This window comes from Nylanderia fulva, unplaced genomic scaffold, assembly GCF_048542155.1.
Source record: "Nylanderia fulva isolate GAGA-0341 unplaced genomic scaffold, ASM4854215v1 Scaffold175, whole genome shotgun sequence".
Lineage (NCBI taxonomy): Eukaryota > Metazoa > Arthropoda > Insecta > Hymenoptera > Formicidae > Nylanderia > Nylanderia fulva.
The window spans coordinates 2,707-63,654 of NW_028190001.1; the positions used below are offsets into that span (position 1 = coordinate 2,707).

At 31.0% G+C, this 60,948-nt stretch overlaps 7 protein-coding genes, 2 long non-coding RNA genes and 1 pseudogene across 13 annotated transcripts; 4 read left to right on the forward strand and 6 right to left on the reverse strand.

The window, feature by feature from the left end:
• Window positions 1–16,377: 16,377 nt before the first annotated feature.
• LOC114945567 (uncharacterized) lies at window positions 16,378–18,285 on the reverse strand. The gene is made up of 4 exons (XM_029321825.2): window positions 17,771–18,285; window positions 17,541–17,649; window positions 17,271–17,407; window positions 16,378–17,178 (listed from the first exon to the last, which is right to left on the reverse strand). Exons 1-4 carry the CDS (start codon window positions 17,871–17,873, stop codon window positions 16,736–16,738), a joined length of 792 nt encoding a protein of 263 aa, XP_029177658.2. The 5' UTR covers window positions 17,874–18,285; the 3' UTR covers window positions 16,378–16,735.
• On the forward strand, window positions 17,927–21,598 carry APC4 (anaphase-promoting complex subunit 4). The gene is made up of 8 exons (XM_029321821.2): window positions 17,927–18,321; window positions 18,517–18,890; window positions 18,968–19,168; window positions 19,322–19,603; window positions 19,698–19,921; window positions 20,003–20,559; window positions 20,655–21,097; window positions 21,481–21,598. Exons 1-7 carry the CDS (start codon window positions 18,216–18,218, stop codon window positions 21,083–21,085), a joined length of 2,175 nt encoding a protein of 724 aa, XP_029177654.2. The 5' UTR covers window positions 17,927–18,215; the 3' UTR covers window positions 21,086–21,097; window positions 21,481–21,598.
• LOC114945565 (uncharacterized) lies at window positions 21,223–23,519 on the reverse strand. Of its 4 annotated transcripts, none has more exons than XM_029321824.2 (5): window positions 23,455–23,519; window positions 22,189–22,437; window positions 21,891–22,025; window positions 21,696–21,801; window positions 21,223–21,597 (listed from the first exon to the last, which is right to left on the reverse strand). In XM_029321824.2, the coding sequence occupies exons 2-5, from the start codon at window positions 22,429–22,431 to the stop codon at window positions 21,437–21,439; spliced, it is 645 nt and encodes a 214-aa protein (XP_029177657.1). In that variant the 5' UTR covers window positions 22,432–22,437; window positions 23,455–23,519; the 3' UTR covers window positions 21,223–21,436. The 4 variants fall into 4 exon arrangements, with proteins under 4 accessions (XP_029177657.1, XP_029177655.1, XP_085337469.1 ...); XM_029321822.2 differs by lacking the exon at window positions 23,455–23,519 and adding an exon at window positions 22,807–23,195; XM_085481343.1 differs by lacking the exon at window positions 23,455–23,519 and adding an exon at window positions 22,996–23,193.
• On the reverse strand, window positions 23,309–24,315 carry LOC114945568 (transmembrane protein 60-like). Its single transcript, XM_029321826.2, has 2 exons — window positions 23,913–24,315; window positions 23,309–23,679 (listed from the first exon to the last, which is right to left on the reverse strand). The coding sequence occupies exons 1-2, from the start codon at window positions 24,120–24,122 to the stop codon at window positions 23,503–23,505; spliced, it is 387 nt and encodes a 128-aa protein (XP_029177659.1). The 5' UTR covers window positions 24,123–24,315; the 3' UTR covers window positions 23,309–23,502.
• Window positions 24,316–34,506: 10,191 nt separating this feature from the next.
• Window positions 34,507–35,146, forward strand: LOC146723681 (transmembrane protein 60-like). Its single transcript, XM_085481340.1, is given in 3 exon segments — window positions 34,507–34,684; window positions 34,687–34,715; window positions 34,948–35,146. Coding segments are annotated over 3 exon segments (384 nt in total). The 3' UTR covers window positions 35,125–35,146.
• Window positions 34,630–35,142, reverse strand: LOC146723682 (uncharacterized). Its single transcript, XR_014924432.1, has 2 exons — window positions 34,914–35,142; window positions 34,630–34,765 (listed from the first exon to the last, which is right to left on the reverse strand). It is a non-coding gene; the product is annotated as an uncharacterized LOC146723682 (long non-coding RNA).
• Window positions 35,147–35,652: 506 nt separating the features above from the next.
• LOC146723683 (uncharacterized) lies at window positions 35,653–36,823 on the forward strand (annotated as a pseudogene). The gene is made up of 4 exons (XR_014924435.1): window positions 35,653–35,817; window positions 36,185–36,432; window positions 36,595–36,731; window positions 36,820–36,823. The product of XR_014924435.1 is annotated as an uncharacterized LOC146723683 (transcript).
• Window positions 36,824–38,037: 1,214 nt separating this feature from the next.
• On the reverse strand, window positions 38,038–38,901 carry LOC146723684 (uncharacterized). Its single transcript, XR_014924434.1, has 3 exons — window positions 38,678–38,901; window positions 38,247–38,478; window positions 38,038–38,124 (listed from the first exon to the last, which is right to left on the reverse strand). It is a non-coding gene; the product is annotated as an uncharacterized LOC146723684 (long non-coding RNA).
• An 8,665-nt stretch (window positions 38,902–47,566) lies between these two features.
• On the forward strand, window positions 47,567–48,996 carry LOC114944147 (cutA divalent cation tolerance homolog). Its single transcript, XM_029319932.2, has 6 exons — window positions 47,567–48,053; window positions 48,161–48,220; window positions 48,320–48,365; window positions 48,569–48,618; window positions 48,694–48,736; window positions 48,891–48,996. The coding sequence occupies exons 1-6, from the start codon at window positions 47,884–47,886 to the stop codon at window positions 48,966–48,968; spliced, it is 447 nt and encodes a 148-aa protein (XP_029175765.1). The 5' UTR covers window positions 47,567–47,883; the 3' UTR covers window positions 48,969–48,996.
• Window positions 48,997–49,478: 482 nt separating this feature from the next.
• LOC114944139 (E3 ubiquitin-protein ligase UHRF1-like) lies at window positions 49,479–55,291 on the reverse strand. The gene is made up of 8 exons (XM_029319921.2): window positions 54,999–55,291; window positions 53,973–54,553; window positions 53,306–53,660; window positions 52,818–53,000; window positions 51,974–52,130; window positions 51,696–51,894; window positions 50,562–50,966; window positions 49,479–49,957 (listed from the first exon to the last, which is right to left on the reverse strand). The coding sequence occupies exons 1-8, from the start codon at window positions 55,080–55,082 to the stop codon at window positions 49,738–49,740; spliced, it is 2,184 nt and encodes a 727-aa protein (XP_029175754.1). The 5' UTR covers window positions 55,083–55,291; the 3' UTR covers window positions 49,479–49,737.
• Between the last annotated feature and the right edge of the window lie 5,657 nt (window positions 55,292–60,948).

Sequence of the window (60,948 nt, forward strand, 5' to 3'; positions counted from 1 at the left end):
CACTTACCCAATTTAATTAATGGTACAAAGAGAAAGAGAGGGAGCTAATAAATAATAAATTTCCACAAAAGCTAAAATAATGATGGAAATAAATAAACCAATCATGTCAATGAATGAGTACTGTCAATAAAAGTTTTATCGGTGTCTTCTAACATCGTTCTATGTACATATATAATGCACATTAAAATTGAAAACTCGAAACGATTTATTCTGTAAATGTATAGCTTCTCTTTCTAAAATTTGCTTACCTTTGCAAGATAGAAGTAACCTCAATCGTACAACGAATGTATCTTGTTTCGTTCGTTCGAAAATTGACATCTTCCTTCGATTTCTTTTTCCGCGCACTCGCGACGACGATGTTTTACTGACACCGCGACACAATTTTTCGGTATTTGGCTTTAAATTTACTTTACTTTGATCTAAATAACATGCACGAGACGATAAACAAACGCGACGACGCGCGAATTATGAATTCAAGGAAAAGTGCTGTTGCGTTCCCGCTCAATTCAGAGTGACGCGCGCCAATTTTTGCATGTTAGCGCCATCTGTACTTTAAAACATTTTTAGTTATCAAGTTGCCTAAACTGATATGTATAGAGAGAAAAAGGGAGTGACAAAGAGAGAAAGCAAAAACGTTCCAATATCACAGATTAATATACAGATCGCCAAAGGTCTGGATGAAGGAGAGACCAGCATTTCTCACTGATTTCAGCGCCATATCGTATGATTAATGATTAATTTAATTTACTCTAATTATTTTTGTACGAGAAAAATACTATCATGGGTATACGTTTTATAATTAATTTAATATATTTGTGTTTAAAAATTATATTTGACCTTTAATTTTAATTTTAATTTTATTAAAATTAATAATTAACATATATACTTAATTGCGAATTATATGGATGAAAAAAATCCCCATTATGTGTGTAAGAGATTTCGGAACTCTTTGCTATAAAATAATTAAAATTAAAAGTCAAATATAATTTTTGAACACTTTTATATTATTAAGAATATATAATTCGGTTCCCGAAATATATTAATTCATTATAAAACGTATACGTGATATTATTTTTCTCATATAAAAATGACTAGAATAAATTAAATTAATTATTAAAAAACTAAAAAGTAATTAAACGACTTAGACTTAGATGATAATAATAATGAAACATTTTATTAAAAAAAGATTCAATAACTAGTAGGTCAGGTTATAATTTTTTATTTATTTATTTATAACATTATGAGCTATTAAGCTCATCATCTCGTTCGCTCTCTGTCTTGCTTTCATTCGGCAAGTCACAAACGATATATGATACTCGTATGTTCCTACTTCAACTCTCGAGAATCTGAAACAAACGAAACTCGTGTCCAATATACAGGGTGTCCGGTAACTAACAGACCAATGATTACAAATGGATTCTTTGGTCAATTTGGGAACGATTTTTCCTCAGCGAAAATGTCGAAAAAGGTCATCATTTTTTACAACTTTCCAATCTTTGTCATTATGTATCTTTATAACTAAGCCTTAAATTAAAATTTTATTATAGTAAACTCTACCTGAAATTAACTGAAGAATGTAATTATGTTAGACTTTTAACTCCAAAACGTTTAGTTTTCAAAAAACCTATTTTTTTCAATCGCTTATAACTCGAAAATTATTGACTTCTCAACATTTTTGCTAAGGAAAAATCGTCTCCAAATTGGCCAGAGAATCCGCCCTTAATCATTGGTCCGTTAGTTACCAGACACCTTGTATATATTATATAAAAGTGTATAGCACGTCAGAAGCTTGTGAGCTTACAGCGATAAGTAAAAACAATTGCGTATCTATTTCATTGCGTTTATCTGTTTAAACGCGCGCTTTAATTTTTCCAACGTTTTTGCCTGTTTATATTTTAAAGGTCCTCTCTTCTAAAAATCTTGTTTTAAAGATCCTCTCCGCGAGCAAAATTCGAAAACATAAATTATTTAATATTTTTACTTTATTATTTGTAAATCCTCGGTAATTTCAAAATTTTTCTATTTGAAAATTATTAATTTTCTATTGCCAATTAATTTTATCACAGACTTTACTCTTACTCCCATTGCACTTTCGTTTGCGGTTTTCAGTATACGATTTTTTATCGTAGTTACTGAAAATTATTATTGTGAATTATACTTGTGCAGTGATTTGAAGAATTTACAATTTCGTTGAAATTGTTGATTTTTCAAAAAAATTACGAGATTCGCGGAAATTGCGTGCTTTCTTGGCATTTTCCGTTCGCGGCAGGCGGTTTATTTTTGATTGTTGCAAGTGTTTTTTTTTTTTTTATTAAAATAGATAATAATAATGTGAAATAAATCACGATATTTGACAGATGTGCATATATATAGAAATTGTAATAATAATAATATTATATCATAAAATTGTAAATTGTTTCAATTTTTTATAGACTGCGATAAAAGATTTTACATTTGGATAAGAAACTGCGGTAAGTAAAAATATAAAATTCTTGAAAACGTACCAAAAATATTTGATAACGTAAAAAGGTGAACTTTGAAAAATAAGGAACTTAAAAATTGCACTAATAAATGGGCTATATGTGAGCCGTGCGCGGATGTAAGGTGTGTTATATCAAAATTTAATTAATAGAATTGAGAATTAATCCCAATTTTAAGTCTTACAAATGTCCAAGCTAATTTTTTGTACCTCGTGTACATTTTTGAAAGTTATATCGAAAAATTAAATTTCAATATGCGTCTTACATCTCACATTTCGCATACGGCTCACATATAGCCTATTTATCTTTTATACTTTATTTCAACCCTTATAGAAATTTATTACTAGTAACGCCAATTTATCACTTATTTCGAGTAATTAATCACTTTTATTTCGAATACTTAAATTACTGTATATTATAGTATTTTAAATACTCAAAATAAGTGATTAATTGGCGTAGTGATAAATTTCTACAAGAGAATAAGGAGCCTTTAAATTCTTAATGTAAAAAATTTCAAGTAATTTTCTTTAATAAAATTTAATTAAAAAATTTAATTAAAAAATTTTTGAACACTGTGTTATATCACATTTAAAATCGTGATTATTTCAATAAAAAAACATTTTATGTGTAAAAAATATATTTTTTATATTTAATAAATTTTATATATATATATGCATATATGTAAAATATTCTCTCTCTCTCTCTCTCTCTCTCTCTCTCTCTCTCTCACACACACACACACACAACGGGGGCCAAATCTCTCAAATTGGTCTCATGATCAATTAGCCTGGATTCGCACCAGGGGCAAAGTCTGTTGGTAATGTCAAACGAATTTAGCCTGGACTTGCACCAGGGGCAAAGTCTTTTGGTCGAGTCTACGAAATTTAGCACGGACTCGAACCAGGGGCAAAGTCTTTTGGTTCAAGTCTACGAAATTTAGCACGGACTCGAACCAGGGGCAAAGTGTGTCGGTAAGGGGCAAAGTCTATCGCACGAAGATGGCGGTCTCTTCTTTAGGCAGGCCTTTGGCGATCTGTCTATTAATCTGTGCCAATATTAAGGGTCGGCAGGTGACATGGTGGAGACGCCTATCGGCCGGCCGGGAATTACGGATTCTTATTTTCCAGATATTAGCGAAAATATTGAATGAATCTTATTAAATTTAGGATATTCTTAATCAGTAAGCTCATTTGTAGTCCTCTAAAGAGCTATTTTATGAAAAAAAGATAAAAATAAAAATTTTTAATAAACTTGGGGGAATGCACAGTTAGGAACGGGTAAGGTTGGGTTAGCCGCGAGTCCGTATTTTATTTATTATAAATTTTTAAGAGCGAAAATGTAAAATCCGGCCTTTTAGAGGACTGCTTTATTATATAAAGAATATATTAAAAAAAAATTCACGAAGTTATGTCACTTATTTTATGAAATATCTGGACGATAAGATTCTCACTAGATTCATAAGGAGCAGGGGAAATTTCTGTGGTAACATGCTGACTGCTTGACAAGGAGAGAGCATCATTCCATCTTTGTCTCTCTTACATCGCATATGTAGTAGCGTCCATGTAGGTACAAACACTAATACGTGAGCACACGGATGCAAATATTGAGAGATAATGTCAGCAAAAAGGCTATCATATTATTTTTATTTTTTTGTATATGTATGCATATGTAAATAAAGAACAAAAATAAAAACTATTTTAAATAATAAGAATCTATTTGTGTGTGTGTGTGTAATTAAAAATTAATAAAAAAATTAAAAAATCAATTTATATACCATATATTTTTTTTATATCATATAAAAAAATCCTAGAAATGTACTTAAATTTTTCGTAGATCCTCGATTTTTTTCATTGCTTCTAAACATTCAGCTAAAAGAGCAGTTGAGACTATTCGAATAAAAAATGTTATCTTATGTTTTGCAAATAATATAATATATTTTTTATTTAGGAGTCCAAAAATATATGTTACGCATAAGTTATTTATAATTTTCGTTCAAATTAAGAGAATATTGTATTGAATATATTGTAATGCATATACACATTAATTTTCATTAATTTACTTGTTTAACAAAAACATGGTTTTTTGATAATAATTTAAAATTATTTCTGCTCAGTGATTTTTAAATAGCCGCAGTATATTGACGGTGCAAAGGTAGCATAATCAATTGTTTTTTAAATGAAAACTGGAATGAAGGAATTGATTAAATTAAAGCTGTTTTAATTTGTAGATTTAAAATTTAAATTTTAAGTTAAAATTCTTAAAAGAAATTATGGGACGAGAAGATTCTATTAAATTTAATATAATTTTTATATTTAAGGAAATAAATTTTATTTTAATGATTATATTTTATTGGGAGGATAATTAAATAAAATGAACTTTAAATTAAAGATAATTTTAACATTAATTAATGAAATTTTTATAAAGGATTGATTATTAAATTAAGAAAATTTTTTTTTTTTATAATAATTATTATAAAAATTAATTACCTTAGGGATAACAGCGTAATATTTTTAGAAAGATCATATTAATAAAAATGATTGCGACCTCGATGTTGAATTAAAATAAAAATTAAATGAAGAAGTTTAATATTTTAGTCTGTTCGACTAATAAAATTTTACATGATTTGAGTTCAGATCGGTGTAAGCCAGATCGGTTTCTATCTATAATAAAATTAAGAAAATTTTGTACGAAAGGACTTTTTTTTAAATTATATTTTTTTTAATGAATAAATTTAATTGATTAAATATATGTAAATAAATAAAATTACTTTGGCAAAATTTAAGTGTATTAAATTTAGAATTTAAATGATGTATAATAGAAAAAAGTTATACAAGTAATAATTTGTCAAAATTTAAGATTATATTTTTATAGTGCGTTAAATATATTAAGATTGTTAATTTTGTTATTAATTATATTAGTTGGGGTAGCTTTTTTAACTTTATTGGAACGAAAAATTTTAAGATATGTACAAATTCGTAAAGAACCTAATAAGGTGGGATTTATAAGATTATTCCAATCTTTTAGTGATGCTATTAAATTACTTATAAAGAATTATTTTATGTATATAAATCTAATTATAATTTTTTTTATGTCCTATAATTAGATTTGTTTTAATAATAATATGATTAGTATTTCCTTACATTACTAATATTTATTTTTTAAATTATTCTATTTTATTAATAATTGTTTTATAACTATTAGAGGGTATGTTATAATTTTTATGGGATGATCAGCTAATTCGATTTATTCAATAATAGGGGCAATACGATCAGTTTCACAAATATTATCATATGAAGTAAGATTTATTTTAATTATTTTAGTTATTATATTAATAAAAGAGAGATATTCTTTTTTTGATTTTATTAATTATCAATTTTATTTATGATATATAGTAGTTTTATATCCTTTGTTTATTATAGTTTTTATTAGGATTTTAGCTAAATTAAATCGAAGTCCTATAAATTTTATCGAAGGTGGGTCAGAATTAGTTTCAGGGTTTAATATTGAATATTTTAGAGGTGGGTTTACATTAATTTTTTTTAAAAACCACTCCTCAATGTTTAAAGTCGACCACACTGGCAAGACTAAATTTATTTATAATAATAAATTTGCCAGTCTGGTCGACTTTAAACATTGAGGAGTGGTTTTTTATTAATTATTACTGGCAACCTTAAGGATTATTATTTATTAATTTTTTTATCTGAATATGGAATAATTATTTTTTTTTAATTAATTAGAATTTATATATTTAGTAATTTATTAAAATATTCAATAATTTTAACTTTTATTTTAATTAATATTTTATGTAGAATATTAATTTTTATACATGGAATACTTCCTCGAATACGATATGATGAATTAATATATTTATGTTGGAAAATTATTTTACCATTAATTTTAGTTTATATTTTATTAATTTTTGGATTTAAATTTATATTATTAATAATAATTTAGTAAAAAAAATGTTTAAAAGTTAATAGAAAACTAAAATTTCTTTAATATGTTTTCAAAACATAAACTTAAATTCAAGATCATGAACTTAATTTAATAGTAATTTATAAAAAATTTAAGTATTAAATATAATTATTTTTAATATTTTAAATTTATTTATAATAATAAATTTTAAAATATTTATTTAAAAATAATTAAATCTCAAATTTTTATTAAGAAAGGTAATAAGATAAAATAAAGAAAGTAACATAATGATAAAATTTGTCTAATAATGATAAAAGGTATATTTCAATAGATTGAGCTCCTGCTCATGTTAATAGAATAAAAATATTAATAAAAATTCAAAATAAATATTGATTTAAAGGATAAAATGATAATTAATTAAATTTTATAGAAATTAGAGGTAAAAAGTATAAGATAATAATTGATGATAATAATGCAATTACATCTCTTAATTTGTTAGGGATAGATCGGAGGATAGCATAAGCATATAGAAAATATCACTCAGGTTTAATATGAATTGAAAATGTATTTTATAAATAAATAAAATATTATATATATATAATATATAAGTTTATATATATATATATATATATATATATATATATATATATACACAGATATGACAACCGTTATCTTGATTTTTTCCGATTATTGATGTTACATTGCGTATAACTCTCATTTCTTTCTCTCTGCTACATAAGTACTTATGACGTGAAAGAACTTACGAGTAACGTATGATGGCTCAATGCAAGAATATTTAATCACGTAAAAAACTTGAGTTCAAATATATCAATATCAATTTTTTTATAATATATTGGAATATAGAAAATCATAGAAATATATTTTTTATATAGGCGATAAACTTAAAAATTTGATATTGAAAATATTTTAATCATTTTACAACTACACATACTATAAATATATAAATGCAAAATAATTCCGTAAATAAATTTCAAGTAATAAATCAATTGCACACATGCACACAGCTGGTATGTAGATTTTTATTAAATTTATTTTCTGAATTATTTTACACTTATATATAGTGTATGTAGTAAAAATATTTTCAATATATTAAAAAAATTTTAAATCGTCGAAATATATTTTTTTATCATTTTTCTATATTCTAATATATATATATATATATATATTATAAAAAAATTGATATTGATATATTTGAACTCTAATTTATATATTGGATGATATACTGAACATCCTTGCATTGATTATACATTACTCAACGTTCTTTCACGTTATAAGTATTTGGAGCAAATTATACAATAGCATCAATAATCAAAAAGAAATCAAGAATATAATCAACATATCCCTTATATAATATATATATATATATATATATATATGTTATATATATACGTTATGCACATATGTGCATAACCATATATACAATTTCCAAAAAGTGGGTGCTTATTAGCCTTGTTACGCTACTGCCTTCTGCTACGGAAGGCCAGAAAGCATTTTCAGGCGGCATCTCGCGTATACCGGCACGGTAGAGGAACAAGGAGAACACGTGATTATCGGTCCTTGTCTCTCTTACGTGCGTCCGCGTGAGCGATGCAGTGGTGTATGTACGTGTACAGACATACACCACTACATAAAACCCGAGAATTGGTTTCTCGGCGTTGGCAACACTGAAACCGGAGTTTCGCGTTGTCACCGCGCGAGGTCTCCAATATCAATTCGGAGTTTGCCTGGGCACAGATTAATAGACAGATCGCCAAAGGTCTGGATGAAGGAGAGACCAGCATTTCTCACTGATTTCAGCGCCATATCGTAGTAGTGGTCAATGCAGTAACTATTAATACGTTCCCAAGATAAGAGCGTCTCATGCTCATGAACTCGTCCGGCGGCATGTACGAGATTTATCTTTTCGTAGCGTTCGCGTATTTCGGAAAGGACAGAATTTTATGATGTTATAAATAAATAAATAAATAAAATATTAACCTTTTTTTTTTTTTTATAGTGAGGAAATTTGCTTTAACCAACAAACCGTACCGACTGGGCCCTGAGGGAAGACCCAGAAGGCGTGTGGGGGATTCTCCACCTCTGAAGGAGGTGGCCTGACCCAAACCTAAAACCTCACTGAAACCCTTGCCTTGATGGGGTTATTGTCCACCGGGAACCGCTTTCGCATAACTTCCAGTGGACACCCTCGGCCATGACCCCTTTCGGGGCTCTTCCCCCTGGAAGAAGGTGGTGTCTCTTCCAGGAAACACTCTTCCCGCGCCACCCTCCCTACCTGGGAGAGGGCAGCAAGAGGGAGCCGGGTTCCGAACCCCCTCTCTTCGTCCCAGGGACAGCGTGCAATGGGGTTGGAGCCCTCACTCCTCACCCGTGCCGTCCCCGACGGAAGCGGTAAAAACCGCCCGACAATAAACACAAGACGTCACATGGACATCACCAGACTGAGACGTCACAAGGACATCACAAAACTAGAACACGGTGCACAAAACATGTACACAACCACAATCGTGACCAGACTGAGTAAGGGCCACAGGCCCAGCCCACAGAGGGCTAACATAAAAAAGGCGCAAAGGCTGAACCACATTGAGTGGGTGAAAGGATGGTATTTCACCCACGACAAGAGACGACGAGGTTGACTAATGACAACGTTAAAGACCACAGACAGAGAGTGTAACCGAACCTGCCAGTTCCGATTAAGGAACAAATTGCAGGTCGCAACTCCCATAATCCACAGTGTGCGAGGACAAGACTAAGACAGAGAGCGTAACCGGACCTGCTTGCCTCCCGAAAGAAGGACGAGTGCAGGCCGCAGCTCCCATAACCACATTAGACGTGACTAACGTACAGACATTGAGGAGGTCGAGGGAACCGCGAGGTCACCTAGCGGCGCCCCCGGCGATCCCTCGCCCTCCGAAACACGCATCGCCTCCGGAGACCCACCCACAGGGGAGGGCCCACCGAGACGCCGACGACCTTGAGGGGAGGAGCGCTCACCAGCCCTCCATAAACCTTTAGGAGGAATGATCTTCTTCGCGCAGGCCCCGGAACCAGCCCTGTGCTGTGAAGGCTTACCGGCCCTCTTGCACGCCAAACAAAGGGGCGGCGCCACACATCCGGCTGCCATATGCCCCTTCTGGCCACATCGGTAGCAGCAACCACTAAAATCCGCCTCCGACTCGCACCTATTGGCCGTGTGGCCAAACGCGAGGCACCTAAAACATTGCAGAGGGCGGCGAGCGAGTGACGTGACCGTCAACCCCCACCACCCCCCGCTCGATGAGATGCTCCCGGCCCTGGCCAGCTTACGCGCAGCCACGGCCGGGCAGCGAAGCCATACAGTGCCCACCTCAGAGTTGGGGAACAATCGGATGTCCCCCATCCTCACTTCACTTGCCTCACAGCCGGAAGCCAACACTACCTCCGAAAGGATATCCTCCTTTGTGATGAGGGCCATCAGCCCTCTCAGTCTAATCTCTTCCATGCGAGAGGGACGACTAACCTTGACTCCTTCCTTGGTAGAGAAGTTCACCTCCCTCAGCTTGGACGCCAACTCGTCCGCCAATCTGGAGGAGTCCCTTCCTTGGACGGACAGCAGGATGCTGCCCGTCGCCCCACGACGAAGACGCATCGACTTAATGCCCAATTTGGGCGGATCAACGTACTGCTTAGCCTCACGGAGAACCGAGGCATATGTTCTCTCGCGCTCCTCCCCCCCCCCCCGCACCGACCGTCAGCGAGACCACCGACGACGAGGGGAGAGAGGGAGGCACACGCCTCCTCTTCCCTCCGCGAGCTGGAGCGCTCGCCGCAGCACCATCAGAAGCAGGCCCCGAGCGACGACGACGACGCCGACGACCGCCACCACCACCTACAGCCCCGCGCCCGGAGACATCCGCCGAAACCTCCGCAGAAGCGGAAGCAGCGGAGCCCCCAAGAGCGGGAAACTGCATCGGTGCAGCCGCACCACCAACACTTCGCTGTACGGGCGCACGCATGGGCGTCGCTCCGAGAAGAGCGGGCCCAGCCCGCCCCGCAAGCTCCGACCTCAAAGAGGCCACGACAATTGACGCAATGTCGCCCCTCAAGTCGTTAATACGACGATCAATAAGGGACGACACCGCCGCCACCGTGACCGGACAGTCCTCCCGCTGTCGTTCAGCAGCAAACTCCGGGGATCCGCCGGTCTGGTTCAAAGAAGAAGAGCGAGCTCGCCGCTTCCTCTTTCTCCTCTTCCCGGTACTCGGAAAGTAGCGTGACTCCACTCCCGGCAATACAGCCCGAAATGAAACCAGCTCCTCCCTTGTACTCTCCAATTGGGACTCGAGGGCTGAAATTCTCAGCCTGAGACCCTGGTTAGCGCTGCGTAGAGCATCCATCCCAGGGTCAGCATCCGTTGAGACCCTCGTAATAAGCTCCTCGATTACACCACCCAGCTTCATCGAAGAAGTCCGAAGCTCCCTGGCAAGGAGATCCTCGATGCCATGCACTCCGGCCAACTTCTCCACTTGGGTAGTGAACGTACCCGCAAGTTTACTGAGCTCAGGGGCAGTCTTACCCCTGAGCGCCGCCTTGTACGCCTCCTCTGAAGGCGCGTTCTCCCGTCCTACCGCGGTGAGCACCGGGCCCAGGGATGGGTCCAGCACCCTCCGCAAATCCGCGAGTTGTAGCTCTACGCGAGTCGCCTCATTGAACCGCTCCTTGGCTTCCGCGAGGCCCGCGTAGTCGCCCGTGGTCTTCGGACGACCCCTGCCGCGCGCGCCGCTCTTACCTGAGAGGTCCGCAGCACTCTCCTTGGGAGGGTATTGTTTCCTTCCCGTGAGGATCCTCTCATCATGGACCTTCCATGTTGGATCCTCCTTCTCGGCCTCATCCTCCGAAGGCGACGAAAGGAGCGAGACAAAGGTGAGGTCCCCCCCAGCTTCTTCATCGTCGCTCGCAGCACGCACCTCCTCCGGAGACGGGAACGGAAGTCCCTCACCACTATTCTCGAGGTCACACAAATATCCACCACTCACGATAACCGGAGACGGTGGACCCTCAGTACCGCACGCGGGACACTTGTGGACAAAATCCCAGCGTTCCCGGCTGCACCAACACTTAATAATGTGCTTCTCACGATGTTCGAGGAGCACCCGGTACTCCTCCAACTCACTGCACTTGGAATCGACCCGCCCAAGCAGTCTCCTGACGTACTTGGGGTCGATTCCTTCGTCCCGAGCCACAAGGCCTTCGTAAGCCCTGCGGATCCGCTTCCAGTCCTTCCTCGGCACTGTCACTTCCTCATCTGTAGCCCCAGCCGGCAAAGCCACAGACGACCTGTCGTATGATGACGACATGAGGGGAGCCAGGCCTACACCCCCCCCCCCCACGCCGGTTCCCAGTATCCGACCCTGGGAAGTCGTCTCTTTTCTTTGATGTCATCCCATCTAAAAAAGAAAAATTTGGTTTTTTCTGTCGGGGGTTTTCCTTCCCCTTAGGAGGTTGCCTTACTCAGCTAACGGGGCCTCCCCCCCGGGTGTTATCTTCGGTGTTTTCCTTCACCTAGTGCAGTGGACAAGTCCTTTTTAGGGCTTGCACGCCCATCACACCTCGTTCATCCATCACCACACACTCCAGCTCGGGTACCTCGGGATTGCGACACCCGTACACTGCAGGGATGAGTCCACAGTGCCCCTGAGGGAAAATAAAATATTAACCTGACCTATTATAATTATTTTTTAATAAATGTTTCATTATTATTATCATCTAAGTCTAAGTCGTTTAATTAATTTTTAGTTTTTTAATAATTAATTTAATTTATTCTAATCATTTTAATATGTGAAAAATACTAATACGTATACGTTTTATAATGAATTAATATATTTCGAGAGTCGAATTATATATTTTTAATAATATAAAAGTGTTCAAAAATTATATTTGACTTTTAATTTTAATTATTTTAGCAAAGAGTTCCGAAATCTCTTACACACATAATAGGGATTTTGTTCATCCATATAATTCGCAATTAAGTATATATGTTAATTATTAATTTTAATAAAATACAAAATTAAAATTAAAGGTCAAATATAATTTTTGAACATAAATATATTTAATTCGTTATAAAACGTATACCCGTGATAGTATTTTTCTCGTACAAAAATAACTAGAACAAATTAAATTACTCATAAAAAAATTAAAAAATAATTAAATAATTTATATTATATATGATAATAATAAAACATTTTATAAAAAAAACAGATTCAATAAATATAAGTATATATATAACATGTACTTATATTTATTGAATCTGTTTTTTAATAAAATGTTTTATAAGCTTAGAAAACTTGACTTCGACGTAACTAGCAAATTTTATTTAATTATTTCACGACGGTTTGACGTAATAAAATGTTTTATTATTATTATATAAAATATAAGTTTAAATTCTTTAATTAATTTTTAATCTTTTATGATTAATTTAATTTACTCTAATTATTTTTGTACGAGAAAAATACTATCATGGGTATACGTTTTATAATTAATTTAATATATTTGTGTTTAAAAATTATATTTGACCTTTAATTTTAATTTTTATTTTATTAAAATTAATAATTAACATATATACTTAATTGCGAATTATATGGATGAAAAAAATCCCCATTATGTGTGTAAGAGATTTCGGAACTCTTTGCTATAAAATAATTAAAATTAAAAGTCAAATATAATTTTTGAACACTTTTATATTATTAAGAATATATAATTCGGTTCCCGAAATATATTAATTCATTATAAAACGTATACGTGATATTATTTTTCTCATATAAAAATGACTAGAATAAATTAAATTAATTATTAAAAAACTAAAAAGTAATTAAACGACTTAGACTTAGATGATAATAATAATGAAACATTTTATTAAAAAAAGATTCAATAACTAGTAGGTCAGGTTATAATTTTTTATTTATTTATTTATAACATTATGAGCTATTAAGCTCATCATCTCGTTCGCTCTCTGTCTTGCTTTCATTCGGCAAGTCACAAACGATATATGATACTCGTATGTTCCTACTTCAACTCTCGAGAATCTGAAACAAACGAAACTCGTGTCCAATATACAGGGTGTCCGGTAACTAACAGACCAATGATTACAAATGGATTCTTTGGTCAATTTGGGAACGATTTTTCCTCAGCGAAAATGTCGAAAAAAGTCATCATTTTTTACAACTTTCCAATCTTTGTCATTATGTATCTTTATAACTAAGCCTTAAATTAAAATTTTATTATAGTAAACTCTACCTGAAATTAACTGAAGAATGTAATTATGTTAGACTTTTAACTCCAAAACGTTTAGTTTTCAAAAAACCTATTTTTTTCAATCGCTTATAACTCGAAAATTATTGACTTCTCAACATTTTTGCTAAGGAAAAATCGTCTCCAAATTGGCCAGAGAATCCGCCCTTAATCATTGGTCCGTTAGTTACCGGACGCCTTGTATATATTATATAAAAGTGTATAGCACGTCAGAAGCTTGTGAGCTTACAGCGATAAGTAAAAACAATTGCGTATTTATTTCATTGCGTTTATCTGTTTAAACGCGCGCTTTAATTTTTCCAACGTTTTTGCCTGTTTATATTTTAAAGGTCCTCTCTTCTAAAAATCTTGTTTTAAAGATCCTCTCCGCGAGCAAAATTCGAAAACATAAATTATTTAATATTTTTACTTTATTATTTGTAAATCCTCGGTAATTTCAAAATTTTTCTATTTGAAAATTATTAATTTTCTATTGCCAATTAATTTTATCACAGACTTTACTCTTACTCCCATTGCACTTTCGTTTGCGGTTTTCAGTATACGATTTTTTATCGTAGTTACTGAAAATTATTATTGTGAATTATACTTGTGCAGTGATTTGAAGAATTTACAATTTCGTTGAAATTGTTGATTTTTCAAAAAAATTACGAGATTCGCGGAAATTGCGTGCTTTCTTGGCATTTTCCGTTCGCGGCAGGCGGTCTATTTTTGATTGTTGCAAGTGTTTTTGTTTTTTTTTATTAAAATAGATAATAATAATGTGAAATAAATCACGATATTTGACAGATGTGCATATATATAGAAATTGTAATAATAATAATATTATATCATAAAATTGTAAATTGTTTCAATTTTTTATAGACTGCGATAAAAGATTTTACATTTGGATAAGAAACTGCGGTAAGTAAAAATATAAAATTCTTGAAAACGTAAAAATATTTAATAACGTAAAAAGGTGAACTTTGAAAAATAAGGAACTTAAAAATTGCACTAATAAATGGGCTATATATATGTGAGCCGTGCGCGGATGTAAGGTGTGTTATATCGAAATTTAATTAATAGAATTGAGAATTAATCCCAATTTTAAGTCTTACAAATGTCCAAGCTAATTTTTTGTACCTCGTGTACATTTTTGAAAGTTATATCGAAAAATTAAATTTCAATATGTGTCTTACATCTCACATTTCGCATACAGCTCACATATAGCCTATTTATCTCTTATACTTTATTTCAACCCTTATAGAAATTTATTACTAGTAACGCCAATTTATCACTTATTTCGAGTAATTAATCACTTTTATTTCGAATACTTAAATTACTGTATATTATAGTATTTTAAATACTCAAAATAAGTGATTAATTGGCGTAGTGATAAATTTCTACAAGAGAATAAGGAGCCTTTAAATTCTTAATGTAAAAAATTTTAAGTAATTTTCTTTAATAAAATTTAATTTAAAAATTTAATTAAAAAATTTTTGAATACTGTGTTATATCACATTTAAAATCGTGATTATTTCAATAAAAAAACATTTTATGTGTAAAAAATATATTTTTTATATTTAATAAATTTTATATATATATATGCATATATGTAAAATATTCTCTCTCTCTCTCTCTCTCTCTCTCTCTCTCTCTCTCTCACACACACACACACACACACAACGGGGGCCAAATCTCTCAAATTGGTCTCATGATCAATTAGCCTGGATTCGCACCAGGGGCAAAGTCTGTTGGTAATGTCAAACGAATTTAGCCTGGACTTGCACCAGGGGCAAAGTCTTTTGGTCGAGTCTACGAAATTTAGCACGGACTCGAACCAGGGGCAAAGTCTTTTGGTTCAAGTCTACGAAATTTAGCACGGACTCGAACCAGGGGCAAAGTGTGTCGGTAAGGGGCAAAGTCTATCGCACGAAGATGGCGGTCTCTTCTTTAGGCAGGCCTTTGGCGATCTGTCTATTAATCTGTGCCAATATTAAGGGTCGGCAGGTGACATGGTGGAGACGCCTATCGGCCGGCCGGGAATTACGGATTCTTATTTTCCAGATATTAGCGAAAATATTGAATGAATCTTATTAAATTTAGGATATTCTTAATCAGTAAGCTCATTTGTAGTCCTCTAAAGAGCTATTTTATGAAAAAAAGATAAAAATAAAAATTTTTAATAAACTTGGCGGAATGCACAGTTAGGAACGGGTAAGGTTGGGTTAGCCGCGAGTCCGTATTTTATTTATTATAAATTTTTAAGAGCGAAAATGTAAAATCCGGCCTTTTAGAGGACTGCTTTATTATATAAAGAATATATTAAAAAAAAATTCACGAAGTTATGTCACTTATTTTATGAAATATCTGGACGATAAGATTCTCACTAGATTCATAAGGAGCAGGGGAAATTTCTGTGGTAACATGCTGACTGCTTGACAAGGAGAGAGCATCATTCCATCTTTGTCTCTCTTACATCGCATATGTAGTAGCGTCCATGTAGGTACAAACACTAATACGTGAGCACACGGATGCAAATATTGAGAGATAATGTCAGCAAAAAGGCTATCATATTATTTTTATTTTTTTGTATATGTATGCATATGTAAATAAAGAACAAAAATAAAAACTATTTTAAATAATAAGAATCTATTTGTGTGTGTGTGTGTAATTAAAAATTAATAAAAAAATTAAAAAATCAATTTATATACCATATATTTTTTTTATATCATATAAAAAAATCCTAGAAATGTACTTAAATTTTTCGTAGATCCTCGATTTTTTTCATTGCTTCTAAACATTCAGCTAAAAGAGCAGTTGAGACTATTCGAATAAAAAATGTTATCTTATGTTTTGCAAATAATATAATATATTTTTTATTTAGGAGTCCAAAAATATATGTTACGCATAAGTTATTTATAATTTTCGTTCAAATTAAGAGAATATTGTATTGAATATATTGTAATGCATATACACATTAATTTTCATTAATTTACTTGTTTAACAAAAACATGGTTTTTTGATAATAATTTAAAATTATTTCTGCTCAGTGATTTTTAAATAGCCGCATTGTCATATAAAATATCTTGCAAAGATTTCTTAGTCTTCTTTTTAACTTCTGTGTTTGATATTTTTAGATTGCACGATTTCAATGCTACATTATTTTTGATGTTTGTTACACCTCTTAAAATTTCTGGTTCGATACTATCGTCTGCTGCTGAAATTTTCTTCAGTTCTTCTTCATACTCAACCTCCATTCTGCTAGAACCTGATTTGCTGTTATTATCTATTGATTTTTTCTTTTTTTTTATAACCGTTTTATATCTATTTTCACATTGCACACCAGTCCGTTCAATGTTCAAAATTTCCTTTAAATCTTGGGCAATTCGGTTCCACATGACTTTTTTAGTTTTGTACCTTTTCATTGGACCCACTAATGAAAGGTATGAATTGTATTTATCCAACAGAAATTTCGTTTCAGGGATGGTCCATAATTTATCTGTAAAAAGAAATTTGTGAGAATGTAACGCATTATCATTCAACTTACTAATTTTAGATGTATAATAGTAAACATATATGTGTAGTATATACCACTATCATCATTGCAATCTTCTAATTTTTTTGTACAAACATCATTTTGACTTGCAGTAAAAATATTCTCATCCTGAAGATTTATTTCTGTATTTGATGAAGTTAAACCACAATCATTGTTTAAAACCACTGGAATACTGTAATAAAAGGATTAAGCAGTTTAATATACATATATATATATATATATATATATATAGTATATTAATATATATAATATAATAAATTTTATATATTTTGTTGATTATAACTAATAGAGCTTCAAATACTTACAATGTTGTATCATCAAAAGAAAGAGCTAATGAAACTATACTTTCTTCTAATTTTAATATTTCTCTTTCTACTAATTGAAGAACAAAATCCACCGCATAGTTATTGATATCTATAAAATATATATTCTTGCTGAATTTATTTAGGTAATAGTAATTAATAAGTTTTAAATCTACGAATTGTGCTTAATCAACAAACATTCTCATTAATCGTAGAAAAAATAATTTACTTACGTTTCAATCGATAGTATGTATTTTTGTCCACTTCACAACATATTGATTCTAATGAGTTTATTTTTAAGTAAATAGCTTTTAAATCGTTTTTTTCACTCGTCATTGTAAAATATATATAAAAAAAATAAAAAGAGATCCAGATAAATGCAGCTGGCAGCTGTGCTAATTAACCTCAAAGTCTTTTCCTCTCAACACTGCGCCGTTTTTGTTAAAACTGAGTTCTAATGTCTTTATTTCATTGAAAGTGTAAAACTATTTAGAACTGGTGGCGTTTTGTGTAATCTCCATAAAAAATTAAAAACTAGGGGGCACTGAGTGCCAGCGAGTTTTTTTCCAATGGAAGACGCTATAAAACATAAATAAAGGCAAGGCGCGCAATGACTGGTTAGTAAACTGTCGAGGATTTTCTTTTTAAAAAACATTGGAGCGAAAGAAATTTAAAGTTATGGCTGGTACTATGAGACAGCTAGAGGAACGTCAACTTCCTGCTGAAGTAACGATGATGCTGTGGTCACCGAAAATGGATCTTTTGGCAATTAGTAATGTGAAAGGTTAGTTTCTGAAAGCCGATGTTTTAAAGAATGTACCTGTTCGATATTAGGTAAAGTTAACTTTATTTCTCTTCTTTTTCTAATTCTTTAGAAAAAAATCAAATTTTTTAATTCACAACTTTTATAAAAAAAAAGAAGAGTTTAGAACTACTTTTTTTTATCTTAAAAGATATCAATATCTTTAGCGTATTCCAGGTGAAGTCGTTCTTCATAGGCTCACGTGGCAAAGAGTCTGGTTGTTGAGTCCTCAAGATGAATCCGATACAGTTATCCATCTTTCATGGAGGCCTGATGGCAAGCTTCTCGCAGTGTGCTACGAAATATCCAAACTACTCTGTCTTGTTGATGTTGAAACTAAAAACATTATTCATAAAACCAAATTGCCAACAAACGAATTAACTGTCTGTGTTAAATGGTTGTCGCTGTCAGAATATGAGAATCTACCAATGGATGATAAAACTAATGAACCTACAGGCTATTATCTGCCACCTCTACCCAGTTTAATCAGAAGTTATAGTACAGAGCCTGAACGCAAAGAATTTTTATCTCACACTTTAGATATGCTCTTTGTAAGTATTATAAGACACAATACTACTATAGAATATTTAAGATTATAATGAATAATAGTTACATGTATCTCTTGTAGATTGGCCAGAAAAATGGTGCGGTCTTAATGTATATTTTTGGAATGTTTTATTGTGGCATCATAAATGTAGGCAATGGACCAATTTTACAAATCATAGGGGGATCTGGTGACCCAATATGGATTACATGGAGAGATAACAGTTGTATTAAAACAACTAGAGTAGCCTGTTCGTTACTTGAGAAGAGCATAGCATTTCTTAAGGTTTTTTTTTTTTTACATATAATGCACTTTTTAATTGCATTAATAACAAAAGTTTTAATGCAAAAAGCACTATTTCTCAAAGTATCATGTAATAAATTAAAATAATGTAAGGAAGAAACATTAAATTTAGAATATTATGCATTCTATTCTCAGGTTGCACAAATTCAAGCTAATATAGAATGTTTAAAAGACTATCTCTCACGTACTTTAATGGCTACTTGTGAAGCTTGGGAGACAATACTTTTGGAAATGGATGAAAAACTCACGCGATACACGGAAGCAAACCCACCTGGTAGTATGGCTGCAGATTTCTTAGAACTGTTAATGATTGGAATACCTACGAAGAATTTAGAACATTTTCTACTTCGGGATCTTACGGAGAAAGGATTAAAAAAATTTGGGCATAGTATTGAGATGTGTTACAGTAATATACAGGTATTTGTATACATATTTTTTTAATTTAATTGCATCTGTGTATCACGTTCCAATTTTAAAATTATATTTTTAATATTTGATTATACTTTTGCAGAAATTGGTCTCAAAAAATTTAACTAGTGTCGGTATGGCCTTAGTTTATCAGTTAGCCGAATTAAGAGGCATGGTGAGGATAGGTAACATATACGAAGCATTAGGATCACGCGATGAAACGCTCGTTACTAATGCCATCAATGAATCCGAGGCTTTCCTGGCAAAGTCGTATGAAATCGAGCAAGTTATAGATCAGAGTATGCGCAATTACAAAGCATTTTTCCGGTATGATATACGAATTACAAATCGAGTGATTAATTAATTTACTGTTTATATTTAATTTTAATTTTGTCGTTGCATTTACAGATGGTTGTATGTAGCTATCCTCCAATTAACAGATGAGAAAGCACCCTCGGAAGTAAGTCGCGTAAGTCAACAGGAATTAACATTTATCGCCGAATTTCTCAATGGTTTTGATAAAACTGTGCCGAGAACGAACAAGATAAATCTAGAAAAATTGGGTCAATATCTGCGTCGCGAAAATCTACAAACTCCTCTGACTTCGGAAGGAAGCGAATGGGCCGCCATGCTCGAAACGAATAATTGTTTGCGCGATTACGCACATATAGTTAAACAGGATTTTAACTTATCCTTACTACAGTCCCATGAAAAATTAGTCACGGCTGTAGAAAATGTTTTCGCAGAAGCCTATCAGGGTTTAATCGAGCACTTTATAATGGTTTCAACGTCTTTACCATTATTTGCATCTCTCGTATCCTCGCAGATTGAAGCAAACAATGGAAATCTCTTATTAGCTATGAGCGACGCTGACAGCAACATTTTTAAACTTTTTAATATCGAATATTCATCTGCGGAACCTGCAGCTCTTGGTATAAACACTGTTACAATAGATGTGAATCAAGGTTGGTAGCATCATATTGCATGTACAATCATATTAAAGTTTATCTTATTTGTTACAGAACAAAAATAAATAATCTTTTTTGTATGTTTTATATAGGAGAAAGCACAGATATTGTGATAGCAGATTTACAATTTTACTCGCAAGATTATCTTAGTTTACTTATATTAAACAAACATACTCATGCATCGTCTCTCGTGCAAGTGCAATTGCATGACGCATCTACCTTTATGAATGAAAACGATACGGTGAGTTTGGTCGATATCATTGGTACAACGTGGCCAAAACCGTTCCAAGGAATATCCGCGAGACTAGCAGTTAGCGGTCCTCGAAAAGTAGCTGCCATCTTGAGCAAAAATAATAGGAAGATTCGTTTACTCGAGACTGAAGCAGAACCCGAGGATGAGGATGATGATGAGGAAGAGGAAGAGGAAGAGGAAACACGAACTTCGGAAAATATGATGGATACCACACCTAGCACACATTTCCCTGTGGAAGCAGCAAGAACTGATTTACAAGAGTATTATTAGGATTCACTTAAGGTATGTCTAATCTATACATACGAAAAGATTATTGAATAGATAATAACTTTTCAAACAACTAAAAAATTCTTAATTTATGGTTCGTATAATCTTTGGTTATTTGTTCTCAATCTGAATTTTATAAATCATTTTGAATATAGATTTTATTAGTCATATTTTACATTTTTACAATATATTTATTGTAATGAATTTGAACTACATATTATCTTATACAATAATAGTACGGAGAAATTTGTGTAAAATAAAATAAATTCAAAATTAAAGAGAAGAGACACTCTCTCTTATATCAAATATTCTTAAAAAGTTCCTGTTGTAATTCTCCTATTTTACAATTACAATCTACGGCATTGCTTGTTCTTTCTGCATTTGTTTAAATACTTTAGGAAAATCAATGTCAACAGCGGCATTATCAACTCCAGCATTCTCGGCACTTGATGAAACACCGGGCGCATTATTCGGCGTATATCGTGCTGGAGAATTATCTCTCGACTCTTCGAGATCTGTAAAAATAAATTAAAGATTCTATAGAGAGAGAATTCTATAGAAATTTATAGAAAAGTGTATCCTATTCTAGTCATATGTTTACAAAAAAACTTACCAAAGAATCTTTGACTTTTCTTTCTTTTAACGGTAATAATTAGAAGAACAATAGCTATAGCAAGCACCAATACCATAACAGCAGTCATTCCTCGTAACAGATTTGTCTAAGCAAAGTAAGTTTTAATAAAATTTAAGTATAATTCAATGTAGTTACTTAACACTTTAATATATTTTTTATAATTATAAGAGGTACCTCAAAATCATTTTCCCAAACTTTTTCCCAATCATTTTTTACTATTAATTCAACAGAATTAATCTTCAATTTAGACTCGTCGAATAAACCTTTCGAAATACATTTATAAAATCCAGATTCTGCTGTTGACACACCCTATAAGCATTATAAACATAAATTGTAAAGATACACATATTGTACTTCATAAAATTATAAAATATAATTTATTTACACATTTAAGTTTCTACTACACAACTAAGCTATTGTTTATAAAAGAAAGAAAATCTAGAATATATTTGTAAAACATCTGAACACTTACTCTTATCTGAAGTGTGCCAGTCAATACTTCATAATTATATTTCTTTGCATTTAAAGGATTTCCTGGACCAATGACATCGTTATTTCCAAGTTGCCAGAACATAAAACGATGATGTTCATCAATGCTTAAGCATGGAAGCTCAGCTAAGTGTCCAGCTTTCACTTCTTTTACAGATATTACATCACTTGCAGTTTCAGATTTTCGTAATATAAATAATGAATAAAAAAGTATAAAAAACCACATTGTCACCTAGAAATCAATTAGAGAAACTTTTATACAGTTATAAATTTTTTATGAAAAAAATCACTTATTTTATTAGTTGCACACAAATAAACTGAATTTATAGAAAAAAAATATCACTCCCTAATAATAACTGTTTAATGTGTACATACTTTTATTTCAAGATTTAATTATAGAGATAGAATCAGAGAATATATATATATATATTTTCTTATGTATTAAATTATATGTATATATCAAGAGAAAAATGTGCACAAGAAAATATAAGACTGATAGAAATTTATCCAATTGCTATATTTTGTGACGACCAATGTCAGCAGACTGGCAGATGTTGCTGGTCTTTTCCATTCATTCATGCCATAATTACATTCTATTTACATTGATCATTTTGTTTTTTCTACAGCTGCTATCAATTTATTCTTCACAGATGTTTGTCACAATAATCATTCAGTACACAATGCAAGACAAGACTTTTCTTAACGAAGTTAATGATGTTGCGTAATCATAAGAGAAACTCTTGTGTGTAATTGTTCACTGCTTTTATTTTTTTCACATAAACGGACTCACTAGCTATAGCATAAATTTGTGATTTTAACCAGAAGATGCTCTTTCAGTTACTGATGAGAGAATTGCTACGACAAGCACTGTTATGAATTTACTTATTTTTAACTCTCTGTCCTATTTGGCCTTGTGCAATACCAAGTATTTATAGTAAACTAGACTAGACTTATATCTTGTGACAACTTATACATTACATTTTCAGACCTTCCCATAAGGATTAATCTATTGATTTCTTTACAGAAAAAATTTAGTAGCACCAAATATTTAAATTAATAGAGTATATTCATAAATTTTTATGTAACTGATATAAATTAATATGTATGTGTGACAAGATAATACTTTATTATCCAATAAATATGATGGAATATAAGCAATTTATAAAAATAACAAGTATATATATAATTATATATTTGATTTTATATAAAAAGTAATGATAATATCGATATTTTATTAATGTAACCATACGTATATAAGTCCTCAGGTAGTTTGCAGAAAGCTGGCACTTATCCATTGTCAATATCTAGATTGATGTATCAAATGGATAAAGACATCGACTGCTAATGCTGGAAGGAGCAGCCAGAAGGGTGCCAATACCACTTTCGCTGGAAGTGACCACTCAGGTGCCTCTAATTTTGAACAAATCAGGATCTGAGCACATAGTTTCAGGAGCACAGCTGTTATATACCATACCTGAAACAATAACATTGTTACTGCATACTGAAAGGTAATAATTTTTCTTTTTTTTAATTAAAACTGAATGTTTTTTTTATAACATTATTGCACCTCCATATTTCTAAATCCAACATTTTTATAAATTGTATATACATATATACATGCAAAAACAAATTTGGAATAATTTTAACTATGCAAAAGAAAGTCTACATCTTGTTGAACTGCGACTTGAAAATTGACCAAATACTTGCCTCTCTGTGCAAACTATTGAGACGTCCGTTCTTGCAATGTGAGATCATGTTGAAAATAATGTACATAAGAAGAATGTTGTTGTAAAGCCACATTGGAATGAAAACAATAAACCAGTTCCATTGTATTCTTTGGTCAAGCTTCAGGACTAGCAGGACCAAAAATATTAACAAATTAAACCACGTGAACAAAGCGCGATGCAAAACAGCCATTGAAGACAGTTAATAATGTATAACGATTCTAAAAAGATTATGCATTTGTGCATAATCAATTATTTGACAATTGTAACCTTTTATAGCCAACGGTATATGAATGATAAACCATATTCCCAGATAACCAAGCGTGCGATTCCTGCACAAAATACCGCTACTGTACTATTACTGTGCCGCCACGAGATGGCAGCATACGGAGTAACCGTATGGTAACAGTACAAAACCAATACGTGATATTGTAGTACAGCGTATCATCATTGTACCTGTACTACGTATTAGTGCGTATTATCGGTACATATCGTACAATACAGTTTGTACGAACCGTACCTTACCAATACGGCGTATACAAATATGTAAGGTACGGTTCGTACGAACTGTATTGTACGATATGTACCGATAATACGCACTAATACGTAGTACAGGTACAATGATGATACGCTGTACTACAATATCCCAGATAACAAAATACTTCCACGGTACCGGTACGGAGAGCGTACGTCGTATTTTATGTATCAGTACGGTACCTACCACGTACGTGCGTACCGTAGGAGTACATTACCAATACACCGTATTAGTACGCGGTACGGCTACTGTAGCGCCACTGTATCACCACTGTATATTGAAATAAAATTTTATCATAGGCTGTACTCTTATAATACTAGTATGGTATCAGTACGATACCAGTACAACATCAGTACAGTTCCAGTACAAAAAAGGATTTTCGTACACGCTTCCTCCTCTTCTTCCCCTTTTCTTTTTATTATTTTATAATTAAAAAAAACAGTAAAATCAATTTTATAATTAAAAAACAATTATTTATTTATCTCATATAAAAAATACATATAATTTTTTAAAAAGTTATAAATATATATATGCGTATTTTATATGTTACAATGATGTAATAATGTATATGTATAAAAAAAAAATTATATATATAATATATGTACAATACATGTTTAATAACTAATATATCAATTATAAACGCAAAGTACATTTATTTTAATTAAATTATAAATTAAACTATTACCGCTGAAACTACTTGTAACAAGAAAATCCTACACTGGAAAAAAAATTTTGTTGGATTAACAAAAATTCTGTTCGAAAATGGACGAAACGGAATTACTGGTTGAATCTACCAGAATTCCTTTTAATGCAACAAGTATCTACCAGAATTCCTTTTAATGCAACAAGCATCTACCAGAATTCCTTTTAATGCAATAAGCATCTTGTTTGTACAACAAATCAGTTTATTGGTGCAAATAAGATATTTGTTGTATTAAAAGGAATTCTGGTAGATTCAACCAGAATTCCGTTTCGTCCATTTTCGAACAGAATTTTTGTTAATCTAACAAAATTTTTTTTTCAGTGTACTCGATCTTATTTAAGTCCTATTATTATAAAAAAGCCATAAAAATAACAAAACGCTCGTGTATAATTTAAAATTAATAAACCTGAAAAATAGGCCAGATAACGAGCAAAAAATTTTTTTAGATGTAGAAATAATTGAACTTCATCATACTTTTATAATACAAATAAATAAGTTTCAATTATTTCTACATCTAAAAAAATTTTTTGCTCGTTATCTGGCCTATTTTTCAGGTTTATTAATTTTTCCTATTATTATTTTGTTTTTGGGGAAAAGGCCCCATCCCCGCCTTTTCCTGTAAGGCACAACCAAAAAATTTGCTCCTCTATATCTTAAGCCTTGTGTCCACGATCCGAGAATTTGGTCCGAGTTCTCGGACCGAGAAGTTTGTAACCAATCAATTTGCAGCTTTTACAGAAAAGCGGCTATTTTATTGGCTACAAACTTCTCGGACCGAATTCTCGGATCGTGGACACAAGGCTTTACCTGAAACAGAAAACAAATCGTACAATACAGTTCGTACGAACCGTACCTTACCACAGATTAATAGACAGATCGCCAAAGGCCTGCCTAAAGAAGAGACCGCCATCTTCATGCGATAGACTGTGCCCCTTACCGACACACTTTGCCCCTGGTTCGAGTCCGTGCTAAATTTCGTAGACTCGACCAAAAGACTTTGCCCCTGGTGCAAGTCCAGGCTAAATTCGTTTGACATTACCAACAGACTTTGCCCCTGGTGCGAATCCAGGCTAATTGATCATGAGACCAATTTGAGAGATTTGGCCCCCGTTGTGTGTGTGTGTGTGTGTGTGAGAGAGAGAGAGAGAGAGAAAGAGAAAGAGAATATTTTACATATGCATATATATATATATAAAATTTATTAAATATAAAAAATATATTTTTTACACATAAAATGTTTTTTTATTGAAATAATCACGATTTTAAATGTGATATAACACAGTGTTCAAAAATTTTTAATTAAATTTTATTAAAGAAAATTACTTGAAATTTTTTACATTAAGAATTTGAAGGCTCCTTATTCTCTTGTAGAAATTTATCACTATGCCAATTAATCACTTATTTCGAGTATTTAAAATACTATAATATACAGTAATTTAAGTATTCGAAATAAAAGTGATTAATTACTCGAAATAAAATTGATAAATTGGCGTTACTAGTAATAAATTTCTATAAGGGTTGAAATAAAGTATAAGAGATAAATAGGCTATATGTGAGCCGTATGCGAAATGTGAGATGTAAGACGCATATTGAAATTTAATTTTTCGATATAACTTTCAAAAATGTACACGAGGTACAAAAAATTAGCTTGGACATTTGTAAGACTTAAAATTGGGATTAATTCTCAATTCTATTAATTAAATTTCGATATAACACACCTTACATCCGCGCACGGCTCACATATAGCCCATTTATTAGTGCAATTTTTAAGTTCCTTATTTTTCAAAGTTCACCTTTTTACGTTATCAAATATTTTTGGTACGTTTTCAAGAATTTTATATTTTTACTTACCGCAGTTTCTTATCCAAATGTAAAATCTTTTATCGCAGTCTATAAAAAATTGAAACAATTTACAATTTTATGATATAATATTATTAGTATTACAATTTCTATATATATGCACATCTGTCAAATATCGTGATTTATTTCACATTATTATTATCTATTTTAATAAAAAAAAAAAAAAAACACTTGCAACAATCAAAAATAAACCGCCTGCCGCGAACGGAAAATGCCAAGAAAGCACGCAATTTCCGCGAATCTCGTAATTTTTTTGAAGAATCAACAATTTCAACGAAATTGTAAATTCTTCAAATCACTGCACAAGTATAATTCACAATAATAATTTTCAGTAACTACGATAAAAAATCGTATACTAAAAACCGCAAACGAAAGTGCAATGGGAGTAAGAGTAAAGTCTGTGATAAAATTAATTGGCAATAGAAAATTAATAATTTTCAAATAGAAAAATTTTGAAATTACCGAGGATTTACAAATAATAAAGTAAAAATATTAAATAATTTATGTTTTCGAATTTTGCTCGCGGAGAGGATCTTTAAAACAAGATTTTTAGAAGAGAGGACCTTTAAAATATAAACAGGCAAAAACGTTGGAAAAATTAAAGCGCGCGTTTAAACAGATAAACGCAATGAAATAGATACGCAATTGTTTTTACTTATCGCTGTAAGCTCACAAGCTTCTGACGTGCTATACACTTTTATATAATATATACAGGGTGTCCGGTAACTAACGGACCAATGATTAAGGGCGGATTCTCTGGCCAATTTGGAGACGATTTTTCCTTAGCAAAAATGTAGAGAAGTCAATAATTTTCGAGTTATAAGCGATTGAAAAAAATAGGTTTTTTGAAAACTAAACGTTTTGGAGTTAAAAGTCTAACATAATTACATTCTTCAGTTAATTTCAGGTAGAGTTTACTATAATAAAATTTGAATATAAGGCTTAGTTATAAAGATATATAATGACAAAGATTGGAAAGTTGTAAAAATGATGATCTTTTTCGACATTTTCGCTGAGGAAAAATCGTTCCCAAATTGACCAAAGAATCCATTTGTAATTATTGGTCTGTTAGTTACCGGACACCCTGTATATTGGACACGAGTTTCGTTTGTTTCAGATTCTCGAGAGTTGAAGTAGGAACATACGAGTATCATATATCGTTTGTGACTTGCCGAATGAAAGCAAGACAGAGAGCGAACGAGATGATGAGCTTAATAGCTCATAATGTTATAAATAAATAAATAAAAAATTATAACTTGACCTACTAGTTATTGAATCTTTTTTTAATAAAATGTTTCATTATTATTATCATCTAAGTCTAAGTCGTTTAATTACTTTTTAGTTTTTTAATAATTAATTTAATTTATTCTAGTCATTTTTATGTGAGAAAAATAATATCACGTATACGTTTTATAATGAATTAATATATTTCGGGAACCGAATTATATATTCTTAATAATATTAAAGTGTTTAAAAATTATATTTGACTTTTAATTTTAATTATTTTTTAGCAAAGAGTTCCGAAATCTCTTACACACATAATGGGGATTTTTTTCATCCATATAATTCGCAATTTAGTATATATGTTAATTATTAATTTTAATAAAATAAAAATTAAAATTAAAGGTCAAATATAATTTTTAAACACAAATATATTAAATTAATTATAAAACGTATACCAATGATAGTATTTTTCTCGTACAAAAATAATTAGAGTAAATTAAATTAATCATAAAAGATTAAAAATTAATTAAAGAATTTAAACTTATATTTTATATAATAATAATAAAACATTTTATTACGTCAAACCGTCGTGAAATAATTAAATAAAATTTGCTAGTTACGTCGAAGTCAAGTTTTCTAAGCTTATAAAACATTTTATTAAAAAACAGATTCAATAAATATAAGTACATGTTATATATATACTTATATTTATTGAATCTGTTTTTTTTTATAAAATGTTTTATTATTATCATATAAAATATAAATTATTTAATTATTTTTTTATTTTTTTATGAGTAATTTAATTTATTCTAGTTATTTTTGTACGAGAAAAATACTATCACGGGTATACGTTTTATAACGAATTAAATATATTTATAAGAGTTTTAACAAGGCTCTGTAATATAAATATAAATTTAACGTATAAGACGGGCAACAAGAGCCAAATCGCGGATGACAATGCGTTATCCTAACGAAACTAAATAATTTTTCGTTAGAATTAAATACCGGTGCACAAGGCACCAAATTTTTTTTTTTTTTTTTTTTTTTTATTAAAGGGGGGTTAAAGGGGTATTGAAATTAAATCTCAAAATATGAGATTATTTCATATTTAAAATCTTGGCCGTGTCCAAGTAAAAAATTTGGTGCCTTGTGCACCGGTATTTAATTCTAACGAAGAATTATTTAGTTTCGTTAGGATAACGCATTGTCATCCGCGATTTGGCTCTTGTTGCCCGTCTTATACGTTAAATTTATATTTATATTACAGAGCCTTGTTAAAACTCTTATATTTGATACACGCTGGCTTAAAAAATGCGTTTGTTTACCAACATTAATATATATAACAGAGAAAAGTATAGAATCGAAAGGATCTGAATAGCTCAGCTGGAAGAGCAGTCGCCCGGCAAGCGAAAGTTCTCGGGTTCGATTCCCGATTCAGCGATTTTCGGATCTATATTTTTCTCTTGCATTCATTTATTTATTTTCCGTAGGGGGGTTTAAAGGGGTATTGAAATTAAATCTCAAAATATGAGATTATTTCATATTTAAAATCTTGGCCGTGTCCAAGTAAAAAATTTGGTGCCTTGTGCACCGGTATTTAATTCTAACGAAAAATTATTTAGTTTCGTTAGGATAACACATTGTAATCCGCGATTTGGCTCTTGTTGCCCGTCTTATACGTTAAATATATTTATGTTCAAAAATTATATTTGACCTTTAATTTTAATTTTGTATTTTATTAAATTAATAATTAACATATATACTTAATTGCGAATTATATGGATGAACAAAATCCCTATTATGTGTGTAAGAGATTTCGGAACTCTTTGCTAAAATAATTAAAATTAAAAGTCAAATATAATTTTTGAACACTTTTATATTATTAAAAATATATAATTCGACTCTCGAAATATATTAATTCATTATAAAACGTATACGTATTAGTATTTTTCACATATTAAAATGATTAGAATAAATTAAATTAATTATTAAAAAACTAAAAATTAATTAAACGACTTAGACTTAGATGATAATAATAATGAAACATTTATTAAAAAATAATTATAATAGGTCAGGTTAATATTTTATTTATTTATTTATTTATTTATTATTTATTTATTTATTTATTTATTTATAACATCATAAAATTCTGTCCTTTCCGAAATACGCGAACGCTACGAAAAGATAAATCTCGTACATGCCGCCGGACGAGTTCATGAGCATGAGACGCTCTTATCTTGGGAACGTATTAATAGTTACTGCATTGACCACTACTACGATATGGCGCTGAAATCAGTGAGAAATACTGGTCTCTCCTTCATCCAGACCTTTGGCGATCTGTCTATTAATCTGTGACCTTACCAATATGGCGTATACAAATATTATTTTTTATAAAATTTAAAAAAAGGTAAATATTGTAGGCCAACTAAACAAGCAATTAAATAAGATTTAAAGATTTATTAATAATTAAATAATTAAATTCTCATTCCGTTAGAGAAACAATATACAGCGTAAACGTTTCGACTGCACTACAGTCTTTTTCAATACATAAAAATCAAATATTAAAATACAAAAGTTAAATATTAAAATACAAAGTTAGTTAAATATTAAAATACAATGTTAAACGATTCTTCGCTGATGACCAATGGATGAGTAAAACGATTGGTCTGAGATTTCAAGTTTTGCGACATTTAATCATGCTGTGGATATTTTACGCGAATTAAATTAATATCAGAGAAAATGAAAAAATCTTTCAACTTACATTATCGTTTTAACAAGTTCTTCTTCTCGACATTTCAAGTGTGTGTTGCGAAGTCTAAATTGGTCATCAGCGAAGAATCGTTTAACTTTGTATTTTAATATTTAACTAACTTTGTATTTTAATATTTAACTAACTTTTTATTTTAATATTTATAACTTTGTATTATAATATTTGATTTTTATGTATTGAAAAAGACTGTAGTACAGTCGAAACGTTTATGCTGTATATTGTTTCTCTAACGGAATGAGAATTTAATTATTTAATTATTAATAAATCTTTAGATCTTATTTAATTGCTCGTTAGTTGGCCTACAATATTTACCTTTTTTAAATTTTGTTAATTTATACGAGCCTTTCATTAATTAATTTTATTTTTTATATTTTTTATATTATATTTTGACAGCATTAAAATTATTTCCCTATTTGAATATTAATTTAGCAATGATAATATTTTTTTTAAATATATAATATTATAGGAGTGTCTGAATTGTATCAAAGCTCCATTTTTACGCGCGCAACTAACGCAAGCACGGTTGGACAATATATGCTACCAATCCACATTGCCAATTGGCTAGTTTTGGACTAGGATCTTCTGATTGGTTAACTACGCTGGCGCCTTAAGTCGCGCATGATGTGTGCAGTGACTTAACGAGATCCTCCTAGCGCGGCGATTTTGTTTTTTCGCTCTTTCTCTGCGATAACGTGAGCCCATACGGACGTGTATTTTGTGCCTCCGATATTTGCGAAGTTATCTCGAGGAATTCCATACTTTCTACATCATTATTTTGATTTATCAATATCCGCAGTGAGTACCTAACAGAATGTAACAATTAAATTGATAATTTCTTTTTTATTTTATGATGATTAGAAATCATTCGAGAGAAAGAGATTCGCGGTATTTTATTTTCAAGTTTCTATATATTTTATTAATATTATATGTTATATTTCTTATCGCAATATATTTGTCGCGTTCTTTTGGTATTATACAATAATTAAATAATTTGTTAAATAATATAGAAAGATGGGAATTGTTGCATTTGGCTCGATTTTCGTAACTTAGCAACGAGACGTCGGCGCGACTAACTAAAGGCCTGCGCACAGAGGCGCGCCAACTCGTTGTTAAATTCTATACTTTTTACATATTATTTTAATTTATCAAATATCTGCAGTGAATATCTAACATCGTGTATCAATTAAATTGATAATTTCTTTTTTATTTAATGATGATTAGAAATCATTCGAGAGAAAGAGATCGCGGTTTTTTTTTCAATTTTCTATATATTTTATTAATCTTATATGTTATATTTCTTGTCGCAATATATTTGTCGCGTTCTTTTGGCATTATACAATAATTAATTTATTTAGAAATAAATATTTTATCGGCTCTCAATATAAAGAATATAAGTATGCTGTCTTCTAAGCCGGGCAATAGAGCCAAGGAAACGAAAAGTTAATTAAACGAAACTGTATCTCAATTTGAGATCCCAAAGTTCCACATATAAATTAATTTCGAAACTTACATATGGGGAAATAAGCGAGAAAAATATAGGTCCGAAAAGTCGCTGAAGCGGGAAAATCGAACCCGCGTCTTTCACTTTCCGGGCGACTGCTCTTACCAAATAATTAATTTATTTGTTTTCTGTTTCAGGTAAAGCCTTGTGTCCACGATCCGAGAATTCGGTCCGAAAAGTTTGTAGCCAATAAAATAGCCGCTTTTCTGTAAAAGCTGCAAATTGATTGGTTACAAACTTCTCGGTCCGAGAACTCGGACCAAATTCTCGGATCGTGGACACAAGGCTTAAGATATAGAGGAGCAAATTTTTGGTTGTGCCTTACAGGAAAAGGCGGGGATGGGGCCTTTTCCCCAAAAACAAAATAATAATAGGAAAAATTAATAAACCTGAAAAATAGGCCAGATAACGAGCAAAAATTTTTTTAGATGTAGAAATAATTGAAACTTATTTATTTGTATTATAAAAGTATGATGAAGTTCAATTATTTCTACATCTAAAAAAATTTTTTGCTCGTTATCTGGCCTATTTTTCAGGTTTATTAATTTTAAATTATACACGAGCGTTTTGTTATTTTTATGGCTTTTTTTATAATAATAGGACTTAAATAAGATCGAGTACACTGAAAAAAAAATTTTGTTAGATTAACAAAAATTCTGTTCGAAAATGGACGAAACGGAATTCTGGTTGAATCTACCAGAATTCCTTTTAATACAACAAATATCTTATTTGCACCAATAAACTGATTTGTTGTACAAACAAGATGCTTATTGCATTAAAAGGAATTCTGGTAGATGCTTGTTGCATTAAAAGGAATTCTGGTAGATACTTGTTGCATTAAAAGGAATTCTGGTAGATTCAACCAGTAATTCCGTTTCGTCCATTTTCGAACAGAATTTTTGTTAATCCAACAAAATTTTTTTTCCAGTGTAGGATTTTCTTGTTACAAGTAGTTTCAGCGGTAATAGTTTAATTTATAATTTAATTAAATAAATGTACTTTGCGTTTATAATTGATATATTAGTTATTAAACATGTATTGTACATATATTATATATATAATTTTTTTTTATACATATACATTATTACATCATTGTAACATATAAAATACGCATATATATATTTATAACTTTTTAAAAAATTATATGTATTTTTTATATGAGATAAATAAATAATTGTTTTTTAATTATAAAATTGATTTTACTGTTTTTTTTAATTATAAAATAATAAAAGAAAAGGGGAAGAAGAGGAGGAAGCGTGTACGAAAATCCTTTTTTGTACTGGAACTGTACTGATGTTGTACTGGTATCGTACTGATACCATACTAGTATTATAAGAGTACAGCCTATGATAAAATTTTATTTCAATATACAGTGGTGATACAGTGGCGCTACAGTAGCCGTACCGCGTACTAATACGGTGTATTGGTAATGTACTCCTACGGTACGCACGTACGTGGTAGGTACCGTACTGATACATAAATACGACGTACGCTCTCCGTACCGGTACCGTGGAAGTATTTTGTTATCTGGGATATTGTAGTACAGCGTATCATCATTGTACCTGTACTACGTATTAGTGCGTATTATCGGTACATATCGTACAATACAGTTCGTACGAACCGTACCTTACATATTTGTATACGCCGTATTGGTAAGGTACGGTTCGTACAAACTGTATTGTACGATATGTACCGATAATACGCACTAATACGTAGTACAGGTACAATGATGATACGCTGTACTACAATATCACGTATTGGTTTTGTACTGTTACCATACGGTTACTCCGTATGCTGCCATCTCGTGGCGGCACAGTAATAGTACAGTAGCGGTATTTTGTGCAGGAATCGCACGCTTGGTTATCTGGGAATATGGTTTATCATTCATATACCGTTGGCTATAAAAGGTTACAATTGTCAAATAATTGATTATGCACAAATGCATAATCTTTTAGAATCGTTATACATTATTAACTGTCTTTCAATGGCTGTTTTGCATCGCGCTTTGTTCACGTGGTTTAATTTGTTAATATTTTTGGTCCTGCTAGTCCTGAAGCTTGACCAAAGAATACAATGGAACTGGTTTATTGTTTTCATTCCAATGTGGCTTTACAACAACATTCTTCTTATGTACATTATTTTCAACATGATCTCACATTGCAAGACGGACGTCTCAATAGTTTGCACAGAGAGGCAAGTATTTGGTCAATTTTCAAGTCGCAGTTCAACAAGATGTAGACTTTCTTTTGCATAGTTAAAATTATTCCAAATTTGTTTTTGCATGTATATATGTATATACAATTTATAAAATGTTGGATTTAGAAATATGGAGGTGCAATAATGTTATAAAAAAAACATTCAGTTTTAATTAAAAAAAAGAAAAATTATTACCTTTCAGTATGCAGTAACAATGTTATTGTTTCAGGTATGGTATATAACAGCTGTGCTCCTGAAACTATGTGCTCAGATCCTGATTTGTTCAAAATTAGAGGCACCTGAGTGGTCACTTCCAGCGAAAGTGGTATTGGCACCCTTCTGGCTGCTCCTTCCAGCATTAGCAGTCGATGTCTTTATCCATTTGATACATCAATCTAGATATTGACAATGGATAAGTGCCAGCTTTCTGCAAAACTACCTGAGGACTTATATACGTATGGTTACATTAATAAAATATCGATATTATCATTACTTTTTATATAAAATCAAATATATAATTATATATATACTTGTTATTTTTATAAATTGCTTATATTCCATCATATTTATTGGATAATAAAGTATTATCTTGTCACACATACATATTAATTTATATCAGTTACATAAAAATTTATGAATATACTCTATTAATTTAAATATTTGGTGCTACTAAATTTTTTCTGTAAAGAATCAATAGATTAATCCTTATGGGAGGTCTGAAAATGTAATGTATAAGTTGTCACAAGATATAAGTCTAGTCTAGTTTACTATAAATACTTGGTATTGCACAAGGCCCAAATAGGACAGAGAGTTAAAATAAGTAAATTCATAACAGTGCTTGTCGTAGCAATTCTCTCATCAGTACTGAAAGAGCATCTTCTGGTTAAAATCACAAATTTATGCTATAGCTAGTGAGTCCGTTTATGTGAAAAAATAAAAGCAGTGAACAATTACACACAAGAGTTTCTCTTATGATTACGCAACATCATTAACTTCGTTAAGAAAAGTCTTGTCTTGCATTGTGTACTGAATGATTATTGTGACAAACATCTGTGAAGAATAAATTGATAGCAGCTGTAGAAAAAACAAAATGATCAATGTAAATAGAATGGTAATTATGGCATGAATGAATGGAAAAGACCAGCAACATCTGCCAGTCTGCTGACATTGGTCGTCACAAAATATAGCAATTGGATAAATTTCTATCAGTCTTATATTTTCTTGTGCACATTTTTCTCTTGATATATACATATAATTTAATACATAAGAAATATATATATATATTCTCTGATTCTATCTCTATAATTAAATCTTGAAATAAAAGTATGTACACATTAAACCGTTATTATTAGGGAGTGATATTTTTTTTCTATAATTCAGTTTATTTGTGTGCAACTAATAAAATAAGTGATTTTTTTTCATAAAAAATTTATAACTGTATAAAAGTTTCTCTAATTGATTTCTAGGTGACAATGTGGTTTTTTTATACTTTTTATTCATTATTTATATTACGAAAATCTGAAACTGCAAGTGATGTAATATCTGTAAAAGAAGTTGAAAGCTGGACACTTAGCTGAGCTTCCATGCTTAAGCATGATGAACATCATCGTTTTATGTTCTGGCAACTTGGAATAACGATGTCATTGGTCCAGGAAATCCTTTAAATGCAAAGAAATATAATTATGAAGTATTGACTGGCACACTTCAGATAAGAGTAAGTGTTCAGATGTTTTACAAATATATTCTAGATTTTCTTTCTTTTATAAACAATAGCTTAGTTGTGTAGTAGAAACTTAAATGTGTAAATAAATTATATTTTATAATTTTATGAAGTACAATATGTGTATCTTTACAATTTATGTTATAATGCTTATAGGGTGTGTCAACAGCAGAATCTGGATTTTATAAATGTATTCGAAAGGTTTATTCGACGAGTCTAAATTGAAGATTAATTCTGTTGAATTAATAGTAAAAAATGATTGGGGAAAAAGTTTGGGAAAATGATTTTGAGTGGTACCTCTTATAATTATAAAAAATATATTAAAGTGTTAAGTAACTACATTGAATTATACTTAAATTTTATGCTTATATTACAATGCAGCTAAAACCTAGAAAAATTTTACAAATAAGTTATATTAAATAATTTACAAATAATTTATTCTGCATTTGTTGTACGTACTTGTACAGTGGCGTCCAAAGCTGAAGATCGTGATGGTTCTATAAATTGTCTTCCACAATATTAATAAGCCTGTTTGCTGTTTCTTTTTTCAATCGAAAAATATTTATAAATTGTCGCTCTGATAAGTGAAATGGATCATCCCTTATGTGAAAACGCTGTCTTTCATTATAATCAAAAATATTTTCTAATTGTTCAGCAATATGAAGTTGAACAGCATTTTGATATGCTAAATCCATTGCAATTATAAATTTAATTAACCTCTCTTACATTGGATAACTTCACTTTTTTGAAAACAGCGGTTTTATTACTATATTTATCGTATGCGACTTACATATCGCATGGGGTTTACCCACTCGAGATTGAACTGTTCGATATTTTCTCGCATACGATACATCTCATTCATTCGAGAATACCATTTTTGCTATCGAATGCGATATCGCATGCGATATCTAGGGTCCTCGTTTCAAGAATAGACCCCCTGTCTATTAATCTGTGCCCTTGTCTTTATAGGTTTGTTCGCGTCGCATGCCTCAACTTGCTTCGTTTTACTTCAATGCGCTCGTATTGGTCCAATTCGAGGAGCGTACCAATACAAGCGCATTGGAGTAAGAAGGAGTAAGTTGGAGCATGCGACGCGAACAAACCTATATCATGACCATACGGTTGTAGCATTCATCATCCACACCTTTCATTTACACTCTACACTTTTATTACACCTTACACTTTTCACTGCACTTTACACTTTTTACATCTTTATACATTTGTATAACTTCAATTCATTAATATACATAATGTTTTTAAGAAAAATCAATATTTCCATAACAACACATTCATTCATTTATTTGTTACATATTAATTCTTTTTGTTCTTTCGCTTTATACTTTCAATGAATAAACATTACTTTTTCAAAGATCTGGTGAATTTATTCATAAGTCGCTACATTTTTGGTGACCCCGACGTGATATTAAAGCCGACGTGATATTAAACCCGACGTGATATTAAAGCCGACGTGATATTAAAGCCGACGTGATATTAAAGCCGACACATTTAAAAGCTGATGCGGAATAAGTGCCAAGTGATCGTCGTATTTGAAGTCTGCGAAATATTATCATCGCTTGGAAGAATTGCCTGGATATTCTGATTTTAAGAGATTCATTCTCCGGATCTTTGAAACATCAGAGGCGGATTAGTCCTTCACGGAAATTCTCAAATCATTTTATCGGATTCCTGGAACAAGGAGGAAAATGCCAATCGATAGATCACCAGTTAGACCCTGTTCGGATACACAGATTGATATGGATTTGGCGAGAGGATCAAATCAGGTTGGATCAGATAATATAATATTTTACCTTCTCAAACTGGACATCAGGTGAGTGATCCTATGTTACAAATTCACTCAAATGAGTTTCGTTTATTAAAACTACCGACTTTCTGGCATAAACAACCTAAACTCTGGTTGCTTCTATTGAAAGTGAGTTTACGGTTTATCGAATTCGATCAGATGATATTAAATATAGTTCTGTCATTCGTCATCTTGATGAACAAGCCTTAGTAACATATCTGAAGTCATTGAAAATCCACCTGAAACAGATAAATAGAATTATTTAAAGAAAATATTATAAATCGCTTACGGATTCAGAGAAAAACGTTTTGAGACAAATATTAGCTGGAATTGAACTTAATGATAAAAAGCCTTCGGAATTACTTCGAGAAATTCGTCATTTGTCTGGAGGATCTTTAGCAGATAGTGTTTTGCAAATGATTTGGCTTCAACGCTTACCACATAGAATTCAAACGACTTTAGCCGTAGTAGAGGATGTTCCTCTTGTTAAACTTGCGGAATTAGCCGTTTAAAATTGCTGATCGGGACGGCGGTTTGCAAGTCGCGGAAGTTTCCAATAATGCAAGTAATAAATCTTCGGATTTCGCGGATTTGCTACGAAGAATCGAAGCTCTTGAAGTTTCTCGTCGTCGAGATCGTTCCAAAAGCCGGTCTAGAGAGAATAGAAGATTTAGATTGTTATCGCGGTAACAAAGACAAATCAAATAAAAATATTAAAGATACATCATTTGTTTTTACCATAAAAAGTTTGGTGATAAGGCTAAACGATATGTACTTACCCTTGTTCTATGGTCCCAAAACATTCTTGGCTTCACAGGAAAACTAAAACGCCGCTTAAGACATGAGGCTGCTTAGACGGTGTTTCTAAACAATCGCCTCATTATTTCGGACAGACATTCAAATTTGAATTTTCTTGTCGATACGGGCGCTGATATATCGTTGTTACCTAAAAGGTTTTATTGAAGCCGTGGCATACTAATTTAAAACTTTTTTGCCCGCAAATGGTACTCCAATTAATACTTACGGTTCTAAAACTTAATTTGAACCTCGGTTTAAGGAGAGAATTCAAATGGAAATTTTGTGTCGCGGAATTAAACGTCCTATTTAGGCCCCCGATTTTTTGTCTTTTTTAATCCCCTTTAATTGACTTTAAAAAAAAAAAAACAAAAAAAAAAAAATTGTTGATAATGTTCCGGTCTATAAATACGGGAAAAAATTAAAAAAGTTTCACTTTTGTCAATTTTTACCACATCCCCTTTGATTCTGTGTACCAAAATTTTAACCAAATTTTTCCAGGCTCACCCGTTTTTTTTCCAATTTCTGGGTTTTAAAAAACACAGGGTGTTTTGAAAATCATATCTTTACGGGGGGCCCTCCTAATTTTGGGCCCCCCAAAGACTTACTCCTGAAAACTTAAAGGTGCAAGGAAGAATTAAAAAAGTCTATGATGGAGCAAGGAATTTGCAGGCTTCAAAGCTCCGGGGCACCCCCTCTAATTGGTACCTTTAAAAAGGAAAAAAAATTTTGGAGATTTTTGGGGTGATTATCGTGCACTCATCATGACATCCCGGATCGTTATCCCTTACTCATTTTTCAAATTTTCTTCTTCACTTTTTTGGAAAGGGGAAATTTTTCAAAATGCCCTTATTTAAAAAACCCGAAATTTCACGTACCGCGCTAAAGAAGATTCAAAAAAACAGCTGTCACGACTCTTTGGGCTTTGAATTGGTCGAAATCCTTTGGGTTTACAAAAACCCCGAAAAGCCCCAAACTTTTCAGGGCTCATGCCCTCTTTATTTAAATTTTTGATTTTTGCCTTTTGTCCCCCTTGATGACTTTTCTTATTGCTTCAAAAGGATGAAAAAAGAACTTTATTGCTCATTTTTCCCGCATTATTTTTACGTCTTAAACCCAAAGGGGGAATGACAACCCATGCGTAAAATTGTCTTTTCGGCCCAAAAAAACGAGATTTCTTTCTGGTACTGTTTCAAAACAAGGAGTTAAACCACACCCCAAAAGTGAAATCTTATTGTTTACCAAAACCCTAAAACCCTTCAATGAATTACCCCCGATTTAGGAATAATCAAAATTACCCCCCCGTCCCCCCCCTGTTCAAGGATCTGAAAAATCATAAAAGCCTCTGTTACAAAGAATATTAAAGGCCCCAGTCCCCAAAAAGAGGGATAGAAAGAATTATTTCTGGACTAAAAAAAGGGGAAAATTAGCTTTCGGTAAATTGTAAAGAGAACCCCCTTTTTCTTCTACCTCCTAAAACCCCCTCCTACTTATTTAACTGTGTGCTTCTGCTTTGCTGTGGGGGCCTCACTTAAAGGGCTTTTGGAAAAAAAAGGGGAAAACCCCCATATCAAACCCATAGCATTTTTCTCAAAAAAATAGACAAAGCTCCCCAAAAAAATTATACCCCATGATAGAGAAATTCTTAGCATTTATTTGGCTTTAAAATTTCAGACTTTTGTTGAAGGAAGCACCCCCGATTTTCAAAAATATCATAAAAACCCTTTTATTTTCTTTCCCCTCAAAAAAAATTGGTTAAAAACTCACCAAGAAAAATTAGACAATTGGACTTTATTTTCTCAAATTCTTACAAATAACCTTATTGGAAAAATAATTCAGTTGTGTTTCTCTGTCAGAATTGAAAAATTTTTTATGCCTTTTTATAGTTTTTTTTAGAAGAACTTGCTAATATCAGAAAAGATGAAAAACTCAGTTTTATTTCCTCAAATTCTCATTCTGTAAGAACTTATCTTTCGGATCAACCATACCTATTTATTGTGATTGCTCTCGGAATAATTCGTCCATATGTTCCTAAACTCTTACCGCAAGAGAATTTTGCCATGTTGTTCATGGAACTCGCTCACCCCCAGCGGCAGATTGACATCTAAACAATTACTATTGAAATTCATTTGGCTTCTTTGAAGAAGATGTGGGGAAGGAATGGACTCGAACTTGTCTTCCATGTCAACGTGCGAAGATTTCAAGACACACCCAAGAATTCTCCAATTAAGATTGCAATTCCTGATCAACGCTTTCAGCATGTGCATTTAGACATTGTTGGAGACCACTTCCTATTTGTCAAAATTACCCGTTATTGTTTACTATGATTGATCGTTTTTCCAGATGGCCTGAAGCTGTTCCTATTTCTGAGATTTCTGCTGAAACTATTTCTACAACATTTTATTCACATTGGGTACGCACGTTTTGGTTCTCCTATACAGCATACAACAGATCAAGGGTCCTCAGTTTGAAGCAGCTTTATTCAAAGCTTTAACAAACCTAATTGGATGCCAAAGGATTAGAACTTCTGCTTATCATCCTGCTTCAAATGGAATTCTGGAAAGATGGCATAGGACTTTGAAAAGCAGCGATTATGTTGCCACGAAACACCAACTGGGTAGAATCTTTACCTTCAGTTCTTTTGGGATTACGTTCGTGTTTCAAAGAAAGATTTAAAAGCTTCACTTGCAGAACTTCTTTATGGATCCACTCTTCGTATTCCTGGAGAATTTTTCATTGAAGAAGATTTTCCTGCAGATCCTGAAATCTTTCTTGAAAAACACAGGATTCATATGAGGAATATCAGATCATCTCCTACAAGTCATCATTGCAAAAGATCACCGTTTCGTTCACAAGAATCTTTTTGATTGTACTCATGTTTGGATTCGAGAAGATACTATTAGGAAGTCACTACAACCTCCTTATTCTGGCCCTTTTCCTATTGAGAAACGTATCTCTGATCATTTATTTGCAGTTAATGTTTCAGGAAGAGTTGTCAATATTTCGACAGAACGTCTCAAGCCAGCCTTCATTCCTAGAACTCAGACTCTACTGAACTTTCTACCAGATCTTCAGCTCCTGTTCCTGCTATTTCAACTCTGTTCCTGCTACTTCAACTCTGTTCCTGCTACTTCAACTCCTGTTCCTAGCTACTTCAACTCCTGTTTCTGCTACTTCAAATCCTTCTTCTTCTTCTACTGTTGGAAAAACTTTACGCACCTACCACCCAAAGAAGAAGAAAGTCCATTTCGCAACGAATATCGTCACTTGGGGGGGGGAGTACTGTAGCATTCATCATCCACACCTTTCATTTACACTCTACACTTTTATTACACCTTACACTTTTCACTGCACTTTTACACTTTTTACATCTTTATACATTTGTAATAACTTCAATTCATTAATATACATAATGTTTTTAAGAAAAATCAATATTTCCATAACAACACATTCATTTATTTATTTGTTACATATTAATTCTTTTTGTTCTTTCGCTTATACTTTCAATGAATAAACATTACTTTTTCAAAGATCTGGTGAATTTATTCATAAGTCGCTACACGGTTGTAGCATTCATCATCCACACCTTTCATTTACACTCTACACCTTTTATTACACCTTACACTTTTCACTGCACTTTTACACTTTTACATCTTTATACATTTGTAATAACTTCAATTCATTAAGGGTCGGCAGGCGACATGGTGGAGGACGCCTATCGGCCGGCGGGAATTACGGATTCTTATTTTCCAGATATTAGCGAAAATATTGAATGAATCTTATTAAATTTAGGATATTCTTAATCAGTAAGCTCATTTGTAGTCCTCTAAAGAGCTATTTTATGAAAAAAGATAAAAATAAAAATTTTTAATAAACTTGGGGAATGCACAGCTAGGAACGGTAAGGTTGGGTTAGCCGCGAGTCCGTATTTATTTATTATAAATTTTTAAGAGCGAAAATGTAAAATCCGGCCTTTTAGAGGACTGCTTTATTATATAAAGAATATATTAAAAAAAAATTCACGAAGTTATGTCACTTATTTTATGAAATATCTGGACGATAAGATTCTCACTAGATTCATAAGGAGCAGGGGAAATTTCTGTGGTAACATGCTGACTGCTTGACAAGGAGAGAGCATCATTCCATCTTTGTCTCTCTTACATCGCATATGTAGTAGCGTCCATGTAGGTACAAACACTAATACGTGAGCACACGGATGCAAATATTGAGAGATAATGTCAGCAAAAAAGGCTATCATATTATTTTTATTTTTTTGTATATGTATGCATATGTAAATAAGAACAAAAATAAAAACTATTTTAAGATGACATTTTATAATTAATTTTCTATATGTATTTGCATTTTATTAATATGTATTACATTTTTGATATGTTTTTAATTTATAATTTATATAAACATAAGTATGAAATAAAAATTGAAATAGTTCTGAAAATAAGTATATTAATGATAAAATTATTCAAAACAATAAAAAAATTAAATTTAATATTTTTAGTGTTTGTACCTACATGGACGCTACTACATATGCGATGTAAGAGAGACAAAGATGGAATGATGCTCTCTCCTTGTCAAGCAGTATTAAAAGCCATATTAAAAGCTTCATTCAATTAATAATCCAATATAATAATCAACAATTATTTTTATATAATATATAGTATTTTTTAAATATTTTAAATATTTAAAAATATTTTTTTTTAAGATTAATTGAGGAAAAGAATATTTTAAATATAAAAAAATATTTTAAATATTCTTTTCAATTAATTTTTAAAACAAATTTTTAAAAATATTTTTATATATTCAAATACTTATTATATTATATAAAAATTATTGTGAATTATACTCATTGGAGTAATAATTATTGATTGAAGCTTGTTATGGCACAAACTGAACATCTTGTACATTGTCTGTATAATATTTTACTTATTTATAAAATGTTTTTTATAAATAAATGAAATATTATATATATATAATATATAAGATTATAATATATAAGATTATTGATGTTACATTGTATAACTCTCATTTCTTTCTCTCTGCTACATAAGTACTTATGACGTGAAAGAACTTACGAGTAACGTATGATGGCTCAATGCAAGAATATTTAATCACGTAAAAAACTTGAGTTCAAATATATCAATATCAATTTTTTATAATATATTGGAATATAGAAAATCATAGAAATATATTTTTTATATAGGCGATAAACTTAAAAATTTGATATTGAAAATATTTTAATCATTTTACAACTACACATACTATAAATATATAAATGCAAAATAATTCCGTAAATAAATTTCAAGTAATAAATCAATTGCACACATGCACACAGCTGGTATGTAGATTTTTATTAAATTTATTTTTTGAATTATTTTACCACTTATATATAGTGTATGTAGTAAAAATATTTTTAATATATTAAAAATTTTTAAATCGCCGAAATATATTTTTTTATCATTTTCTATATTCTAATATATATATATATATATATATATATATATTATAAAAAAATTGATATTGATATATTTGAACTCTAATTTATATACTGGATGATATACTGAACATCCTTGCATTGATTATACATTACTCAACGTTCTTTCACGTTATAAGTATTTGGAGCAAATTATACAATAGCATCAATAATCAAAAAGAAATCAAGAATATAATCAACATATCCCTTATATAATATATATATATATATATATATATATATATATATGTTATATATATACGTTATGCACATATGTGCATAACCATATATACAATTTCCAAAAAGTGGGTGCTTATTAGCCTTGTTACGCTACTGCCTTCTGCTACGGAAGGCCAGAAAGCATTTTCAGGCGGCATCTCGCGTATACCGGCACGGTAGAGGAACAAGGAGAACACGTGATTATCGGTCCTTGTCTCTCTACGGTGCGTCCGCGTGAGCAATGCAATGGTGTATGTACGTGTACAGACATGCACCACTACATAAAACCCGAGAATTGGTTTCTCGGCGTTGGCAACACTGAAATCGGAGTTTCGCGTTGTCACCGCGCGAGGTCTCCAACATCAATTCGGAGTTTGGCCGACCGACCTGTCGACCCTTAAGGGTCGGCAGTACACCCAGGCAAACTCCGAATTGATATTGGAGACCTCGTGCGGTGACAACGCGAAACTCCGGTTTCAGTGTTGCCAACGCCGAGAAACCAATTCTCGGGTTTTATGTAGTGGTGTATGTCTGTACACGTACATACACCAACTGCATCGCTCACGCGGACGCACGTAAGAGAGACAAGGACCGATAATCACGTGTTCTCCTTGTTCATCTACCGTGCCGGTATACGCGAGATGCCGCCTGAAAATGCTTTCTGGCCTTCCGTAGCAGAAAGCAGTAACGTAACAAAACTAATAAGCACCCACTTTTTGGAAGTATATATGGTTATGCACATATGTGCATAACGTATATATATAACATATATATATATATATATATATATATATATATATATATATTATATAAGGGATATGTTGATTATATTCTTGATTTCTTTTTGATTATTGATGCTATTGTATAATTTGCTCCAAATACTTATAACGTGAAAGAACGTTGAGTAATGTATAATCAATGCAAGGATGTTCAGTATATCATCCAGTATATAAATTAGAGTTCAAATATATCAATATCAATTTTTTTATAATATATATATATATATATATATTAGAATATAGAAAAATGATAAAAAAATATATTTCGGCGATTTAAAAATTTTTTAATATATTGAAAATATTTTTACTACATACACTATATATAAGTGTAAAATAATTCAGAAAATAAATTTAATAAAAATCTACATACCAGCTGTGTGCATGTGTGCAATTGATTTATTACTTGAAATTTATTTACGGAATTATTTTGCATTTATATATTTATAGTATGTGTAGTTGTAAAATGATTAAAATATTTTCAATATCAAATTTTTAAGTTTATCGCCTATATAAAAAATATATTTCTATGATTTTCTATATTCCAATATATTATAAAAAAATTGATATTGATATATTTGAACTCAGTTTTTTACGTGATTAAATATTCTTGCATTGAGCCATCATACGTTACTCGTAAGTTCTTTCACGTCATAAGTACTTATGTAGCAGAGAGAAAGAAATGAGAGTTATACAATGTAACATCAATAATCTTTTATATTATAATCTTATATATTATATATATATAATATTTCATTTATTTATAAAAAACATTTTATAAATAAGTAAAATATTATACAGACAATGTACAAGATGTTCAGTTTGTGCCATAACAAGCTTCAATCAATAATTATTACTCCAATGAGTATAATTCACAATAATTTTTATATAATATAATAAATATTTGAATATATAAAAATATTTTTAAAAATTTGTTTTAAAAATTAATTGAAAAAAAATATTTAAAATATTTTTTTATATTTAAAATATTCTTTTCCTCAATTAATCTTAAAAAAAATATTTTAAATATTTAAAAATATTTAAAAATACTATATATTATATAAAAATAATTGTTGATTATTATATTGGATTATTAATTGAATGAAGCTTTTAATATGGCTTTTAATACTGCTTGACAAGGAGAGAGCATCATTCCATCTTTGTCTCTCTTACATCGCATATGTAGTAGCGTCCATGTAGGTACAAACACTAAAAAATATTAAATTTAATTTTTTTATTGTTTTGAATAATTTTATCATTAATATACTTATTTTCAGAACTATTTCAATTTTTATTTCATACTTATGTTTATATAAATTATAAATTAAAAACATATCAAAAATGTAATACATATTAATAAAATGCAAATACATATAGAAAATTAATTATAAAATGTCATCTTAAAATAGTTTTTATTTTTGTTCTTTATTTACATATGCATACATATACAAAAAAATAAAAATAATATGATAGCCTTTTTGCTGACATTATCTCTCAATATTTGCATCCGTGTGCTCACGTATTAGTGTTTGTACCTACATGGACGCTACTACATATGCGATGTAAGAGAGACAAAGATGGAATGATGCTCTCTCCTTGTCAAGCAGTCAGCATGTTACCACAGAAATTTCCCCTGCTCCTTATGAATCTAGTGAGAATCTTATCGTCCAGATATTTCATAAAATAAGTGACATAACTTCGTGAATTTTTTTTTAATATATTCTTTATATAATAAAGCAGTCCTCTAAAAGGCCGGATTTTACATTTTCGCTCTTAAAAATTTATAATAAATAAAATACGGACTCGCGGCTAACCCAACCTTACCCGTTCCTAGCTGTGCATTCCCCCAAGTTTATTAAAAATTTTTATTTTTATCTTTTTTTCATAAAATAGCTCTTTAGAGGACTACAAATGAGCTTACTGATTAAGAATATCCTAAATTTAATAAGATTCATTCAATATTTTCGCTAATATCTGGAAAATAAGAATCCGTAATTCCCGGCCGGCCGATAGGCGTCTCCACCATGTCGCCTGCCGACCCTTAATCTGTGATATAACTTGAGATATTTGCAGCTCTCTGACTTTACCAACTGTTTTCGAAAAATATTACGTGAAAATCGTAGAAAAAGATACAGAAATATTTTTTATACTTAAAAATCCAAATTTCGAAAACTCAAAATTATGTTCATTAATTTTTCGCTCCAATTTAATCTATCCATAATGTATACAACATTCTTGACATCACGCTGTTTATTATTCTTCCCACTCTCCTTGTTGTCAAATATTATTGATCAGCTGGTGGTCAAGAGGCAGATTCTTGTCGTTCCGTTCTCTTTGAAGTTCACCGACATCAAGCCGGCTCTCTACAGATGCTATTCGCAACGCGAACCTCTATCGCGGGAGCGTTGATGTTTTTCTGCATCGCGAGGAGTGTTTGCGCCCAGGTCTACCGGAACATGTCATCGTCGAGCCTCCCCGGGTTGTATTCCGTGGCCTACGTCACCGTGCCGAACGACACGGTGGCAAAAAATTTAGCGCGGTAAAAAATGCATTAATTAATGCATATATATATATATATAATGTAAATTTGCATCACACTTGGTGTTTTCAATTTTTTATTTTTAAAAAATTTTGATTTTTTTATAGTGGCCTGGTAGAAAATAAACTCGCCGCCTGTGTCAACATCATCCCACAACTTCTTTCCATGTGAGTTTTTGTTATCTTACATATGTTATTGTGCAAGGAATATTTTTAGCAAAAATTGTATTTCTTGAATATTAAAAAAAAAATATATTCTTCCTCTAGATACGAATGGGAGGGGAAGATACAAGAGGATCCTGAACTTTTATTGGTAAGAAACTCAGACTTTGTAAGCTGCTTCCGATGTAAAGTATATTATTTTTATGGTGCGCTAATTTTCCTTGTTTTGATGCCAAGAAATCAAATCTTAATCTTTGAGATTTTATTTTTTTAATTTAAATTTTAATTTCTATTCCCTCTGAAGAAAGGTAGGCGAGAAAATATTGGGATACTGATTATTTATTTAAATTACAGATGATAAAAACTAGGACAGAGAAAATAGATGCTCTAACAAAATATGTGAAGTAAGTTGATCAATTAAAACTACTGTACAATTACCTAATAATAAATATTAAATTTCAACTTTAATTTTTCTACAGAGATAATCATCCCTATACAATTTGCGAAGTGATTTCCCTGCCTGTAAGTTAATTTGCATATTTTATTTTAAATATTTTATTGTAAAGAGACTGCAAGTGTATTATTTTTAATATCCAGGAAAATAATAATACAATAATGCTACAAAATTAATGTATAAAATGTGTGTATTACAATTTTATGAATGTTTATAACGCAGATACAAAATGGAAATGGCGATTACTTGAAATGGATTGGAGACGTAGTGCCATCACTTGATACAACTCAAGAAATGTAAGATATATAAATTCAATACAGGAAATTCACTATTGTGTATATCATTTCCCTTTTAAAATTATTCTACAATTAATCCTATATTTCGATATTATTCTATATTCTATATAATAAATAAAGAACAATCCACAATAACTTGAACATAATAATCTAAAGGCAGTATATAGAATGTATAAATGTGTGAAAAGTTTCTTGTTAGAATGTGAGATGTCTTTCTTTGTCTAGAATACTGATAATTAAATATGTTATAATAGATCAATCAATCAAAGTGTCTACATTGTATGTATACATATTATTAAAATATAATTAACAATATCACATCAGTTTAAATAAAAGGTTTAATTTTTAGAATATATATTAGAATAAGACACATCAACTTTCCCTGCATCTGTGAATAAATTTGTATGTAATAAAAATTATATATATATATATATATATATATATATATATATATATATATATATACTATATAATTTATATATACTATAAAAATAGTATATATATATATGTATACATAATTATTTTTTTCTATAAACATAAAAAGTTATGTCAAAAGTTATGTACTATATATGACATAATATGTATATTGAATATAAAGAATTTCTATTTTAAAATTAAATTTCTACGTTTGAACTGTCGATTCGAAAACGACGAATTACAGGATTTTACAATTTTATATAATTTGTCTTGAAATCAGACAAACGACTCGACTGCTCACATATTATTGTACTTTATAAACAAACCATAATATAATTATAAAAAAAAATAATTTTCTACCTTCCGCCCTCGTAACCAGGAAAAATTAATAATAATGCGGACGCCAATGACTGATTGATTTCCATGTTGTAAGTTTTACCTAGATTATGTCGACACGAGGGACAGGAATATACCTCGGAGGCAAAACTTCGTTTTAAACACCTTAAGCAGATATTGTGTGCGCAGGGAGACGTTACCGGCTTATAAACTATTTCGAGGCAACAGGCGCATGTGAATCTGCAAAATATAAAATTGGATTTTATCAAGATTCTATTATTTTATTTCATTATTAATTTTATTATTTTTATTTTCGAAAATTTCATTATTAAGAAATTGCGAAAAAAATTATTATCAGTGTTGTGCTTACAATTAGATGATTATAAAATTAACTAAATAAAGATGAGATGAAAATATGTTTCAATTAATCTTAAAGAAGATAAAGATTATTTCTTGTTAATGTGTATAGATAAAAGATAAAATTATATGGTAATTCATCTAGATAACTTCTAGAATATTATTTTTAAAATTGCTTATGTAAACAAAATTATTGAAAAAATGTAAATTATAAAAGCAATATAAAAATATATACTATTTAAATATAATATAAAAAATACATTTATATTTTTTATAAATTTTTATTGCTTATTGTGTAAGTTCTACTATTTAATTGTGTGTGTAAGTATTTTTATGTGCTATGACTCTAAACCAAATTATCTGAATATTATTTTAGGCAATTTAATAAAGATAATACTTTTTTGTTTAAGATATATTCTATATACTTTATATTTTATATAAAGATAAGATAATGCCAAAATTTCAACAAAAAAATATATATATTTACCTTTCTGAAACATATTGCAGGAAGGCGGATTTTCCATCGGGCAATGCCGCAGTGCATTCAGTCCACAATTTAGCATTTAATTTGTCACTTTCTATCAAATTCTTCAATTCGTCTTCTAAATCGTACATTTCCTGTTTAAGTTTTTTCTTGGGCGGACTCTTATTTCTCTTCGGGCTTGTAGTATCTTCAGCTTTTCGTTTCACAGCTGTGTTCTTCTGCTCCATTGCTTCGAGATATCCCTCGGGATATATCATTTTTAAATTGAGCGAAGCGATTCTCACCTTGCCTTCTTTAGTCCAGGGCGCAGGAGTAGGATCATCTCTCCGCAATACAAATTTCCAAACACGAAAGCCACTCTTGCCTGTGTCTGGATAATACTTTACTACTTTGTATATACCGTCGTATCTACAGCAAATAATATATATATATATATATATATATATATATATATATTCAGTTGTGCTTAGATTATTTTAAAATTAACCAGATAAGATAAAAATATGTAAATTCATCTTAAATAAGATGATGATTTTGTTTTAAATAAATCTAGATAGAAGATAAAATTATATGACAATTCATCCAGATAATATTATTTTGAAGACAGCTTTTTTATGTAAACACAATTCTGAAAAAAATGTAAATTATAAAAAGAATTATTATAATTATAAAAATAATAAAAATTATAAAATAATAATTATAAAAATATATGTATATTTTTTTAAAGTTTTATTGCTTATATTCCTCAAGTTCTACTATTTAAGTATTTTTATATGACTAAACCAAATTATCTAACATTATTCTAGATAGTTTTGTAAAGATAACAGTTTTTTTAAGATGCAGATATAGATAATATATATTTTTATTATAAAGATAATATAAGATAATAAATAAGATGAAAGATAAAATAACTAAAAATAATAGAATTTAATATAAAAGAAAAAATAAAATAAAAGATAATAAAGTCAAAATTTCATCTAGATGATCATCTATATAATTTTATTTAGATAACAGCAAATATATATTCCTAAGTAGCAAACTGACATTATTAAACGTCAAAATAATGCCATTTTGCTGTTAAAAAACTATATACTATGTATATTAATTATTCAGAATTCAAAAATCAATTCAATGTACCTGTTACCCTCTTTTGGTGCATATTTACTATGTTTCTTTAATTTAAAATTGCGTACTACTCGGACCGGTATCCCTCCTCTCCAGTCCCTAGCAGTCGCGCCTGTTTTTTCATTTAACTTGGCGTTACAATTTCTTGCCAATGCCTTATTCTGCATAGTCAATCTCTGATCGCTACTCTGTCCAGCGGTTCTTTTGTTACCTGTGTCGATAAAAATTCATATATTGTAGAAAGATTTTGACTGAATCGCAAGCAATATTCTCTTGACTTGGACGATGACCTGATAAATCTCTGCCACCGGAACCGGTGTATAAAAACTCGTCTCCGTTGTCGATGTCGTCCTCGTAACCACCAGACAAAACGATAGAGTACGCGCAATCCGTTTCTCGTCCGTGGATGCCGGCCACATGTGGTCTGTGCACTCCCGCTTCCGCTACCTGTACAATATTTTTTCTTTTACTATTCTTTTATAAATTTTTCGAGCTTTTCTTATCACTCCTTTTTCCTAATTAAATATAAAAATTTTACACAAATAATTTTAACAATTAAATTAAACACTGATAAATCATACAGAGTGTCCTATAGGAAATTGCTGAAACTAATCTGCTGTAATTTTTTAATGCGTGCAGTTATTGAGAAAACAAAAATTGTTTTGGAAAGAGGAAAGTCTGCAGTTTTTTAATAGATATAAATAAATGTTTACGTGCTCATTTATTTTATTAATAAAAAGTAATGAAAAAAGTGCTAATAATCACATAAACTAATAATAAATATTTTTAACAGTGCCAGATTTAATAGCAGCTATTAAAAGGATCGTCAATAACATTAAAAGTGACATGTTAGAAAAAGTTTTTACGAGTTTTCGTAAAAGAACAAAATTTTGTGCAAATTCAAATGATACGCACTTTGAAAATATTTATCATTAGCTTACATATGTAATTATTAGTATTTTTTTCATTATTTTTTTTCCAATAAAATAAACTAGTATACGAACATTTTATTTATATCCATTAAAAACTTATAGACTTTCCTCTTTTCAACACATTTTTTGTTCTTTCAATAACTGTATAATTCGACGTCGATAAATTTATTGAAATTGGAGGAGATTCGAAACTCTTAGTCACCTGCAGTCTAAACATCCAACTCGTGCCAACTTCTACACCTGGAATAGGACCCCGGTGATTCGAAGGGACCAAACTGCATATCTTTGTTTTGCCAACGCAAGCCATTCCTTTTCCCCAATCCTTCTTCGGCTTCTTGTCTTCAGATTTAGATTTTTTCTTCGACTTTTTCAATTTATCTCCCGCCTAGGTAGATAGATAATAGTAATGATGATGAAGAATTCTACACTATTCTATATGAAATTGGATCCTAGTAAAATCAACTAAAGCTGCTAAACAGGAAATATAATACAGTTGAACACAAAAACCTCTCTATGAGTGTTGTTTGAATAGTTGTGAACCAATAACTGTCCATATTGTTTAACTTTAAATAAATAAATAATAAAAAATATATTTTTTGTTCATCAGATCAAAGTTACGACATGTGAGAATACTAGCTGATTTTAAGATCCAATTTTGCATAGGATGAATTTAAAGCTCTTTAAACGAACCTTGACGATTTCGTTTTCGTCGTTTTTACATTCAGGACAATACCAATAATCTTCAGTTGGAATTGCCTCGAGCGGCGGGCTCAGACATCCCAAATGATACGCGTGGTTGCATTCGTCGCAAAGTAAGAGTTTATTTTCGTCCTGTTTGCCGGCGCATATTTTGCAACCGCATTCTCGACACTGCTTACGCGGATTGTCCATACACGTCGAGCAAGTGGCGGCAACACGTCTGCGTTTGCCATTGCTGATCATGAATTTTTCATCTTCCGATGTTCTCTCTGTTAATAATTTGCGTACTTCAATTTGATATATTTCTCCTTTGGAATTAATCTTCAGCAGCTCAAGCTGATTATTGCTGGTAAAAAAAAAAATTAATGTTATAGCAAAGCTAAATCATAATTCTTAAGTAATATGATATAAAATAAAAAATAATATAATAAAAATAATATAAAATAATATAAATATAAAATAAAATAATATAAATATATAAGTAATATATGAAATAATATAAATGACATAAAATAATATAAGTAATATAAATATAAAATAATAAAATAATATAAATATAATAAAATATAATAAAATACAATATAATACAATAATATAAAAAAATACATAGAATGCAAACATGTATAAAAATATATATAGAATGCAAAATATGTAATACCAGCCAATGTGCAATGTTCCAGTCAGTTGTTGCAATCTTTTTTTCTTTTCTATTTTGGCAACTGTAAAGTCATACCACAATCCAACTTCTTTAGGCTCCTCTACATTATAATTGATCATTATCTTTTGGCCTTCAGATAATTTGTCAAATGATATGAGACGGATGGCACGTGGCCGTATACGCATTTCAGGTACATTGAAAGGGAATCCATCATTCGTGAACTCCCACAGGACATTATAAATTATTTCTTCTCCCTTTTGGAAAATGTTTTGTACAATAGCTTCAAACCAGGCACCGTTCTCTTCATCGAGGCAGTCTATCGCATCTCCAACTTTGTAATACAAGCTCTCCGCTTGTACCAGTCCTTCTTCTTTATCTTCATTCAATTCTCTCTTTTCTTTTATGCTATTATCACTAATTTTGTTCTCTGTATCATCAAACTTTATTTTTATCATAAGCTGTATAACGTCGTTTAAATTAATGTCATAATCGTATAGCTTGTAGCCATTTTCTAATTGTTTGCCACGAAAAAATAATCTCTGCATATCTGTCTCAACATGCAGTTGCTTTTCAATCGCACCCTGAAAAAGATCAGAAATCAGTAGACTTAAACTCCATTGTATTGTGTCAAATGCTTGATAAAATCAAATAAATTATTAAATTAAATAAATAATAAAATTAAATAAATAAATAAAATATTTATATCCATATGAAAAATATTAATTTATATGATGATTATGAGCTCAATATATATGAGACTATCATAATTAATAAGTGTGAAAAAAATATTTCTAATTACGACAAAAAAATATATATATATATATATTAATAAGAATATTTGTCAGTCAGCTCTCCTATTTTTTTTAAAAAACTCCATCTTCATCTCGACTAAGAGCCAAATATATATATATATTCGATAAATAGGGGTCCGCAAAGCCGTTCATCCTTTCGTAAAACATGTAACATATGTGATAAAAGGGCAAAGTTGTTTTTTCATGGCAATATGATCAACATCAAGTGTCATACCTTTAAATCTTCCACGCTTGTGAGCTTGGAGATCGTTATAATCGCCTCCTTCTTCCCGTCCATCGTCCTCACTTTGACGTACATTTTGTCGCCGAAATGATATACGAAGTGATATAACAAATATGCCAAGTCTGATGTGCCGCGACACTTCCGATACTCCGATACACAGATGACGGCTGACGGCTTTTGGCGGGAAACGTTGGAAACTTGTTTCCGAGAACTATGGCCGCTTGGAATGCAACAGATAAATGCGATAGCAGACGCGACTAGCAGACGCCGCCATTGAAAATGTAGAGCATAGAGAAGAAACTTAAGGGTCGACAGGTCGGTCGGCCAAACTCCGAATTGATGTTGGAGACCTCGCGCGGTGACAACGCGAAACTCCGATTTCAGTGTTGCCAACGCCGAGAAACCAATTCTCGGGTTTTATGTAGTGGTGCATGTCTGTACACGTACATACACCATTGCATTGCTCACGCGGACGCACCGTAGAGAGACAAGGACCGATAATCACGTGTTCTCCTTGTTCCTCTACCGTGCCGGTATACGCGAGATGCCGCCTGAAAATGCTTTCTGGCCTTCCGTAGCAGAAGGCAGTAGCGTAGCAAGGCTAATAAGCACCCACTTTTTGGAAATTGTATATATGGTTATGCACATATGTGCGTATATATATACAGGGTGATTCAGGAGGAAAGGTAAAGATTTTAGTGGGTGATAGTATAGGCAAATGCGAACAAAAAATGTCCTATTAACATGTGTCTTATTTTTATAATTATGAATACTGCTGCTCTCATAAAAGAACGTCAAGATGACCTCAGAAGAGCTACACGTAGTACAGTCAAAAGAATTAGAAAGTGTATTGAAGTCGGAGGTGGCATTTTTGAAAATCAACTTTGAACTTAGTCATTTGCGTCTACTTTTGTTTGTGCCTTTGACTTTTTTCTGCCGTGAGTGGTTTATTGTAACCAATAAAAATAAGACACATGTTAATAGGACATTTTTTGTTCGCATTTGCCTATACTATCACCCACTAAAATCTTTACCTTTCCTCCTGAATCACCCTGTATATATATATATATATATATATATATATATATATATATATATATATGTATATATATTTATTATATAAGATATATTGATTATTCTTGATTTCTTTTTGATTATTGATGCTATTGTATAATTTGCTCCAAATACTTATAACGTGAAAGAACGTTGAGTAATGTATAATCAATGCAAGGATGTTCAGTATATCATCCAGTATATAAATTAGAGTTCAAATATATCAATATCAATTTTTTTATAATATATATATATATATATATATTAAAATATAGAAAAATGATAAAAAAATATATTTCGGCGATTTAAAAATTTTTTAATATATTGAAAATATTTTTACTACATACACTATATATAAGTGTAAAATAATTCAGAAAATAAATTTAATAAAAATCTACATATACCAGCTGTGTGCATGTGTGCAATTGATTTATTACTTGAAATTTATTTACGGAATTATTTTGCATTTATATATTTATAGTATGTGTAGTTGTAAAATGATTAAAATATTTTCAATATCAAATTTTTAAGTTTATCGCCTATATAAAAAATATATTTCTATGATTTTCTATATTCCAATATATTATAAAAAAATTGATATTGATATATTTGAACTCAAGTTTTTTACGTGATTAAATATTCTTGCATTGAGCCATCATACGTTACGCGTAAGTTCTTTCACGTCATAAGTACTTATGTAGTAGAGAGAAAGAAATGAGAGTTATACAATGTAACATCAATAATCTTATATATTATAATCTCCCAGATAGCACTGGATGTATTATGGACGTACATTTTAAATCCAATTTATGTCCATATGTCCATGGACATAAATAGGGCATAAATTGGATGTCCTTTTTTGGATATGAATCAAATGTCCTAAACAGTACATCCTATGGACATTCAATATATGTTCAAATTTAAATACTGATTTTTTTTTATATTAACGTTTAAAAAATATTTGCCTTTCGTTCCTATAAAATGTTTTAAAATATTTTTCAAAAATTCCTTTAATTTTTATTGAATATATGTCATTATATATTAAAAATATGTTATTAATAAATATATCACAACAAATATTTTTTAACATTTACTTATATATAAAAAAATGTTTGAAAATGTTTTTATAGTATCATTTAATGTTATAACTAAACTTATATATTTGAGAAATAATTTTTAATATTACAAAATCTGTTCTTTTAATGCCACGATCAAAATATATGTATATTATTATTATTATTATTAAATAATTATTGTATTTTATTATTAAATATTTATTTTAGTATCGCAATATTTTTTTACTATAATTATTTTTACACTAATGTTTAGTTTAATTATTTTTATATTAAAATTATTATTTTTTTATATACCAATTAAATATAATTTATTAATAATAACTTATTTTATTTAAATCTATAAATTTACTTTTATTTATTATCGGGGCACATGTCCCCGTCAGAATTAACGGTACTGCGTCTCGTCCTTGACGTCGCGGTACTCGCACGCGGTGATGCGCAAGACCAAAACAACCGCGAATCCTTATTATAGGATAGTGTAATGTTTGGGTCAGTGAACCTTTCCTTATTCGGTCGACGATTGTAAGCACGTATACATACACGTAGTGTAGTGCTGTGAGGTTGCGACCATTGCACAATCTATTGGACATTTGCTAGAAATTTATCAAGGTAAGACGTTTTACTATAATTATTATATAATAATAATTTTGTCACATTCACGCACACATCACATACGCACGCACACACGCACGCATAATTTCCTTCATTCATTATATTAATTGATTGAACGTTTTCGTTTTCATATTCGTTTCCTATGTTCTATAATCTTTAATGATAATAATCTATACACAAAATGTTTTAGAAATAGATCGCTAAACTTTAAGAGCATATTCTACTCACTATAATGATAAAAAGTATATAAACATTCGGAACAGCTTTCTTTTCAAGTTATAAACATTTTTTATTTACATCGGGCAACATATATCTCGCTTCGTTTCATGAATTGTCCTATTCACTTTTTATTAGAAATAAACAAAAAGTTATTAGATGGATCTGTAATAATATTATAGAATCATTTATGATATTTGTATTATTACTGTGAAAGTACTCCGAAATCGTATTATCATTTCGTGTGACAAAATAAATATTTCGAGAATTTTTGGGCGTCTTCGATAATATCTATGCGATGTCGATGCGACACGTGCATTAATGTGGAAGAAAATTATTTTCAACAATTTCTGTAATGAAATGTTACAGTTTCAAATGTTCTTAAAATCTGTTATAAAAGATTTATTAAAATCTGTTATTGTTTTCATCCTTACAGTATATAAAATATGCTTTTTAAGTTTGGCGATTTATTTCTGAAACACCCTGTATACATGGGACATTCGTTACTAAATCAACGCTTTTTTCCGATTATTGTTTATTTGTTTTATTTTTTAAATGTTTTTGTACTGATTGCTAATAGCGTTATTTATAAATTTTTTAGATTATTATTTCTATCGATTCTCGAATTTTCAACGGATTTTCATCAATTAATTAAAGGTAGAAAAATATTAATCAATTTTAAATTTTAATATTAATTTTAAAAATACCAAAAATAAGAAGAAAATATTATCGAAGAGCACAAGAGATAACTAATTTAGTAATTAATAATGTTCAAAATAAGAATTTAATGCCATTATTAGAAAGTACACCTTCAGTTTCAAATAATAATTTAGAGGATTGCAATAATTTTTATATCAATAATTGTGCGCGACGGAAAGCAGGATAGGAAGGTCGGAAGCGAAAGGACAGCGAAACACTGCACTCGACAAACGCGTAACGTGAACAAAAAATATATTTACTCTAAGAACAACACAAATTACAATTGTTTTACCGCACAGAAATTACCAAAAGATAGCCGAGTCGAATGTATTAGAAATGAATGCAATAAACGAGAGAAAAGCCGGGTCGAAAATAAATTACTGACTGTTCCGCAAGCAACGGTAATTAGACGAGAAAACCGAAAAAGACAAGCGATCTTTTTCGGAAAGTAGAAGCACACTCTATTCGCGACGAGCAATCGGAAAGAGCCCCGCGGTCACGAGAGAGGAGGTTTATATAGTCCCGGATTTCGAGAACCTTCGCGAACATTTTCCCTTGTTCGATCGAGATGTTAAGGGCGAAAGTACGTTTACGATAATTATTTACCTTTTAGCAAGTCATATTTTGTTGTTATTGGCACTTGATTTTCTCTCCTCTCGCACGACCGCGGTGTTTACGATTAAAGTGAAAGTTAACGCAAGCGCTTCTTTTTTCGCAGGCGCGAGGTATATGTATACTTGTGCGGCCGAGCGCGATTTAAATAATATTAAAATCTGCCTGTTACAATTTAAGGTTTTATATACGTAATGCTAGTTATGTGCATGCTGCATGCTTATATTGCATGAATTTGAATGTAATACATTAATGCCCTTCCTTTCAGCTTTCTTTATCCGTTCGATTTCGAACAATAATGATTTAGAAACCGTGAATAATTATAATTCAGACCGTGATCCCGATGATACAGAACATAATTTTGATAACTTTGAATCTACAAATTTTGTGAATAACTTTAAATCTATAAATTCCACTACTGATTTTCCAAATTCTATATCTTGGTTGCAAGAATGGGCAATTAAAAATAATATAACTCATACTGCGTTAAATGAATTAATATCTAATATGAAACTTAAATATCCGGAATTGCCTAAAAATGCTCGCAGTTTATTAGGAACTCCCAGAAAAATCAATGTAGACGTCGTTGCACCAGGACATTACTATCATTTCGGTTTAAGTAATTGCATCGAAAGACTTTTATCGCGATGTTCTTTTCAAAATTTACACTGTATTGAAGTTAACATTAACATCGATGGCCTGCCATTATTCAAAAGTTCAAGTAGTCAAGTTTATCCCATTTTATGTAATTTAGTTGAAAATTACAATGAAGTTGATGTCATTGGAATTTATCATGGACATGAAAAACCCACAGATGCCAATGTATTTTTACAATCTTTCACAGAAGAAGCAAAAAATTTAACTATTCATGGTATAAAAATTAAAGATCACACTTATTCTTTTAAAATTAAATCTTTTATATGCGATGTTCCTGCTAGATGTTTTATTACTTATACAAAGGATCATTCGGGTTATTACGCATGTTTTAAATGTACAGCTAAGGGCAAATATTATCTCAATAGAATGACTTATCCATATTTAAATAGTTGTCAATTAAGAACAGATAACGATTTCCGATTAAAATTACAAGAAAACCATCATATAGGTACATCAATACTTGAATCGATTCCTAATATAAATATGGTGAATGATTTTCCATCTGATCCGATGCATTTAATATTCTTGGGAGTTGTTAAAAAACTGATTTCTTTATGGTGTTACGGAAAACCTAAAACAAAGTTATCCTTTTGTCAAATATCTGAAATATCAAAGTTATTAGAACATCAAAAAAAATATATACCTTCCGAATTTAATAGAAAATCAAGATCTTTGTTTGAAAGTAAAAGATGGAAGGCAACCGAATTTAGAACTTTTTTATTATATACGGGATCTGTTGTTTTAAAATCTATTCTAAATCATGATCAATATTTAAATTTTTTAACTTTACATGTAGCTATCACTATTTTGTCTAATTCAAAACATATGGAACAATATTTAGATGATTCCAACTCCTTATTGCAATATTTTGTAGAAACATTTATTAATTTATATGGTAAAGAAAATGCATCGCACAACCTGCATCATTTATTACATATTTGTGATGACGCGAAAAAATTTGGAATTCTTCAAGAATTCAGTGCTTTTCCGTTTGAAAATTACTTACAATCTATATT

Bases quoted from the DNA above. Each gene is read 5' to 3' on its own strand.
- LOC114945565 (XM_029321822.2), bottom strand. The intron at 22,026-22,188 runs GTAAGTGTTCAG...TAATGCTTATAG, and splicing joins CTGGCACACTTCAGATAAGA to GGTGTGTCAACAGCAGAATC. The intron at 21,598-21,695 runs GTAAGTTTTTTT...TTATTTTTACAG, and splicing joins GAAAAGTCAAAGATTCTTTG to ATCTCGAAGAGTCGAGAGAT.
- LOC114945568 (XM_029321826.2), bottom strand. From the start codon at position 24,122: ATGGCTGTTTTGCATCGCGCTTTGTTCACGTGGTTTAATTTGTTAATA. The intron at 23,680-23,912 runs GCAAGTATTTGG...TTATTGTTTCAG, and splicing joins TCAATAGTTTGCACAGAGAG to GTATGGTATATAACAGCTGT.
- LOC114944147 (XM_029319932.2), top strand. From the start codon at position 47,884: ATGCTATTCGCAACGCGAACCTCTATCGCGGGAGCGTTGATGTTTTTC. The intron at 48,221-48,319 runs GTGAGTTTTTGT...TTCTTCCTCTAG, and splicing joins ATCCCACAACTTCTTTCCAT to ATACGAATGGGAGGGGAAGA. The intron at 48,366-48,568 runs GTAAGAAACTCA...TTTAAATTACAG, and splicing joins AGGATCCTGAACTTTTATTG to ATGATAAAAACTAGGACAGA.
- APC4 (XM_029321821.2), top strand. From the start codon at position 18,216: ATGGCTGGTACTATGAGACAGCTAGAGGAACGTCAACTTCCTGCTGAA. The intron at 19,169-19,321 runs GTTTTTTTTTTT...TTCTATTCTCAG, and splicing joins AGAGCATAGCATTTCTTAAG to GTTGCACAAATTCAAGCTAA. The intron at 19,922-20,002 runs GTATGATATACG...TTGCATTTACAG, and splicing joins AATTACAAAGCATTTTTCCG to ATGGTTGTATGTAGCTATCC.
- LOC114944139 (XM_029319921.2), bottom strand. From the start codon at position 55,082: ATGTACGTCAAAGTGAGGACGATGGACGGGAAGAAGGAGGCGATTATA. The intron at 53,661-53,972 runs GTATTACATATT...TTTTTTTACCAG, and splicing joins GGAACATTGCACATTGGCTG to CAATAATCAGCTTGAGCTGC. The intron at 51,895-51,973 runs GTCATCGTCCAA...TTATCGACACAG, and splicing joins CGGTGGCAGAGATTTATCAG to GTAACAAAAGAACCGCTGGA.
- LOC114945567 (XM_029321825.2), bottom strand. From the start codon at position 17,873: ATGACGAGTGAAAAAAACGATTTAAAAGCTATTTACTTAAAAATAAAC. The intron at 17,408-17,540 runs GTAAGTATTTGA...CTTTTATTACAG, and splicing joins TCTTTTGATGATACAACATT to TATTCCAGTGGTTTTAAACA. The intron at 17,179-17,270 runs GTATATACTACA...TTCTTTTTACAG, and splicing joins AGATTGCAATGATGATAGTG to ATAAATTATGGACCATCCCT.